The 64,575-nt window shown below is 31.6% G+C and overlaps 3 protein-coding genes and 1 long non-coding RNA gene across 4 annotated transcripts; 3 read left to right on the forward strand and 1 right to left on the reverse strand.

The window, feature by feature from the left end:
* Nucleotides 1-24,773: 24,773 nt before the first annotated feature.
* Nucleotides 24,774-25,819, forward strand: LOC133815932 (uncharacterized). Its single transcript, XR_009884911.1, has 3 exons — nucleotides 24,774-25,122; nucleotides 25,233-25,599; nucleotides 25,701-25,819. It is a non-coding gene; the product is annotated as an uncharacterized LOC133815932 (long non-coding RNA).
* A 13,125-nt stretch (nucleotides 25,820-38,944) lies between these two features.
* On the forward strand, nucleotides 38,945-41,477 carry LOC133814083 (protein FAR1-RELATED SEQUENCE 5-like). Its single transcript, XM_062247087.1, has 3 exons — nucleotides 38,945-39,894; nucleotides 39,975-40,271; nucleotides 40,355-41,477. The coding sequence occupies exons 1-3, from the start codon at nucleotides 38,945-38,947 to the stop codon at nucleotides 41,475-41,477; spliced, it is 2,370 nt and encodes a 789-aa protein (XP_062103071.1).
* A 7,492-nt stretch (nucleotides 41,478-48,969) lies between these two features.
* On the reverse strand, nucleotides 48,970-51,583 carry LOC133814084 (ribosome biogenesis protein BOP1 homolog). The gene is made up of 4 exons (XM_062247088.1): nucleotides 51,490-51,583; nucleotides 51,274-51,338; nucleotides 49,412-49,513; nucleotides 48,970-49,210 (listed from the first exon to the last, which is right to left on the reverse strand). The coding sequence occupies exons 1-4, from the start codon at nucleotides 51,581-51,583 to the stop codon at nucleotides 48,977-48,979; spliced, it is 495 nt and encodes a 164-aa protein (XP_062103072.1). The 3' UTR covers nucleotides 48,970-48,976.
* Nucleotides 51,584-56,443: 4,860 nt separating this feature from the next.
* LOC133817582 (protein DETOXIFICATION 40) lies at nucleotides 56,444-60,464 on the forward strand. The gene is made up of 7 exons (XM_062250133.1): nucleotides 56,444-57,051; nucleotides 57,141-57,772; nucleotides 59,328-59,384; nucleotides 59,523-59,761; nucleotides 59,879-59,997; nucleotides 60,099-60,185; nucleotides 60,326-60,464. Exons 1-7 carry the CDS (start codon nucleotides 56,683-56,685, stop codon nucleotides 60,395-60,397), a joined length of 1,575 nt encoding a protein of 524 aa, XP_062106117.1. The 5' UTR covers nucleotides 56,444-56,682; the 3' UTR covers nucleotides 60,398-60,464.
* The last annotated feature ends 4,111 nt before the right edge of the window (nucleotides 60,465-64,575 follow it).

The following is a 64,575-nucleotide window of genomic DNA, read 5'->3' on the forward strand; positions in this document are numbered from 1 at the left end:
ATGTATTGTTGATTAATATTAATTTATTTAAAATATTCAATAAAATAAAGAAATTATACTATAAAATGATTAAAAAATATTTACATAATTATAAGTAAGATTATTTATAAAACACAAATGTAGTTAAAAATAATGGGATGAAATATGAATATGTGCGGAAAAAATCATTGGGTAATCATATTTATAGTACTTAAGTTCCTATGTAGTATGTTTCTGACACCGTTAATAATTAACGGTCAGCGATCATTTGTGCACCAAAATATTAACAGCAGAGATTTTTTGCCAAAAAAAAAATACCCAATGACTTGAAGTGCTACAAATATGATTACATAAGAATTTTCGCCGCAATTCTCCTTTTTATATATTCTAACTATTAGGGTAAATAATTTATAGTGTCAAAATGAAATAACTTTGGTTCAATGATCTAATTATATGTTTTTGGAATTTAGTGTTTTTAGCTTTGTAAGTAATTAATATTATGTTTGGTAAGAAGGATATCAAAGAGGACGGATAGACAAACTATTAAAGATAAAGAAAGAATGTGAAAAAAGAAAAGATAGAAACGTGTGAATATTTTAGATTATTTGGTACTAAAGATGGAATGTATGAAAGATAAATTATTGTTAAATTCCAAAAAAAAAAAAAAGAAGATATAATTATTATCATTGATGAAAAATGAAAGGAGAGCTCAACTTTTTCCCTTTCCCTTTCCCGTAATGAAATGATTGAAAATATAAGTAAATCTTCTACTCCCTTTTAATCTCTCTTCTCTACCAAACAAGTAATGTTATCTCTTCCTTCCTATAAAAAATAGCTTAGGTGAATTTTCAATGAATAATCAATTATTTACATTGACAAAAATGCTTTTTCTTTAACTTGAGTGAAATTTAGCCAATGTTGTTTATTAAATTTTAGAGCATTGTTTTTGGGTTTATAATGATTAATATATTTTAGTATCAAATAATCTTTTAAATTAAAATATGTGTGATTTAATATTAAATTGTATCAATAAGGAAATTATCATGTCAAATGGTGTTGGACACGACTAATGTCTTAAAGCAATACTTTTATTTTTATTTAGCATATATTATTTGTTACCACATGAATTTAAATTAATTACAGCCAACCCCACACAAGAAATTACTTTGCTTAAGTATAAATAATTTGGGTGACTCTATAGTAGGATGCTATTTTTGTCCTAATTGATAATGACGTTTCTGTTTTCGGTACGTGAAAAAATTATAATTTAAATTTATTTTTATATGATGATGTACATTTTAGTTATAGTACCAATTTTTTAAAAAGATTTAAATAATTTACTATGTCAAAAATATAACTCAAATAGTTTAGGATTTCTAGCGCCTCAATTATAGAATCTTACTAATTAATTATTGTTGTTATATTAATTAAATTATAAGTAATGTGTGTAACTAATAAATAATAATGGCAAATCCTACCAGTTTTAACGATCGGCCAGTTGTAGAGTAACAGAGCAAGAGTGAGAGAGAAATGGAGATGACAAATTATATAGTTTTACTTTTAGTCGTTTAATTGTGGACTCGAGTCTCCGACCGGACGGACATCCTTCGTTATCACTCACGTCCATTCAATTCAACCTAACCACATTTATATTTATTTGTCCTCTCTTATGTTTAAATTTGAGAAAACTTTCTGTATGGTAAAGTTTATACTAATAGCATACTCATATTAGAATCAACTACAATTAGAAAAATATGACTTTATTATTTAAAAAGCAGGGTATAACATTTTAGTGTATTATCTATTGCACCCATCATTATTCTTTTAATAATCACTTGTGAAAAATGACATGACTTTACTTTCAACTAAAATTATGTATTTGAAAAAACTATAACAAGAGACGCAGAACACTTTCTAAGAGGTCAAAATGTAAAAATAACAAATAACAAATAACAAATAAAGATGACAAAATACTTAGTTTATTAAGAAATAAAGAAAAATGTTTTTTGAAAAAAAAAAAAAAATTGGGGTAGGTGCATCCATGTGTGTCTCCCTCTTTCTCTATAATTGATACGAGAAAATATGAGTCCAGCGTCATATGAAGAAAAAAAACGTTGGATGCTATGAGATCCAATGAGATCTTCCTTGTCTTGTGGTTGTTGAGGTTAAAAGGAATAACTACGTCTAGATGACGTCAATAGAAATAAAGATTGATATTCTTTTTACCGCAATGAAATATATTATTATTAAAAACAATTCAAGCTGTCATATATATATATATATATTATATAAAACTAGGAGCCAAATAAATTATTCATCTACACAATTAATCCATAATAATAAATATTAGGGCTGAGGATAAAATCTGAAAAATTGAAAAAATTGTATATACAATTTTTCCGATTACTGAAAAAATCAAAACTGATTAAACCGAACACTAAAAAAACCGCCAACGGTGCAAACCACCACTGTTCGGTCGGTTTGAAAATTTTGTCCGGACCGACCAGCGAAACCGAAACTGGCCGAACAATATAATATATAATAATATAATATTATATAATTATTAAAATTATTAAATAAAAATAAAAAAATATGAAATTATGTTATATATATTTATGTTTTAAAAATGCACAAAAATAGATTCCAACAATAAAAAAAATTTAGTTTTTTAACTAAAATTTTCAAAAAAAAAAAAATTAATTTTAAAAAAATAAGAAATTCGGTTTGGTCGGTTCCGCGGTCCAAAACAGTCGGTTTTTTCTTTTAACTGGTTTGGTCAGTCGATTTTTGGATTGTACCAATCTGGACTGAAAACCAAATTCTGGATTTTATGTTATGAAAAAACCACCTAAACCGACCAATGCTCACCCTTAATAAATATGATTCAATGATACTTTTGAAAAATTAGACAATGAACTTGCAATATTCTCTAACAAAAACTTGAAGTAATTAAAAAAATAAAAATTTCTAAAAAAAAGTAGTCATAACTGCTAAAAAGTCCAATACAACAAAGCACAAAAAAAAACCAAATAGATAACTTTGAACAAGCGTTGCCATTAAAGACATATTTTGACTCTACAAATCTATATTCTTCTTGTATGACATCTAAATATCTAATGACAGTTATGAATCTTTTTCAATAATCTATAAAAATAAATATGAAAGATGGATAAGTGTATATTTTTTAAAAAAGTAATAATAATAAACACTATACAATTAAGTTTATTTAATTGCAATTAAAATAAAATAAGATAAAAATATTTTTATGAGTAAGAAAAATTGAATAAAAAAAACTAAACTTATAAATTAGAAAGAAACAAAAAGAAAAAAAGACTTATTATGCCTTAAAGTGAAAAGAGTCCAAATACCTAAAACAGAAAATTGTTGTCTTCTGTAGAACTATTTGACCAATTTAAGGTTACGTGTATGTTTTTTAAGGACTGATCTAAACTTGCATATAATTTGAGGGATAATGATAAGAATACAAACCACAAAACCAAAAATTGTGCGCACCTCACGTATTAATATTTGTCTAATTGTAATAAGTAATTAATTATAAATGATTAGTCAGGAGAGAGAAAGGTTTGTACAGAGAGAGAGGGATAGACAAGACAAGTGTGAGTTTTCATGGTTTCGATTCCACGTGAGCAATGTCGTATTGTTTGTTGGCTTCTAATGACCAACCACCCCAATTAAGATCAGCCGCCGAGCTGATTACAATTGACGAGACTGCATTGAATTTTTCTATATATATAACTAAATTATAATAGAATATTGTTATTTACTTAATATTATATTACATAATTGAAGCAAAATTAAAATTGAAAAAGAATTCCTATTCCACCCAAAATGAGAAAAGAACATGATGTGGTATTCTAATTTATAAGTGATAGATAGACAGCTAATGAGTGACGAAACAAAAATTTATCACTTTTAAAATTTATTTTATGATGAATACTAATTAACTACACTTGTGGTAAAAAAAATCTATTGCGGTATTTAGTTTTTTCTCTAGTAGTTTAAAAAACAATAGAAGAGAAGATTAAAACAAAATTCCTTTCAAAATAAATAAATTCACGCCAATAATATTTATTCTATATAAAAAAAAATGTATAGATAACGAAATTTTTTTATTTTAACGGTTTTTAATTTTTTTTCCATTAAGTTTAACGAAATATTTTTTATATTTAACAGTAGATTATAAACATAATTTAAACTTAAATAAATGAATAATTAAATAAATTAAAATATGATATTTTTGAGATATTTTACAATAATAATTATTTAAAAAATAATAAAACCATATATTTTATAACTTAAATAAAATTTAATTAAACTTAAACTTAATATTATATTAAATATATAATATATAATTTTTTGTGTCTCTGTCAAATTCAAAAAGTAGAACAAGCATAAACTTAAACAAAAAAAATTATTAAAATATAATATTTTAAAGATATTTTATGATAATTTAAATAAATAAATTAAATTTATTTAATAATAAATGCATACATATCATTTTTTTTATCTTATAAATTTGTGTGATAGTTTATTTTTTATCAAGTGATTGAAGCTCTTTTTCTTCATCAAATGACATTGTGAGATATATTATAAACTAAAAATAGTTTATGCATGTATACTACTATCTGTTAATAATATAAGTTTTATTATTATGTAAGGGTAGTTTAGTCTTTTAGCCTCTCATTATTTTGACTATATATTTTGTTGCTCTTGTACTCTTATTATCATCTCTTTTGACATAATGGAAACCTAGCCTCCATTTTGATTCTCTCTCAAATCTCCTTTGTCTATTTTGCAAAATTATCATGGTATCAGAGCTAGGTTCTTGAGTACCCTCGATTTGGTTGCGCTAGGATTATAATCTCGGTGATCGCACCAATCTTGGGGATTTCGCATTTTGTTCTATTTATTTGGATTTCGATTGTTCGACATGGCTGGCGCAAAAGATGATTCGCTTTAGTCCATCAATGTGCAATTGAATGGGCAGAATTATTCGTATTGGCATTATGTTATGATTTTTTTTTTAAAGGGAAACGTATGTGGGGTTATGTTTCTGGAACTTCCACGAAACCGAAGAACGATAAGGATGAGAGCTTTGCAAAACAATTGGATCTTTGGGATGCCAACAATTCAAAAATCATCACTTGGATCAACAACTCGGTTCAACAATCAATCGGTATCCAATTGGCGAAATATGAGACGGCGAAGGAAGTTTAGGAGCACTTGGAAAGGCTGTATACACAGTCTAATTTCGCAAAGCAGTATCAGTTGGAGATTGACATTCGGGCCCTTCAACAGAATAGCATGAACATTCAAGAATTTTATTCTGTTATGTCTAATCTGCGGGATCAGCTTGCTTTGACTGAATCAGCGGAGTTACGGGCATTTGCCCCTTACATTGCTCGGCGAGACGCACAACGTCTAGTTCAGTTTTTTATGGCTCTTCGAGATGAGTTTGAAGGTCTTCATGGCACAATCCTGCATCGCAGTCCTCTTCCGTCGGTTGATTCGGTGGTTAATGAGTTGTTAGCAGAAAAGATTCGTTTGAAGTCTCGTGTTGATAAAGGGGGGGGGGGGGGGGGGGAGGGGATTCTTCCTTCTGCAAATCCCTCTGTCTTTGCAGTTCCTCATCGGCCAGCCTCCAACAATCAACACAAGACTCAAGCCAAGGTTGGCTACGACGAATGCAGTTTTTGCAAGCAAAAGGGACACTAGAAGGCTCAATGTCCCAAATTGTTGAACAGGGCGCAATCACCGAATCAGTCTCCTCACTGAAAATCTGGCAACCAACCTCATCGACCTCTTCACTCTACGTCTTCGAACATGACAGCTATTGTTCCACCTGCAGATTCTGGAAGCACTCCTAGTACCTCTATTGCTACACTCACAGAGCAGTTTCAAAAGTTCATTGGCTCGCAGCCACACGCCATGTCAACCTCCTCACACATAGGTTTGCCTTCTAGTAGTACACCAGGTATATCTTCCTCTATATGGGTCCTTGATTCTGGAGCTTCACATCATATGTCACCTAATTCCAATTCCTTCTTGTCCATTAAATCATCACCCTCTATATCTGTCATGACCGCTGATGGCACTCCCATGCCATTAGCAGGGATTGGCTCGATTTGCACTCCAAAAATGTCATTCTCTGATGTATATCATATTCCAAATCTTACTTTGAATCTTGTCTCTGTTGGTCAATTATGTGACTCTGGTTTCTCAGTTATTTTCTCTAATTCTTGTTGTTATGTGCAGGATCCTCATTCCAAGAAGCTGATTGGGACAGGCCGTAGGCAGGGGGGGCTTTACATTTTAGATGAGCTGAGAGTTCCTGGTGTTGTAGCTTCTAGTGTTGATTTGTCTTCATTTCGTTTAAGTTCGTCTTCGTCTAGTTTTTATTTATGGCATTCTCATCTTGGACATGTATCTGGTTCACGTTTAAAGTACTTAGCTTCCACAGGAGCATTAGGAAAGTTGCAAACTCATGATATTTTAGATTGTTGTGGTTGCAAATTGGCAAAATTTTATGCTTTACCTTTTTATAAGAGTATTTCTGTTTCTCTTGCACCTTTTGATTTAATTCACTCTGATGTGTGGGGGCCATCACCCGTTCTAACAAAAGGTGGATCATGTTACTATGTCTCTTTTATTGATGATCATACTCGTTTTTGTTGGGTCTGTCTTATGAAACATCGTTCTGATTTCCTCGCGATTTATCATATGTTTCGTGCTTTTGTTAAAACTCAACATAATGTTGTTATCAAATGTTTTCGTTGTGATCTGGGTGGTGAATATACCTCCAATCGTTTCTCTGAATTGCTTGCTTTAGATGGTACCTTACATCAAACCTCTTGTACCGATACACCAGAGCAAAATGGGGTTGCCGAAAGAAAACGCAGACACATTGTTGAAACTGCTTGTTCTCTCTTATTGTCTGCTTATATTCCTAGTGAGTTCTGGGGGGAAGCCATTCTGACTGCAGTTCATTCAATCAATAGAATTTCGTCATCTGTCACTTCAGGTCTGTCTCCCTTTGAAAAACTTTATGGTCACGCTCCTGATTATTCTTCATTGAGAGTCTTTAGTTCCACATGTTTTGTTCTTCGTCCTCATGTTGAACGTAGTAAGCTTACTTCTCGTTCCGCTCTTTGTGTATTTCTTGGTTATGGTGAAGGTCAAAAAGGATATCGATGTTATGATCCGGTTAGTCAAAAACTCTATGTTTCTCGTCATGTTGTGTTTCTTGAGCATATACCTTTCTACTCTATTCCATCAGACACCCCCAATCTACACAAATCTGATCTCACTCGTATTGATCCATTTGATTCTTGTACTGTTGATACTCTTAACTCTGCAGATGTCGGTTCTCAACCTGTCGAAGTCCTTTCTGTCCCTACTACTGCCCAAGATGCTTCTGAGATCGTGGATCCTGCTCCTCCTCCTTGCTACCCTCAAAGAATTCGTAAGTCCACACAGTTACCTGATTTTTTTCTACTCCACTTATTCTGATTCTTTCTCTTCTTTTTTGACTTCTATTCACCAACTCTCTGAGCCCTCTTCCTATAAAGAGGCTATTCTTGACCCTCTTTGGCAGCAGGCAATGGCTGAAGAACTCTCTGCGTTGTACAAGACAGGTACTTGGGATATTGTTCCTCTTCCTATGGGGAAGCGTGCTATTGGTTTCTGTTGGGTTTACAAGATCAAGACTAAGTTTGATGGGTCAATAGAGCGGTACAAAGCTCGTTTGGTTGCTAAAGGCTTTGCTCATGAGTATGGGATGGATTATGTGGAAACTTTCGCTCTAGTTTCCAAACATACCACTATTTGTACTCTTATTGTTGTTGCGTCTGCTCGACAGTGGTCCATTTCTCAAATGGACGTTAAAAATGCCTTCTTGAACGGGACTCTTCAAGAAGAAGTTTACATGGTTCCTCCATCAGGTGTTCCTCATAATTGAGGAGAAGTTTGCAGATTGAAGAAGGCTCTTTATGGGCTTAAACAAGCTCCCCGAGCCTAGTTTGAAAAATTTTCCATCATGATTACTTCTCTCGGCTTCCACCCCAGTGCACATGATTCAGCTCTCTTTGTTAGGTGTACTTCTTCTGGCCGCACTTTACTATCTTTATATGTTGATGATATGATTATCACCGGTGATGATGCGAATGGGATAACGGAGTTGAAAACGCACTTTACTCGTGAATTTGAGATGAAAGATTTGGGTTCCCTACGGTACTTTTTAGGGATAGAAGTAGCTTACTCTCCTCGTGGCTATCTTCTTTCTCAATCTAAGTACATTGCTGATATTCTCGATCAGGCTCGTCTCTCTGATGCTCACACTGTTGATACCCCTCTTGAGCTTAATGCCAGGTATTCTTCATCTGATGGTGTTGCCTTGTTAGATCCCTCTCTATATCGCACTCTGGTTGGTAGCTTAGTGTACCTTACTATCACCAGGTCAGACATCGCTTATGCAGTTCACATTGTCAGTTAGTTTGTTGCATCTCCCACTACCGTTCATTGGGCAGCTGTGCTTCGAATTCTTCGATATCTTCGGGGAACTCAATTTCAGAGTCAGCTTTTTTCCATCTACGTCTACTTTAGAGTTACGTGCCTACTCAGATGCAGATTGGGGTGGTGATTGTACTGATCGCAAATCTACCACTAGTTTTTGTATATTTTTGGGAGATTCTCTTATTTCTTGGAAGAGTAAAAAAACAGACAGTTGTCTCTCGATCGTCTACAGAAGCAGAATATCATGCCATGGCCTCCACTACCACTGAAATTGTTTGGTTGCGTTGGTTACTTACTGATATGGGTGTTATTCTCTCAGATCCCACCCCGATGCATTGTGACAATGTTAGTGCTATTCAGATTACCCGCAACTCCGTTTTTCATGAACACACGAAACATATTGAGATAGATTGTCATCTTACTCGTCACCACTATCAGAATGGGACCATCACTTTACCATTTGTCACTTTTGCTATCCAGATTGCCGACTTGTTTACAAAGGCTCATACTATTTCTCGTTTTCGTTTCTTAGTTAGCAAACTCTTGATGCTTCCCGCAAATGCATCGTGAGTTTGAGGGGGCATGTTAATAATATAAGTTTTATTATTATGTAAGGGTAGTTTAGTCTTTTATCCTCTCATTATTTTGGCTATATATTTTGTTGCTCTTGTACTCTTATTATCATCTCTTTTGACATAATGAAAACCTAGCCTCCATTTTGATTCTCTCTCAAATCTCCTTTGTCTATTTTGCAAAATTATCACTATCTACACTATGACTTTTTTAATTCTTATTTTATTTATATTAATAATTTCTTTTTAAATATTATTGTATTTTATATATATGTCATGTAGTCATGTAAATATATATATATTTATGTCAACGTTATATTTAAATGTCATATATGTAGAGATTATTGATATAAATATTTATATATACTATAGAACTATAATTCATTTTATTAGATATATATTTTTTAAAAAGTAATGAACCAATTTTTATTAAAATTATTGACAATATTTACAATTTTAAAACAAAACAAAATGTGCATTGCACGTTTATTCTACCCAGTAATATAAAATATATAAGATTGTGTTTTTTCCCTCTACTTCTTTTGTTTCTTAAAACTTAGGTTTTCTTTCTACTCGCTTGGAAAAAAAATAAATAACAAAATAAGAAGATACGTTAAAATATATTATCCATATATCAAATATTAAGGTAAAAACAATACAATATATATACATGTTGGAAAAAATTTGAGTGAATGAGAAATTGATGCCTAAAATGGTAATGGTTCAGCAAATCACTTTTAATTAAAGATGATATTATCTGAATATTGTGTGATTTATTCTGATTGATTTTGGCAAATTACTTTGGTGAAAATTAAGACATCATAATATTGTGTAATTAATTCTGATTGATTGTCAGAAAATCACTTTAGGTAACAACTGATATTACCAGAATAAGTGCGATTAATTTTGATTGATTATCAGAAAATCACTTTGGGTAACTGCTGATATTACCAGAATAAGGGTAATTAATTCTGATTGATTTTCAGATATTAAGATACCAGATTTGTTGGATATTTGGGCATTAATGCACTTGATTCACACATTTTTCAACTCTCCATGAAGCCTATAAAAGGAGGCTTCTCCTCTCATTCTAGGACACACAGATACAGAGTATCACACACTTAATCTTTCTTTTCTCTTCAGTCTGTGTAGTATTTTCTGGTGATAGAGGGAATGTTTGTTTCGAGTTCGCCTAAGTAGACGCAGTGGTGCATTCGTCCTACTTGATAGCTGTTGTATCCTGGGAAGTGGTTGCTCACGAATCCTCTAGCACCGTTTAGGTAGAAGGGGAAAATCTGCTTTAAGGAAAGCGTTTCACGTGCCTCAACTTTGGTTTATTCTTTATAGTGTATTTTTGTATTTCTGTTCTTCAGTTAAATATATTAATATATATTTTGTTCTTCTCCGCTATATTATTTCTAACAATCTTAAAGCAGAATTTGGATTCCTTCGGAGAAGACGAAAGGATTGAAGGGTGGAAACCATTTCTGATTTTTTCTTGATATTTAATCAGTGTTGATAATTTTATTTTTATTTTCTATGCTCCCGATTCTTTCTTTAGTTTGAGGTTCTATATTTTAGTTTTGATATTTACTTAACATTTTTAATGACCAGTTTCAATTGCCTCATTTATTAACTTATATTTATATATACACTGCATAAATGAGAATAATATATATGGAAGTATATGTATGTATTTTCTTCAATATATGTGCATCGGTTTTATAGTATTTCTAGTATATGATATTTTTTTTTCCTTTAATACATATAGTAGCATACTCATTTGCATAAAGAAAATATATGTATATATATAGGGGAATTCTCCTATAGGGGCTTCACTTTAAGCCCTACCGGTAGGACTCTCAGTGTTTACAACTCGTGAACAGTTTTCGGCGCGATTTTTTTTATGACCGTGTATATTGTAGCTATTTAGAGCATCCTGCAAATTTTCAGAAAATTCGGAATAGTTTACAGTACCGAAACTATGTTCAAACATGTTGTTGCATGCATGACTAATTTTTTTTATGCGCGTGGAAAACAACATACTTGAACCTAGTTTTCGGTACTGTAAACTATTCGGAATTTTTTGAAAATTTGCAAGATGCTCTAAATAGCTACAATATATACTGTCATAAAAAAAAATCGCGTCGAAAACTGTTCACGGGTCGAGAAACACTAAAAACCCTACCGATAGGGCTTAAAGTGAAACCCCTATAGAAGAATTGTCATATATATATATATAGGTAGTGTATTATTTATAGGTAGTGGGATTTGCACTTAAAAAAAATTATTACGGGTTGCATATTTGTTTATATATTCTATGTATAGTAGTATGTACTTGTTTTTTTTTTTTTTTGTATACATATATATATACTTATATATACATAGAAATAATATATGCATTTATATGTCGTATGTTTTCATATATATATATATACTCAATGCACACTTTATATGCATAAAATCATATATATATATATGTATATACATGAACTTTTTTTTAATGCATGCGTAGGCTGTTTTATTTGTTTATAAGGTATGCAAAATTAATCTATGCATATGATTAATTTTGATTAATCAATACATATATTTATTTATACACATAAGCTACATATATATTTCATATATGTATATAAATAAATAAATATATTATGCATACTATATATACATATTATGATTAATGGATATTTAGTTTCCATATGCAGATTTATATTATTTTACAATATAAATGTATATGTACTTATTTATTTAAGTATTATGTAACTGTTCAGATATGACTGAAAATGTGGATGTTATTCCTACTGAAAGCACTGGTGGATTTCCCTGAACTCCGGCTTCGACCACAAAGAACCAATCCTCAAGGGACCAGCATGTGCAAGTTTCGGTTCCAACGGTTCCTATGAACCACAATGAGAAACTAGAAAAATTCACTGGTGTGAATTTTAAGACCTGGCAGCAGAAAATGCTATTCTACTTAACAACCTTGAATCTTGTGAGATTCTTGAAAGAGGATCCTCCCACTGTTGGAGAGGACGAAGTAGATGTGCAAACTCAACATGCAGTTGAGCATGGAAGCATGTTGAATTCCTTTGTAGGAATTACATTCTGAATGGCTTGTCTGACTCGCCATATAGTGTGAAGAAAACGTCTAAGGAATTGTGGGAGTCTTAAGACCACAAGTACAAAGCCAAAGATGTTGGAGCCAAGAAATTCTTGGTTGGCCAATTCTTGAACTTCAAGATGGTGGAGTCCAAAAATGTGATAAGCCAAGTGCAAGATCTTCAGTTGATTATCCATGGAATACATACTGAAGGGATGGTCTTGAGTGAGTCTTTCCAAGTAGCTGTTATTATAGAGAAGCTACCCCCTGCATGGCTAGACTTTGATTTGTACCACATCTGTATCAAGGCTAGACTTTGATTAAAATGAAAACATATGGAACAATTGATAAATATAAGGCTAGACTTGTAATAAAAGGTTACAAACAAAAAGAAGGCCATGACTACTTTGACACGTACTCTCCTGTGACGAGAATAAATTCCATTAGGATGATTTTGGCAATTGCCGCATTGCGAAATCTTGAAGTCCACCAAATGGACATAAAAACTGCCTTTCTAAATGGGGATTTTGATGAAGAAATCTACATGGAGCAACCCGAGGGTTTTGTAGCTTCAGGAAAAGAAAGGAAAGTGTGCAAATTGATAAAGTCCTTATATGGACTTAAGCAAGCTCCAAAACAATGGCATGAAAAATTTGCCAGTGTCATGAAGACCAGTGGCTTCAAAATCAATGAGTGTGACAAGTGTGTTAATATCAAAAATACAAATGATGGATATATTATTCTTTGTTTGTATGTAGATGATATACTCATTGTCGGAAGCAACCAACGAATGGTAAAATCTACCAAAAATATGTTGAACTCAAGGTTTGATATGAAGGACATGGGACTGGCTGATGTAATTCTAGGAATAAAGATTACAAGGACGCCATTTGGACTTAGTTTGATTCAGTCACACTATGTGGACAATATTCTTGACAAATTTGGTAAAAATGATTCTGGTGTGTCCAGAACACCAATTGACATAATTCATCAACTGTCCAAGAATAAAGGCGACAGTGTCTCTCAAGTAGAGTATGCTAGAGTGATAGGTAGTCTAATGTACTTGATGAGTTGTACAAGACTAGATATTGCTTACATTGTAAGTTCTTTAAGAAGATTCACGAGTAATCCAGGTATTGAACATTGGAAGGCAATTACAAGAGTACTTAGGTACCTGCGGTATACTCATAACTATGGGTTGAACTATACTAGAGAACCAGCTGTTCTTGAAGGATATACTGACGCAAGCTGGATATCTGACATCCAGATTCAAAAGGTACTAGTGGATATGTGTTTACTCTAGGTGGCGCAACTGTTTTATGGAAAGCATCGAAACAAACTGTAATCACTAGATCCCCGATGGAATCCGAGTTTGTAGCTCTGGATAAATGAAGTGAAGAAGCAGAATGGCTGCGTAATTTCTTCGAGGATATTCCAGAATGGCCTAAACCTGTGCTTGCAATATGCATATATTGTGATAACCAAGAAACAATTGGTCGGGCACAAAATGTTTGGTATAACAGTAAGTCTAGACACATACGTCGACGACATAATACCGTTAGACAACTGATCTCAACTGGAGTTATCTCAATTGATTATGTGAAATCAAAAGATAACATTGCGGATCCACTAACCAAAGGGTTAATGTGATGCCCCAAATTTCCTAACAAGGTTTACGACCTTGATTAGAAGGCTGTGAGGCCATAATTGATTTATTATGTTATTAAATGATTATATACATGTTTAGGTGTATTAAATATGCATGTGAACCTAATTCTGACTAATTGGGGGATTTTCATATTTTGGTCATTTCGGGCATATTTGGCATATGTGTGGTATGTGTGTGGTGCTTTATTATTATTTGGTTATGCTAGGGTTACTCAACACGAGATGATCCTAGGAGGTAAGATAGTGGAATAGTCACAACGGGATTTATTCTTGACTCGGAGTGAGTCAAGGGGTATTTAGCACATTACCGGGTTATTGGGTAATGAGAATAAATATTTGATGATAAATTCAGAGTTAGTAAGATCAGGGGGAAATTCTGGAGGTTTTGACTATTTTGTCCCCATGGACGTTTTCGGGACCCCGAGCGTTAGGATTTGTTTAAGGCTACTTAAGCTTGAAGTAACCTATTAAGAAATAAAAAGAACGTTCAGAACGTTCTCTCTCCCTCAAAGTTCCATTTTTTGTCTCCCGGTCACATTTTCGAAGGAAACTTGAGTTCTAGGACTTGGATTCAAGTGAGGATCAAGGCATAGTGATCCAAGGGAAGATTATAAGTTTATTAGCTGGAGGATTTAGTTAGGAACAACTCAATTGAAGGTAATCCAAGTTTTAAGTTCTAAGTTTTTAAAGCTTTTAAGCTTGAATTGGATTTTGTGTATGATGAGTTTTTTTTATTGAATTGAAGTTTGGGTTTTGTTGGTTTTGGATCAAAGGGATGTCTGGGAACTTTGATTTTGGAATTTGGAGATGTTTGGATAGGTTTTTGGAAGGTTTAAAAAGTGGAAAATTGAGGAAAAATGGCTGGTTCGAGGTTGGGCTGCGACCCTTTTCTTAGGCGCCGTGGCCCAGGCTCAATGAAGTAGATGAAGGTTACTGAAGGGGTCTGGGGGCCGCGGTGCTTGGGAATGAAGGCTGCAGCGCTTGGTGCAGGTGCCTGATGTTGGCACCTCTGTTTTGGCTGGGGATCGCGACTCAGTGAGTTGGGGTCGCGGCGCTTGAGGGCATTTATGGGCAAAATGATGTTTTGAGCATGTGAACTCAAACCTTAGGCCTCGGGATCGTTCCTACTACCCAGTTTAGTGGGATTTGATGTCTGGGAGGCTAGGTCTTGGTTCCGGGATTGGGTTTTAGAACTTGAACTCATTGGATCACCGTTTATGGTTGTGACTAGGTTATCACTAGAGGCTTGGAATCAGGATCGTGCTTGTGGCTCGTTTATTGGTAGCATGTGCTTAGACAAAAGATAAGAAAACTACACCCTGTATATGACATGCATGGTTATTATTGAGCCATGTCGAGTGTTTAAATGTGATGCATGTGATGCACGAGAAACATGTGGTTAGGGCATGCCATGATTGTTAAATATGAGATTGATCAGAGCTTGAGTCTCTGTGTTTGTACATGATCCTAATTATGCTAGCAATTGTTAAGAAAGCATGTTGAATGTCCTGTATTCGGATATTTGACATATGGTATATGCCTGGTAGCATTTCTTACTTGTGTGTGGCACTGACTAACTAGTCAGAATCGACAATGGTATCAGATCCGTATGTGAAGCTGTGACTAACTAGTCAAGTTCACAATGGTTTGAACACTGGTCGCATGTTACTGACCTAAGAGTCAGAAATGGCATAAGCGTCATGAACGCAGAGCCGATAAAAGATTAGATCTAATCGATATCAGCATTGAATGACTCATATAGGATATTAATGCTGGACCGACCCTAAGTTCGATGAAAATTATAAGCGCTTGACTAGTCCATGACTAGTTACTCAGAGCCAGGGCCAAAGGCCTAGGTGACTGCTTTGTCACATGGCTAAGGGAGCGGTACCCACGGTTGTGACTCTATGGTCACTTGGTAGGTTTATGTTGGTGACTATTTCCCTTGTTTAAGCTAGTGAAAGAATCACTTATTTGTAAAGCCCAGGTGACCCTATCGTCACATGGCTAATGGGAACGGAACCCACCTTAGTGACTTTTACAACTGTCACTCTTCTATTTAGGGCTATAAGCCCAGCATGGTTACCGAAACCACCAGTGTTAAATCACTTATCTGATTAGGATTGACTTGATAGTCATCCACTTAGGAGGGCAGGATTCCTTATCCTGGATACCCATCATTACGTGAACTTATTTGCATTCGTGATTAAGGTTGTTATTGTTAGGCATGCACTTTATGATTTATTGACATAATATTATTGATCATGAGCATATTGAGTTTTCTTGCTGGGCTTTGGCTCACGGGTGCTATGTGGTGCAGGTAGGGGTGGCAATTCGTGTAAGCGTGTCAGATTCGTGTCGACACGATTATGACACGACACGATTAAGGTAAACACGAACACGACACGATTATTAAACGTGTCAAAAATACGAACACGACACAATTATTAAACGGGTCAACACGACATGAACACGATAACACGATTATGACACGATTAATCATAATTATACGAAAAAAAATCAGAAAACCTATGTAAAGTATTCGTGTTATCGTGTCTGACACGATTATGACACGACACGATTATTATATGGGTCGACACGATTATGACACGATACGATTAAGGTAAACACGAACACGACACGATTATTAAACGTGTCAAAAACTCAAACACGAACACGACACGATTATTAAACGTGTCGTGTTCGTGTTTACCTTAATCGTGTCGTGTTGTGTCGTGTCATCGTGTCGTGACCCAAATTGCCACCATCCTTGAGTTGGAGAGCTTAGGTGACGATGTGTACATATGAGGCTACTCGACCGCCATGGCCGAGGGTTGAAAGAGGAACTATGATCGTGCATCACAATTATATCACCACTCACACGTGGTATCAATCACATTGTATACAAATGTCACATTTATGCCCTCAACGGACTAAAATTACAAATACGCCCCTAGCAACCAAATGGGGCCCACATGCATTTCATATATTCATATAATCATACAAGCATGCTTAACGCAGAATCATGCATTAAACTACTTAATTCACACATAAACCAATCGTGCCCTCCTGACACACTAATCAAGGCCCTTAAGCCTTATTTGTGATTTTTGGGTCGTTACAGTACTAGTGCCCTTCAACTTGCATCAAATACCTCGGTTATCACTACAAGAAAAACCACTTTTAGGGGCGACAATATTAGGGGCGACATATTGTCGCCCCTAATATTATGAAAAGTTATTAGGGGCGACAAAATGCAATATTAGGGGCGACATGTCGCCTCTGATAGTGAGATATTTTACGTGAAATGTAATGCCCCGAATTCTCCGATGAGTTTAGCGGCATGAATAGTAGGCCGGGAGGGCCATACTTGTTTAATTATGTTATTAATTGATTAAATGCATGTATATGCTGATTATATTATGATATGATGTGGAATGCATGCATATGAGTCCATATTTACAATTACAGGGGTATGATGATAATTTGGCCCGTTGAGTGTAATTTGTGTATTTGGGTGCATAACTTGGTTTGTGAATGAGACTCTATTATTATGGAGATATATTCGAGCTAAGCAACATGAGACGGTTATTTTTAGTGGATTAGCGGTTTTACCATAATGGGGTCAATTTTGGGGTAATAAAAATGTTCATTTGATGATAAGTTGGGAATATTTGAGATCAGGGTGAAATTTTGGAGGTTTTGACTATAATGTCCCCGGGGGTGTTTTCGGGACCCCGAGCATTAGGTTTTATTTGAGGTTACTTAAGGTTGAAGTAGCTTATCAGATAGAACATACGATAGAAAACCTTCCGTTCTCCCTTTTCAAAGTTCGTTTTACCGTTTGAGCCTTTTTGACGAAATCTTGAGTTCTAGGAGTCGGAATCGAGCGAGGATCGAGGCATAGTGATCCTAGGGAAGATTAGAAGCTTCTTAATCGAAGGATTCGACGGGAAACAACCCAATTGAAGGTAATCGAAGTTTAAGTTTTGAGTTTTTCCGAGTTTCTAAGCTTTGAATTGATTTTGTGAATTGTCGAGTTTTCGGTTCGTTCGAGCCTTGGGTTTTGAGGGTTTTGATGCATGGGGAAGCTTGGGAACTTTGTCTTGATGATTGGGGAATGTTTAGAGATGATTTTGGAGGCTTTGGAGTGTTAGAAACGCGGTTGGGAATGGCCCAGGGTGGAGTGCCGCGGCCCTGTTCTTGAGGCGCCGCGGCCCTTCTTTGAAGAAGCAGGTGGAGGCCTTGTGCCTGCTGGGCGCCGCGGCCCTTGATGAAGGGCGCCGCGGCCCTAGCCTCTGGGAACCCTGGGGGCCGCGGCCCAAGGTGCTAGGGCCGCAGCCCTTGCCCTGTTTTCGCCCCGTTTGCTCGTTTTGACCCCGGAAACCTAGTTTTAGGCCTCGGGAGTGTCCTTGCTACTTGGGTTAGCTTGGATTGATCTCTTGGAGGTTAAATAATGGTTTGAGACCCTTGATTATCTTGATTATTAATGGTATCCCAAATGTGTTGTGATTAGGTAACCGCTAAAGGACTAAAAGCTAAACTGTTCTCAGAGGTTGCTCTTTTGTTCATTCTAGCTCGACTCAAAGGTAAGAAAACTGCACCCCGAGTGAGACATGCATGGATATTTGTGAGGCATGTTGATTGTGTAATATGGATATGGATTGAACATGGAATGCTTAGCATATGTTGTTCACTTGAGCATAGCACTGACTAATTAGTCAGGTTTGGCAAAGGTGCTAGTATCAGCTATGAAGCTGTGACTGATTAGTCAGGTTCGGCAGTGATACTGGGCACTGGTCACGTTGCACTGACTTGTTAGTCAGAATTGGCAAAGGTGTTAGTGTCAGTTGAGAAGCTGTGACTTATTAGTCAAGTTCGGCGGTGATACTGGACACTGGTCACTTGGCACTGACTTATTAGTCAAGGATGGACTTAGCGTGGTTCACGCAAGCCAACGGAGATTAGATCTAATCGATTATTAGCATTGAATGACTCAAGGAGCATTAATTCCTGTCCGACCCTGAGGTTCGATGAACAAACAGAGCCTGGAGGCTAGTGGCTTACTTAACAGCCACTCTCCCGCTGGAAAAGAGAGCTTGGAGGCTAGTGGCTTACCTAACAGCCACTCTCCCGCTAAAATCATGTGATGTTCATTTGCTTGTTTGAAAGCTTTATGTTCAGTATGATTATAATGATAATCATTTGATAATGTTTATGAGAAATGTTATGTTTTCTTGCTGGGCTTTGGCTCATGGGTGCTATGTGGTGCAGGTAAAGGGAAAGAAAAGCTCACCTAGCCTTGAGTGGAGAGCTGATGTGGTGTTGTGTACATATGCAGCCGCTTGACCACCACGGCCAAGACGTTCTCAGAGGAACTAGGGGGTTTACCCTATTTTTGCCGCTTAGGTCGGCGGGATTGTAAATTTCAAACACTAGTGACCATTTTGTACTGAGAACCTCTTGTAAATGTTTTGTTTAGCTCTGCAGAGCAGTTTGTAATAAAATCTCCATTTCCTTTTTATTGGTTTTGTACCTTAACCTGTTAATCATACTTAGAGCACGTTTTTGACCAAAGGACTCAGGCAATGAGTCAAATTTCCGGTCCACCGTTCACCGTAACTGTTCTGGGGTAGCCAGGGCGTTACATGAAATTTGGGCGCCATTTTAAAATTGGTGAAAAGTATTAGGGGCGACATGTCGCCCCTCATATTGTAATATCAGGGGCGGCACGTTGTAAGTCGCCCCTAATATTATGGAACATTATTAGGGGGGACATGTTGCCCCTAATATTGGAGTCGTCGCCCTTGATAATCAGTTATTTTGCCCAAAATTAAGAGGGAAATTTTGGCGGTGTGTTTTAATTGTGAAAAGTATTAAGGGAGACACATCGCCCCTAATAATTTTATATACTCATCTTTTTCCTTGCCCCTCACCAGATCTGTAACAAAAAAAAAAACGAAAACACACACAGTCTTCCCTCTCTCTTCCCCTGATCTCTCTCCCACTCCTTCTCTCTTCCCCCGATCTCTCCCTCACTCCCTCACTCCCTCACTCTTCCCTCTCTCTCCCTCTCCGTCTCATCGATCTCGGTTCTGTCTCCCTCTCTCTCTCGGCTCTGTTCCCCCTCTCTCTCTCGGCTCCATCTTCTTCTCCATCGGCACCGCCTCAGAGCCGCCTCCACCACCGCCTCACGGAGCTGCTGCAAGACCACCGCCACACGGAGCCGCCTCCACCACCGCCTCACAGTGCCGCCTCCACCACCTCTGTAAGTATATATATATATATATGTATATATATAAATTAGTTTATTTATTTATGTATTATATATATAATGTGCAAGTGTGTGTATAATATATTTATAGTTTTTTTATTTATTTATGTGTTTATTTTATAAATATATATAATGTATGTCTCTGTTTATATATTTATATACATTTATATAATTTATTATTTATTTATTTTATAAATATATATAATGTGTGTCATGGTGTGTGTATGTATATTTATATATATTTATAGTTCATTTATTTATTTATATTATTTTTTATAACTATGTATATTATGTTTGTGTAGAAATTGAAGGAGTATCTTTTGGAAAATTTGTGATTAGGATATCTCTAATTTTGTGGCATCAAGGTATTTATAAATTTTATAATTTTGCTTAATTATTTTAATTAATATGTGAATTTGTGTAAAAAGTATTATGTTTTTAGTGTTGTTAATATGTAAGTAAGAAAATAAATAAATAAATAATTATAATTTAATAATAATATGTGTGTAGAAAATAATGTGTGTTGGCTGTTTTAAATATATTTGTAGAAAAATATATATTGTGATATGTGTAGAAAAATGTATAATATATTGTCAATGTTCTGGGAATTTTCTGAATGTCAATTGCAGGCTTTTAAATTTTTAGGATAGCTTAGAATATAGTCGTTATGCTGCTGAAATTTTGGTAGAGTTGCGAGAATTAAATAATACAATTTTTTTTGAATAATTTGAATTAACAAAAAAACATAATTTAATTTAATATTACCAAGTTTAATATTTTTAAAATAAATTAAAAAACTATGTTGATTTGTATGGTATTTGAGAATGAAAATATAATCATAATTTAAAATAATTAATAATATAACACGGGAAACGTAGAATATTATACGAGATAGACTACATATCATATTCATTTTTATTCAATAATATTACATTATAGGATTGATCTTACTACAATTAACGTTACACATAACGATTATTAGAGTAAAAACTAACATGCATTACAGGTTCAAATACTACTACCAAAAAGTATTGGGCCAAAGGTGTGGACATGAGCGAGGAGTGGGCCGCAAATTGAAGGGGTCGAGGTCCGTGGCCGATTCCACCGTTGTCGCAGCCGCCGTATCCCTACATGTATGGAGCTCGATCATCCACATTACCTCCCCAATATCCTTGGTCAATGTTGCCACCACAGCAACCGCAACAACCACAACCGCAACAAGAAGACAATAGGGAGGACGAGGCAACTTATTTAGGAGATTAGGTTTATTTTATTATTAATTACTGTTAAATTATATGAACAATATAAATATTTGTTATCTTAATGTATTAAGAATATGGATAATTGTTATCTTAATAAACTAATTTGAATATTTAATATAATATTTTTATTTTTAATATTTTATTTTCAATTATTTAAATTTAAATTAATAATTTAGATTAATAATTAATTAAAATTTTATTTAATTATTTAATTTTATTATTTTTTATAAATAAAATATTTTTAGGGGCGACTATCAGGGGCGTCTAGTGACATATCAGGGGCGCCATAGCGACTAATATTTATGCCACATGTAAACATTTGGGGCGACATCTCATGGTATTAGGGGCGACATGTCGCCCCTAATAATCAAGTATTAGGGGCGACTAGTGACATATCAGGGGAGACACATCGACAAAAATTATGCAAAATGTTCAAATTTTTGGGGCGATATTTCAACTTTTAGGGGCGACATAGTCGCCCCTGATATTTGAATATAGGGGGCGACCCATTGAGTCGCCCCTAATGTACCATATTAGGCACATTTTATCAGGGACGACAGATCTGGGGCGACATGTCGCCCCTGATATATATCAGGAACGACTTTTAGGGTTATTAGGGGCGACATGCGTCGCCTCTAAAACCAATTTTTGTTGTAGTGTGTGGCTGCGACATTGACCAAGTACCTTTGAGACAACTTATGTCTCATTGACAGTGGCACTTCCTGCTGAAGATTCAGATTGAGATTAGGATTGGGATTGAGATTGGGATTGGGATTGTGTCTGGACTTCTTGCTGCACGGCATCTTGTAGTTTAGAAACAAGACAATTAATACATAATATAATTTAATAATATACATATATACAAAACTTAGAAAGTTACTTACATATGCATCCTTAGCATATTATAAACGTATTCACAGATCAACATATTATTTATCTAACCTAACATATATATAATTCAAAACAAAAATTTTATTTAACCTAACATATGTACAATTGAAAACAAAAAATTATAATAAACACCCAATCATATTAATCTAACCTACCACACAATTTAAAAATATATTTCACATTCACATTTATATACATATAAACATATTCACATAATCACATTTATATACATATACTTATACATATATCTAACATATCATACATTTTTTATAACATAACATTTAATTAAATTAAATTAACATAAAACAAAATTAAAAATCACAAATATAATTAAATTAACAATACAAATACCTAAATTAAAAAAATTAAACACTATCTAAAATATTCAATTACGCAATTAAAAACTTAATTTAACCATTAATCAATCACAAAATATTTTTTTTTTAAAATTACTCAAGGCTCGGGCTGGGGGATTATCCAAAGGCAAAGGCTCGGGATGATGATCCAATACCCAAATCTGGAAAAGAAAACAAAAAAAAATGTCAAAACTCATTTCCACCAAATACAAAATACACACATATATTAAGAAAAAAAATACATATTAAAGGCTATAATAGCAAGATAGTGGGTTTAGACTTCTAAAACTTGGGAGAAATTGGCCAAAATAGGGTTGGGCGGCATTGGGTGGCGGAGAGAAACAGAGAGTTTCTCTGGGTTTTTTTTTTAAGAAAACCAAACATAATGAGGAAGAAAGGCTTTGCCTGGGGGTTATATCGATGTGACCTATAGCGACGACATTCCGTCGCTATAGATAATGAACAGTCGTCGCTGATATCAAACGCAGCGTTTCACTCAAACGGTGAGACTCTACATCGACGACATGTCGTCGCTGTAGGATAGTGAATAGTACATGAATCCTTTCGTGTGCTACGCGTCTAGTTGTTGTCGCTATAGGTAGTGAAATTTGACTTAAATTTTTTGGCGATCCACTTTCCCACCGTATATTTTGGACCCCATTGCGCCGACCTGTCGTCGCCATAGACTAAAAAGTAACTGCCTAGTATATTAAAATTAGACTCTATAGTGACAACAGGCCGTCGCTATAGAGAGGGAAAATAGGCAACCAACTCTTAGTGGTTAAGTTCTCTCCCTATCCTACAGCGACGACATGTTGTCGCTATAGGGAGTAAAAATAGGCAACCAATTTTTGGTGGTTAAGTTCCCTCCCTATCTTACAGCGACGATAGGTCGTCTCTATAGACAAACATATTTCCCTCTTTTTTTCGACGAGGCCCTATAGCGAAGACATGTCATCGTTGTGGGTTATCAGGAATTTGGAGGGCCTGGTCATGTGTTGTTGACGACCCTACAGCGACGACATATTGTCGCTGTAGCTTTTTTTTTAATAAATAAAAAAAAGAATTTTTCGTGGATTTCGACTACATACAGCGACGACTTTGGAGTCATCATAATAGATGTCGTCGCTGTAGAGTCTTTTTCTTGTAGTGCATGATAAACGTTGAATGAAACTCATCAAGGATCAAGCACTAATGAACTCTCAACGAAAGCATCAAACCGTTGACGCGATTTTTCGCCAACAGTAGATTTAGAAATCAAACAAGAAAGATATTAGTGCTTATTTGTAAATCGTAATGAACTATTTCTCACACACAATTTTACGTGGTTCAGTGGTTAAAATCTACCTAGTCCATGAGACAATATTATTACTCATTCACAATTTCTGCAGAGTTTGTGTATTACAAAAAATAGTCAATTTTCCTGTCCATTATCTCTGATATTTATAATGGAATTCCCTAGACATGTTTGGGTAACCATTGCATAAATATGGTATACAATCATTCAAGATAATTCTCAATTACATAGGGATACGATTGCCTAATTTATCTACCAGTTGTACCCTTAGCTAAGTGGTTGAATCCATGCTAATTTGTATGGTACAACAATAGTCACATAAAAATTCATCTTTATTGTGGACTGCCATACATATTGGGTTAAAAATACATGAGAAAATACTTTATTTTAAAATAATTTTTATAGTATGTTTAGGTGGTTTATATATATATATATATTTAACCTAATATATATTTATGGAAAAGTTCTCAATGGTTATTACCCACACTTGGGTACCTAGATAAATGTGCAAATGTGCTGACATGGCATGTAGGTGACTTGGTACATCAAGTTACCAACAAGTAAAGATTCTTTTTTTTTTGGCATAGATTTTTTTTTTTTGCATTAATTTCGAAATTAGCTTTTTTTTTTTGGTCATTAGGAATGGTGATTCCAACCAATAAGAGGTAAGCTCTCTTTTCAAGTTTTGAATTAATTTAAAATTTTAAAAATTAGGGTTTCATAATAAATGCACACTCATTTCTTAAACTCTCTATTCTTCTTCTTCTTCTTCTTCTTATTCTTCTTCTTCTTCTTCTTCTTCTTCTTCTTCTACATTCAAAGTAAAAAAATAAACATAAAAAAAATCAGAATTTCACCATGATTTTCGTGAGCATGTGAAGGAGAGAAATAAGAAAAAAAAAACGTGTGAGGAAAAAATAGAAAGGGAGAGAGAGAAAACGCATGGGAGTAGAGGGGAAGGGGATGAAGAATAAAAGAAGTAGATCTAAAGATTTAGAAGGAAGGGTTGGAAAGAAGAGACAAATTTTTTATGATAACTCATTGTCTCCTAATCGAATCAGGTCAAAATTGCTTTTAGATCGCGCTCGTCGATATAGATCTCCTATGAAAAGTTTGGAGTCGTCCTCTTCAATGTTCGAAAGTAGAACTCGGCGTTGTCTTCATAGTGAATCTTATTGTTCTTTTTGTAAGGTAATATCTTCATATCTATATATGTGTCTATGATTGAGATCTCATTTTATGTTTATGTTAGAACACTTCGATTATATTTTTCTAAACTATTTTTTCTATTTAAAAATTAGGAATACGAAAACCATGTATGTGTAGATGAGGTAGACCGTGATGTTCCTATCCCACCATGGAGTTTTGTCATACCTGATGAAGATGGTGATGCAATGACCATTAATATACCATTAGATGTAAACAAAGGGAACCTTCAAATTCCAGACCATGTAAAATGTGTATGTATTATTTTTTTTTTATTATTATTATTTTAATTATTTTTGAAATTTTATATTAGTTTATTTTTTACAGGTTGGGGTGGCAAAAGTAAATGCTTTGCTCAAAATGGTTGTTGGTTTGCAAAATATATTTATTACAAAGATCCTTGAATCTAGAGATAGGTTAAATGATTCAAATAATATTATCCATCAACTTCGTCGTCGTCTGGTTGGTATATCTTAATTAATTTCAAAATTTTACAGTATGAAACATTATCTGGTTGGTATATGTTTATCTAATTTTCTTTATTTATTTATTGTTTTGTACAGCAACTATGTGAAGCATCTCAAATATCTGAAGACCATAGTCAAGATATCATTGATAGTAGCAATGTAATCAATAAATAGGGAGATGTGGAGGAGTAATTTGGTTTACTTTTGTATTTTTATATTGTTGATCCAAATAAGTTTGTTTAATTTCCAATGTAGCATTTTAAATATTATTTGGTGCAAGTATATGTAATTTCCAATGAACTAATTGAAATATATTTTTTTAATTTCTTTAATGTATTAAATTTTAATTTCGAAATTAGTATTTCAAATTTGAGATTTTATTATTTAAATCTTATATTGGAAATCACAACAAATTGATGATTTTTTATGTACCCTAAAATAATGGATGACTATTGGTTTTTCTAACAATAATAGAACATCAAAACAAAAATAAGAAATAAATATTTCCATATTACAGTATAAAATACAAATTTAAAAAGAAAAAACAACTTTGATTTATGCCAAACTACTTTGATTATAGGTTAAAATGAATCAATACAACTCTTCATTTTTTTCCCAAAAAATGTTAACTTAGTTAATTTTATTTTTTCCATAAACTACAAAACAATACAACTTTTCAAATTTTCTATTATCAATAAATGAGCATTTATTGATAAGATTACATCATAACCAATAACTATTGATATTCTTTACCTTGAAAATATATTTTTTAATTGAAACTTTTTTTTAAATCATTATTTTCGGCATGCACAAATTAAAAAAAAAATTCGGCTAGCATTAAAAAACTATTTTGATTTTTTTAAAAAAACATCTCTTTGTATTCTCTTGGGAAAATCAAATTATGTTGTTTTGAAATTAGATATTTATTTATTAGTCCTATATTGCCCAATAAGGAATCTTATTCATTTAATATAATTTGTTAGGTAATTTATAATATCTATTAATTTAGAGATTGTTTAATGGTAAATTGTTAATTTTTATTTAAAATTTTACATTAAAAACCGAAAATTAAAATACAATTTCGGCATTGATTTAAAAAAAATTGGATAATTTCACTCCAACAAAATTATTAACAATATTAATAAATAAATAATAATAAGATTTTATCTGAAGACCCAAAAAGAAATAAAAGTTTCTTTTCATAACAAATTCTTTTAAGAAAATGTCCATAAAAAAAATTAAAACATAATAGAATAAAAATATTATAGTAAGACCTAAGGAAACACATAAAAACAATAAATTTAAAAAAAAAAAACACTTGAAGCATTTTAGAAATTGTCATCTTCTTCTCCTTCTCCTTCAAATATTTCTCCCACACCTCGTTCTTTTTCCTCTCTGCATCAAAATAGTTGGCCACTGATTCATGTAGAGTTTGCATCGCAAAAGTGCATCTTGTCATCTCTCGAACAAATTCATCCATGTTGTTCTTCAATTCAAGTAGACGACTGATATTTTCATTAAATTTTTGGAACATAATATCAAAATATATTACATTTGGATTGTACTCTAGTTGAGCATCAAGTGGATTCACATCTTTCTCACCACCGCTAAACTTCTCAGTCTTGATATTCTTCAATTGAGACTTTGCATCATTGTCAAACTTCTCAACCTTGATCTTCTTCAATGGAGAATTTACTTCATCATCTTTAAAATCAAAGGGTGAAGAGTTATCTTCATTCTTTGAATAGGTTGAATCTGATATGTTGATGATAGACATAGTAGTTGAATGTTTGTAAAACTTGATTTAAAAAAAAAAAAAAATAGGATAATCGGTTTTGGTTGTATGTGGGTATATTTATAATGTGTGTTATGAAGAAACAATGCAACCTTTCACATTCTTAATAAAATATTTTAGATTTCTTTAAAATAAAAAATAAAATATTATTGAAAGAATAAATAATTAATATGTTGTAACTTCCCAATGTAAACACTAATCATGCATTCACATTAATTAAATAGTATTTCTATTTTATAAAAGAGACCCATTAATTTCGACCACCTATATTTTAATAAGCAATTTCACAAATTAAATGCATTTAACAAAAAAAAAAACTGAAAAAATAAGAACAATTTTAAAATATGTCATTTAATACAAGAACCACACTTTCTTAAGTTAATGAATAAATAATTTATATATTGTTACTTCCCAAATGTAATTAGTAATCATGTAGCAACATTTAATTTAATATTGTCTTTTTGAATCATTTATCAATAAATTTCGGCTACTACCAATTTTTATAATTTAATATTAAATTTTTAATAAAAATCACCTATTAATTTCAGCCACTATAATTTTAATTACAAATTTGATCAATTAAATGCATTAAAAAAATAAATAGAAAATAGCATTAATAATTTAAGACACTTAATACAACTACCACAATTTTTTGATTTAATGAATTTAAAAAAATAAAATTAAATGAAAATTTGATAAGATGAAACTGTATAATTTTATTATTGGTAGATATTTACAAATTTAATTAATTCTTATCCTAAACTAAAAAAAAATCAGGAATTTAATAAATCATTAAGTTAAAGTATTGATTTGATTTTATTAATAATGAGAATTATTTTAATAATACAAAACGAAATTAGAATTAAAAAACCTTAAATGAAATTTTAAAAATAAAAAATTGTTTGTTGTTTCAAAATAAAAAATATATATTTGTATATTAGGGACATTATATTTGCACTCCAATAATATATATAGACACTCCATTAATTAAATAAAAAATTAATTTTATATTCATTTCTAACACTTTTTCTCAAAAAAAATTATTGACATTATTTAATTTTTTTTTGTTAATTTCAAAAAGCTTATTTTATATTATTTTCATCATTATTTTTAAAAAAATAATGTCTTTTTTTATGAAAAAGCCTCTTATTTTAACAAGTTTTTAATAAATATATTTTTTAATATTTTTTATTTAAATATTTTTAAAAACATTATTTATATGTATTGTTTAAAATATAAAAAATAAACAAAATTAGAAAAATGTAAGCACAAAAGTTGAAAAAAATATAATGCACTGTATATTATTACATATAGTATAGGTTATCTCGGTGACTAGTGCACGTTCGAACGGTTCATTATGTCATAATTAGGCCTGCTTAGTGCAATGTTATCTAGTCATAATTTTTCGAGATTAGATGCCATTCTAAATTCACTACTATATCTTAGTGCAATGTTATCTAGTAATATTTTCCGGGATCGAATCCCCTTCTAAATTCACTACTCTATCTTACTCAGCATGACAACTATATGAGACCCTAGTGGTAGTATTGGTTTACTAGTGTACGTTGGAACGGTTCATTATGTCATAATTAGGTCTGCTTAGTGCAATGTTATCTAGTAATAATTTTTCGGGATCGGATCCCCTTCTAAATTCTCTTCTATATCTTACTCAGCATGACAACTATATGAGACCCTAGCGGTAGTATTGGTTTACTAGTGTACGTTGGAACGATTCATTATGTCATAATTAGGTCTGCTTAGTGCAATGTTATCTAGTAATAATTTTTCGGGATCGGATCCCCTTCTAGATTCACTACTCTACCTTACTCAGAATGACCACTATATGAGACCCTAGCGGTAGTATTGGTTTACTAGTGTACGTTGGAACAGTTCATTATGTCATAATTAGGTTTGCTTAGTGCAATGTTATCTAGTCATAATTTTTCGGGATCGGATGCCATTCTAAATTCACTACTATATCTTAGTGCAATGTTATCTAGTAGTATTTTTTGGGATCGGATCCCCTTCTAAATTCACTACTCTATCTTACTCAGCATGACAACTATATCATACCCTAGCAGTAGTATTGGTTTACTAGTGTACGTTGGAACGGTTCATTATGTCATAATTAGGTCTGCTTAGTGCAATGTTATCTAGTAATAATTTTTCGGGATCGGATCCCCTTCTAAATTCTCTTCTATATCTTACTCAGCATGACAACTATATGAGACCCTAGCGGTAGTATTGGTTTACTAGTGTACGTTGGAACGGTTCATTATGTCATAATTAGGTCTACTTAGTGCAATGTTATCTAGTAATAATTTTTCGGGATCGGATCCCCTTCTAGATTCACTACTCTATCTTACTCAGAATGACCACTATATGAGACCCTAGCGGTAGTATTGGTTTACTAGTGTATGTTGGAACAGTTCATTATGTCATAATTAGGTCTGCTTAGTGCAATGTTATCTAGTCATAATTTTTCGGGATCGGATGCCATTCTAAATTCACTACTATATCTTAGTGCAATGTTATCTAGTAATATTTTTCCTGGATCGGATCCCCTTCTAAATTGACTATTATCTTACTCAGCATGACAACTATATGAGACCCGAGCAGTAGTATTGGTTTACTAGTGTACGTTGGAACGATTCATTATGTCATAATTAGTTCTGCTTAGTGCAATGTTATCTAGTCATAATTTTTCGGGATCGGATCCCCTTCTAAATTCTCTACTATATCTTAGTGCAATGTTATCTAGTAATATTTTTCCGGGATCGGATCCCCTTCTAAATTCACTACTCTATCTTACTCAGCATGACAACTATATGAGACCCTAGCGGTAGTATTGGTTTACTAGTGTACGTTGGAACGATTCATTATGTCATAATTAGGTCTGCTTAGTGCAATGTTATCTAGTCATAATTTTTCGGGATCGGATGCCATTCTAAATTCACTACTATATCTTAGAGCAATGTTATCTAGTAATATTTTTCCTGGATCGGATCCCCTTCTAAATTGACTATTATCTTACTCAGCATGACAACTATATGAGACCCGAGCAGTAGTATTGGTTTACTAGTGTACGTTGGAACGGTTCATTATGTCATAATTAGGTCTGCTTAGTGCAATGTTATCTAGTAATAATTTTTCGGGATCGGATGCCATTCTAAATTCACTACTGTATCTTAATGCAATGTTATCTAGTAGTATTTTTTGGGATCGGATCCCCTTCTAAATTCACTACTCTATCTTACTGAGCATGACAACTATATCAAACCCTAGCAGTGTTGGAAAAATTTATAAGATCTTTATTTATTTTCATGTATATCTAATATTAAACAAATTAATACGAGATAGCCTAAAACATGTTTCTAAAATTGAATTCAAAGAGAAACAAATAATATAATACTTACAGTATACGCAGCGGAATTAAGAGTCCTTCCTTCAGTTTCTCTAACTCTTGTATCCTCTCTGTCACAGAGTATTATCAAGAAACTGAACCGATCTTCTATTTTCTTCACGATCTTCCAATGTATCCTTAGAACCACCTAGACTAGTGTGGGAAATTCTCAACACATGAGATAGATATAGAGAGAAGAAGAGAAAATAAGAAAGAGGTTTAGAAAAGGACTTGTGTTTAGAGAGAATCTAAAACTATCAGAAAATCTGACTTGTGACTTATCTGTCGTCTCTCAAATCTTCTCTCTAAGCACTCCTTTTATAGACTCAATTAAGCCATTTAATTTAATTAAAAAATCAATAAAATAACAGCCATTTTGAAGCCCTAGGTCGAAATTATCATGGGCTATAGACCCGTGAAATTTCCCATTTGATTATAAGCCCATTGGACTTAAAATCAAGGCCTGTATTATTTTCTATTGATTTAATTAATTAAATAATTATTTAAATCCTTTATCAAATTAATTATTTATAATTTGAAACTTGATTTAAATTTATTTATTAATTTAGATACCAATTTATCTTAATTAATAAATCTGCCATAATTTCTCTTTTCTTCTCAAAATTACACAACTCTGTGAAACTATCCAAAATTGACCTGGTCAACTTTGATAATTCTAATTGATGATTAAATCAATTAATTGAGACTATCTAGATGATTTTATCCAAGGTACAATAGGGACCATGGGCCTATGAAATCAAGCTCCAATAAGTTATCATAAATCTAACAAATAAATTTACTAACTTATTAATTCCTCGTGACTCCACTATAGACTTGGAATTGCACTCTTGAATTCATAGAACGCTCTATAACAAATATAGATACGCTATTAATTATCCATTGTTACAACCATAATTGTCACTCAATCCTCTATAGACGGTCTACAATGAGATAGGACCAAAATACCGTTTTACCCCTCATTGTATTTTATCCTTAAAACACTTAGTTCCTTGTAAATGATATTTCAGTAAACTAATTTAATTACTGAAATGAGATCTCTATCATTTATCACCTTGAACCAAACTAAAAGGAAACCATCGTTTCACTTCTTCATCAGAAGCTATAGATGTTCATATCTATGATTAACACTCCCACTCAATTATACTACCGAGTTCCCAAGATGTAAGTATGGGCTAGTCCGTAGGGTAAGCTGGTAACGAACAAGTCAAAGAACTCAAATAATACAATCAGTTAGAATACTAACCACTCAGAATTGAGATTGAATTGACCTATGGTCAACTATATGATATGACTAGAATAGATAATAACGGTATGTTTACTTATCTTATCAACTGTCAATATCGGTCGTGTCCGATGTAACAAATACATCCGATCTTATCTACTTTGCTAATGTTCTGGAAAGAACATAACACTGTAATGTGTAAGTAGATCATATCGTAGATTGGCAAGTCAGTGTAAATTCGGTGCACTGACTAATCTTAGGACTAACTTATTTTTGAACATATAATCATATTTATATTCCACTGTGATTACGTCACTATAAATAAGATTAGCTATATGCTCGGGATTTAATAGAAGTTTATATTAAACAGATAATCATGAAAATAAAACATGTGAGCAAACTGATTGACCAAGTCAAAAAAATGATTTCTATTCTTTTATTGATAATAAAATGAGATTACAAAGAATTTGGGTTTTAATTAGGGCATAAAACCCCAACAAGCAGTAGTATTGGTTTACTAGTGTACGTTGGAACGGTTCATTATGTCATAATTAGGTCTGCTTAGTGCAATGTTATCTAGTAATAATTTTTCGGGATTAGATGCCATTCTAAATTCACTACTATATCTTAGTGCAATGTTATCTAGTAGTATTTTTGGGGATCGGATCCCCATCTAAATTCACTACTCTATCTTAGCATGACAACTATATGAGACCCTAGCGGTAGTATTGGTTTACTAGTGTACGTTGGAACGGTTCATTATGTCATAATTAGGTCTGCTTAGTGCAATGTTATCTAGTAATAATTTTTCGGGATCATATCCCCTTCTAAATTCTCTACTATATCTTAGTGCAATGTTATCTAGTAGTATTTTTCGGGATCGGATCCCCTTCTAAATTCACTACTCTATCTTACTCAGCATGACAACTATATGAGACCCTAGCGGTGGTATTGGTTTACTAGTGTACGTTGGAACGGTTCATTATGTCATAATTAGGTCTGCTTAGTGCAATGTTATCTAGTAATAGTTTTTCGGGATCAGATCCCCTTCTAAATTCTCTACTATATCTTAGTGCAATGTTATCTAGTAGTATTTTTCAGGATCAGATCCCCTTCTAAATTCACTACTCTATCTTACTCAGCATGACAACTATATCAGACCTTAGCGGTAGTATTGGTTTACTAGTGTATATTGGAACGATTTATTATGTCATAATTAGGTCTGCTTAGTGCAATGTTATCTAGTAATAATTTTTCGGGATCGGATGCCATTCTAAATTCACTACTATATCTTAGTGCAATGTTATCTAGTAATATTTTTCCTGGATCGGATCCCTTTCTAAATTCACTATTATCTTACTCAGCATGACAACTATATGAGACCCGAGTAGTAGTATTGGTTTACTAGTGTACGTTGGAACGGTTCATTGTGTCATAATTAGGTCTGCTTAGTGCAATGTTATCTAGTAATAATTTTTCGGGATCATATCCCCTTCTAAATTCTCTACTATATCTTAGTGCAATGTTATCTAGTAGTATTTTTCGGGATCGGATCCCCTTCTAAATTCACTACTCTATCTTACTCAGCATGACAACTATATGAGACCCTAGCGGTGGTATTGGTTTACTAGTGTACGTTGGAACGGTTCATTATGTCATAATTAGGTCTGCTTAGTGCAATGTTATCTAGTAATAGTTTTTCGGGATCAGATCCCCTTCTAAATTCTCTACTATATCTTAGTGCAATGTTATCTAGTAGTATTTTTCGGGATCGGATCCCCTTCTAAATTCACTACTCTATCTTACTCAGCATGACAACTATATCAGACCCTAGCGGTAGTATTGGTTTACTAGTGTACGTTGGAACGATTTATTATGTCATAATTAGGTCTGCTTAGTGCAATGTTATCTAGTAATAATTTTTCGGGATCGGATGTCATTCTAAATTCACTACTATATCTTAGTGCAATGTTATCTAGTAGTATTTTTTGGGATCGGATACCCTTCTAAATTCACTACTCTATCTTACTCAGCATGACAACTATATCAGACCCTAGCAGTAGTATTTGTTTACTAGTGTACGTTGGAACGGTTCATTATGTCATAATTAGTTCTGCTTAGTGCAATGTTATCTAGTAATAATTTTTCAGGATCAGATGCCATTCTAAATTCACTACTATATCTTAGTGCAATGTTATCTAGTAGTATTTTTGGGGATCGGATCCCCATCTAAATTCACTACTCTATCTTACTCAGCATGACAACTATATGAGACCCTAGCGGTAGTATTGGTTTACTAGTGTACGTTGGAAAGGTTCATTATGTCATAATTAGGTCTGCTTAGTGCAATGCTATCTAGTAATAATTTTTCGGGATCATATCCCCTTCTAAATTCTCTACTATATCCTAGTGCAATGTTATCTAGTAGTATTTTTCGGGATCGGATCCCCTTCTAAATTCACTACTCTATCTTACTCAGCATGACAACTATATGAGACCCTAGCGGTGGTATTGGTTTACTAGTGTACGTTGGAAGGATTCATTATGTCATAATTAGGTCTACTTAGTGCAATGTTATCTAGTAATAATTTTTCGGGATCGGATCCCCTTCTAGATTCATTACTCTATCTTACTCAGAATGACAACTATATGAGACCGTAGCGGTAGTATTGGTTTACTAGTGTACGTTGGAATGGTTCATTATGTCATAATTGGGTCTGCTTAGTGCAATGTTATATAGTAGTATTTTTCGGGATCGGATCCCCTTCTAAATTCACTACTCTATCTTACTCATCATGACAACTATATCAGACCCTAGCGGTAGTATTGGTTTACTAGTGTACGTTGGAACGATTTATTATGTCATAATTAGGTCTGCTTAGTGCAATGTTATCTAGTAATAATTTTTCGTGATCGGATGCCATTCTAAATTCACTACTATATCTTAGTGCAATGTTATCTAGTAATATTTTTCCGGGATCGGATCCCCTTCTAAATTCACTACTCTATCTGACTCAGCATGACAACTATATGAGACCCTAGCGGTAGTATTGGTTTATTAGTGTACGTTGGAACGGTTCATTATGTCATAATTAGGTCTGTTTAGTGCAATGTTATCTAGTAATAATTTTTCGGGATCGAATCCCCTTCTAGATTCACTACTCTATCTTACTCAGAATGACAACTATATGAGACCGTAGCGGTAGTATTGGTTTACTAGTGTACGTTGGAATGGTTCATTATGTCATAATTGAGTCTGCTTAGTGCAATGTTATCTAGTAGTATTTTTCGGGATCGGATCCCCTACTAAATTCCCTACTCTATCTTACTCAGAATGACCACTATATGAGACCCTAGCGGTAGTATTGGTTTACTAGTGTACGTTGGAACAGTTCATTATGTCATAATTAGGTGTGCTTAGTGCAATGTTATCTAGTAATAATTTTTCAAGATCGGATCCCCTTCTAAATTCTCAATCGTATCAACTGAAAATATATTGTACAACTATCCGAGACTCTATGATATTATATGAATATCAAAATTTCAATCCAAGATTCCCTAAAAAATGAAACTAACCATAGATTAATTACCCTCAATGAAAACTAAATTTTTTGTGCATGCAATTTAACACAATTACCATAATTTTTTAATTAAATGAATTTAAAAAAATTAAAATTAAGTACAAATTTGATAAGATAAATCTTTCTAATTTTATGATTGGAAGATATTAAAAAATTTAATTAATTTTTCTTAAAAACTAAATAAATTTTGAGAATTTAATGAAACAACCAAAATATAATATTAATTTAAATTTATTAATAAAATAAATAAATTTAAAAAAATTCGGTTACCTTTCTTAAATAATAATAAAAAAAAAACCATGTTAATGGAAATTAAGATTGGTAGCTTATCCATCTCACCAAGTGACCACTATTTATCTTCCCTATGTTTTTATCATGTAACATATTTCAACAAATGTTATTAATTGTACCTATAATATTTTTTTAAAACACAACAACTTCATTGATGTCTTTTATTCTCTCTATTTTATGTGAACACACAAGTTGATTCTATATATTTTATAGATTTCCTCCTCTTATCTCATCTTTTGCTTAGAGTTATAACGGAAAAGTAACCATTCTAGTCCCGGATTATGGCTCCTCCCGAAATTATAGGTGATCCATACTACCAAATAGTAACAGGTGATATTGATAACACCATCAGACTAGGTGAAGGTTCTGATTCTTTCTTTGTTATTCACCTCTTCGCAAAATTTTCACGACATCCACTAACTAGTAGCGAACCAAATTTTACAAATTGGATGGTCGATAACGGCATGGAAGACTCTGTTTGTTGCGATACTATTGTATTTCTTTCAAGACAAACGTTGATGGCCAATGAAAATAACCATGCCAAAGTTATCATTGACGAGATGTTAGGTGAGGCTTATCTCCATCCTTCTATATTTTTTCTTTTGGATAAAATTATTGATTACGCTCGAAAGATGTGGAACGAAGAGGATTTTAATTTCTATGTAAAAGTGGATGTTCATGTTTTTGTTTATGATCTTCCTCCACAACACGATTCTGGCATTGATGGTGACGTTGATAGTGAGGGGTATATGGATAATATGACTATTAATTTCGTGGCGGCAAGCGAGCAATCCATTGAAAGATTGGAGAGAGTTTTGATTAAAGATGATCAAATTGTATGTTCTATTTGCTTTGAGAATGTTCATGTTGGTTTGGAAGCTACAAAGTTACCTTGCACACACACATATCATGAAAAATGTATAGTTCAGTGGCTACAAACTAGTAAAAATTGTCCAATGTGTCGATTTGAGATAGTTTAAAAAATCATTTTTATATTTGTTACACAAATTTCAGCATGTATTAAATCCTATTATATACTAATAATCCGAATTTTATTTACAATTTTTATATATAATTTCGAAAATGTGGGAACATTTGAATTTCAATATTTATATAACAAAACATTGCATGTTTAATTAGAAAGACTTATTCATTTGAAAGATACATATTCATCTTCCCAATAAAATAATAAAAATAAATATAATAGATATATATTTATAAATGAATTAATCCACATTTATTCTATCAACACAACTTTATCTACAATTATTAAATGACATGTTCACATTAAAAGGCAAAGGTTTATAGAACCTATACATATTTTCGAAATACCCTATTGTAATGCCAAAAAAAAAAAAATTCCAATAATATTTTGGAATTTATAATTTTGTACATCAAAGATAATTATTATGGATATAAATTGTTCAACTTCCCATATTAATTTAATATATTCTCTATTTTTTTATAAATTTTTAATTGTTATTATCTAAATCCTATTAATATTTATCATGTTTAAATATAATATAATACTTTCAAATTTTCAACTACCCCATTAATTATATTAAATGCACATCTCATATTTAAATACTCTAACCAACCATCCATAGCCTAGCATTAAAATAAAATAAAAAATATTGCACTATTGTGGTTCTCTAAACCCTAATTTCGAAATTTGTAATGAAAATTTTGAAAATTATAACAATTATATTATTACACATTAATTAAGGTTTACACTAATTACTAATTTGAACAATTAATTATTGAATATATGTTAAATATTAAATGCACATCTTCATATTCAAAGACTCTAACCAACTATCTATATCCTAACATTAAATAAAAAAACATTAATATTGCACAATTGTGGTTCTCTAAACCCTAATTTCGAAATTTGTAATGAAAATTTTGAAAATTATAACAATTATATTATTATACATTAATTATGGTTTACACTAATTACTATTTTGAACAATTAATTATTGAATATATGTTAAATATTTAATGCACATCTTCATATTCAAAGACTCTAATCAACGATCTATATCCTAGCATTAAATAAATAAAATTAATATTGCACAATTGTGGTTATCTGAACCCTAATTTCGAAAATTATAATGAGAATTTAGAAATATTATTGGATTTATACATATTTTCTAAAATTTCAAAATTATATTAAATGCTATTATAATTTTGAAATTTGTAAGTATCAACTTTTCAACCACCTCACTAATTATATTAATTAATGCTATTATAATTTCGAAATTTATAAGCATCAACTTTTCAACCACCCCACTAATTATATTAAATGTTATTATAATTTCTAAAAATTTAGATGTAGTTCTATTGGTTAAACATTCTGGTGATTCTTAATTACAAAGCAAAAGGTTCATAGAACCTACACATATTTTCGAAATTACATATTATTATGCCAAAAATTATATATAATTATTAAAATTACAACTTTTCAACTTCCCATCAAAACACAATGGTTTCAAAAATGATTTAGTATTCTTAAAAAAATTATAACAATTATATTATTATACATTAATTAGGGCTTACACTAATTACTATTTTGGAGAATTAATTATTGAAAATATGTTAAATATTAAATGCACATCTTCATATTCAAAGACTCTAACTAACTATCTATATCCTAACATTAAAAAAAATTAATATTGCACAACTGTGGTTATCTAAACCCTAATTTCGAAAATTCTAATGCAAAGTTCGAAAATTATAATGCAAATTTTGAAATATTATTGGATTTATACATATTTTCAAAATTGCAAAATTATATTAAATGCTATTATAATTTCAAAATTTGTAAGTATCAACTTTTCAACCACCCCACTAATTATATTAATTAATGCTATTATAATTTCGAAATTTATAAGCATCAACTTTTCAATCACCCCACTAATTATATTAATTGATGCAATTTTAATAATATAATCAGTTTAAATATAAAAAATATTGAATAGTGCTACACACCATTCGAAAAAAAATCAGAAGGAATAGGCTGGAGAAATGACTAGTTACGAAAATGGTTTGGAAGTTGAACAAGAAGATACAAAATCCTTATCTTCTGAACATGAAGTAGACCCTGCTGGAGGAACACGTTTGGAAGGGACAAATGATGAAGACGTACCAGAAGACAATGTTGAATGTGGCATTATTGAAGAATGGACCGAACCTGATATTGCACAATGGAGGAGCTTGCTTCAATTTTTGGATATTGACAAAGAACCAGAACATATTCAGTTTTCGGACTTCGAAGGGAAGGAGTTTGTAAGTATTGAACAAGCAGAATCTTTTTATTTTTTGTATGCGAAAATGATGGGGTTTAGTGTTAGAAAAAAACTGAAGAGGGAGGACAAAAAAGGTATTTTACACATTAGAAGCTGGGTGTGTTCAAACGAAGGTTTTAGAGAACAAAAATATTGTAATCTTGATAATAGGTGTAAAGAAGCTCGTGCTCTAACAAGAACAGGTTGTAATGCAGAGTTTAGAGTTAATTTAAATAGGGAAACTAACCACTGGATTACAAAGTGTTTTAATAACCACCACAACCATAAGTTTGCCTTCTTTCGTGAAAAACCATTTCTTAGATCTCATAGAATATTTAGGGATGAGATGAGGGAACAAGTTATGTCAATGAAGAGAGCCGGAATTAAGACATCCCAAATTTGGAATTACATGGTAGAAGTTCATGATGGTTGGGAAAATGTGGGATGTATCAAAGATGACTTGTACAAGGGAATCTGTAAAAAATATTCAACGTGGGATGATTGTGACACGTCCACAGCAATGGGTTATCTCGAAGCAAAAAAAGGGCCGGACAACATGTTTTTCTACAAGTATGATGTAGATAAAGAAAATAGATTGAAAAATTTATTCTGGTCTGACGGGACTTCCCAGGTTGATTACCAATTATTTGGTGATTGTTTGGCTTTTGATTCTACTTACAAAACCAATAGGTATTTTTAATTTTTTTTTTTTACCTTATATCGATTTCTTAGTAAAATATCAAATATTATATTAATTTTTTGTTCAACAGGTACGGAAAGCCATTAGTAATACTACTTGGGTCTAATAATCATGACAAAACGTGTGTGTTTGGAGCTGCACTTCTTGATAATGAGACTTCGACCACATATGATTGGGTATTGGAAACATTTTTAGAGTGCATGGGTGGTAAGATGCCGTCAGCAGTTTTGACGGAAGGTTACAAAGCACTGGATAATATTATGCCTGGTGTTCCACATCGTATTTGCTCATGGCACATACTAAAAAATGCAATGCACCATGTACACAATATAGCATTCCATCAAGAATTGAAGAAATTTATTTTCAGGTAATACATTAAATGGTGTTTTATCTTATTCTCTCAATTATAATATGAAAACATTTATATTTTTCTTTTTTACAAAAATATAGGTATTACAAGGAGGAAGAATGGGAGGATAATTGGAAAGTGACTGTGAAGAAATATAGATTGACAGGAAATGCATGGGTGGAAGCACAATATGGCACAAGAAAGCAGTGGGCAGATACTTTTCTTCGTGGTATTTATTTTGGTGGAGCTACTGCTATCGGTAGATGCGAATCTATGAATGCATTCTTGAAAAGAGATTTGCAAAATAAAATACCATTGTGGATGTTTATACGACACTTTGACCATGCTTTATCTATGTTACGTTACAACGAGATGAAAGAACACTACAAAACTAATTTGACTGAACCGGTTTTGAACCAGACAACTATGCCGTGTGTGGAGGATGAAATTTCTTCAATTTTCACAAGAGAAATTTTTACAAGGATAAGAAAGGAGATACGGCGTGGCGATAATTATATTGTCCTAAAGGATGATAAGATACCAGGTTACACTCTTTGTTTGGTGAAAAAATATATTGGTTCTGGATTAAAGCGCAAAGTGTTAATGTCCAACGATGGGGATGATGTGCGATGTGACTGCTATTCTCTTGAGACAAAAGGAATTCCATGTAGACATATTTTTATTTCATTGAAGAATTTGGAGAGAAGAAGTTTTCCAATTTGTTTGGTAAATAGACGTTGGCTAAAAGATGCTAAAGAAGTTCAACTGTTAACTCAAGGTAATGAAAGAAAGTGTCCTCATCCTGAAGTTATTGAAAATTCTAGGTACGGTGGTGTAACCACACAAACTACTATCACGTCGTACCTTGCTACAAGATCACGAGAAGCATTTCAAAAGGCTATGAAAGTTATATCAGAGTTGAATGCAGAATTGGAAAAAATGCCACCAGATGAAGAGTTAAAACATCCTCAAAATGATGAAGGAGTATTTCCTAATAATATTTTGGACTCTCAGATTAAAAAAACAAAAGGCAGACCAACTACAGCCAGTTTGTCGAAATCATTCTCTGGAGGTGCAAAGAAGAGAAAACCAAAAAAATCGCTATTACATTGCAAGTATTGTGGTGAGGTTGGACATGATTCAAGGAATTGTCCTATGCAGCCAAAGTCCACTACAAAGAAAAATGGTCATTCGAAGAATAAGAAGAAAAAAATCAATCCATGATTAGTGATGTCTTTTGTATAATTGTTTACAAACACTTTCTCTATTGCAATCATTAATTTCGGCTACAACAATATAGGGCTAATTATTGTGTTTTTTTTCCAGATATTATAAATATGGTATTGAGAATTGAAAATTTTAATTCATTTGCATAATTAGGGCCCACACTAATAATTAGTTTGAACAATTAAATATTGAATACATGTTAAATATCAAATGCACCCCTTCATATTCAAAGACAATAACCAACTATCTAAACCCTAATTTCAAAAATTATAATTAGATGTGTAAAATTTATTAATATTACAAACCCTAATTTCGGCTATGACAATTGTGGTTTACAATTAAGATTGAAATTTTTTAGCACTAAAAATACAAAATAATTGCACATCTTAAATATGGTATTGAGAAGTGGGAATTGTTAATGCACCTCTTCAAATTGAAAGACTCAAAGACTATATATATCCTAGCATTTAGCAAATAATTAATTATTATATAAAAATATTTTTTTTATTATTAATTTCGGCTACAACAATATAGGGTTAATTATTGTGTTTTTTTTCAAATATTATAAATATGGTATTGAGAATTGGAAAATTTAATTCATTTGCATAATTAGGGCCTACACTAATAGTTAGTTTGAACAATTAAATATTGAATATATGTTAAATATCAAATGCACATCTTCATATTCAAAGACAATAACCAACTATCTAAACCCTAATTTCAAAAATTATAATTAGATGTGTAAAATTTATTAATATTACAAACCCTAATTTCGGCTATGCCAATTGTGGTTTACAATTAATATTGAAATTTTTTAGCACTAAAAATACAAAATAATTGCACATCTTAAATATGGTATTGAGAAGTGGGAATTGTTAATGCACCTCTTCAAATTGAAAGACTCAAAGACTATATATATCCTAGCATTTAGCAAATAATTAATTATTATATAAAAATATTTTTTTATTATTAATTTCGGCTACAACAATATAGGGTTAATTATTGTGTTTTTTTTCAAATATTATAAATATGGTATTGAGAATTGGAAAATTTAATTCATTTGCATAATTAGGGCCTACACTAATAGTTAGTTTGAACAATTAAATATTAAATATATGTTAAATATCAAATGCACCTCTTCATATTCAAAGACAATAACCAACTATCTAAACCCTAATTTCAAAAATTATAATTAGATGTGTAAAATTTATTAATATTACAAACCCTAATTTCGGCTATGCCAATTGTGGTTTACAATTAATATTGAAATTTTTTAGCATTAAAAATACAAAATAATTGCACATCTTAAATATGGTATTGAGAAGTGGGAATTGTTAATGCACCTCTTCAAATGGAAAGACTCAAAGACTATATATATCCTAGCATTTAGCAAATAATTAATTATTATATAAAAATATTTTTTTTATTATTAATTTCGGCTACAACAATATAGGGTTAATTATTGTGTTTTTTTTTCAAATATTATAAATATGGTATTGAGAATTGGAAAATTTAATTCATTTGCATAATTAGGGCCAACACTAATAGTTAGTTTGAACAATTAAATATTGAATATATGTTAACTATCAAATGCACCTCTTCATATTCAAAGACAATAGCCAACTATCTAAACCCTAATTTCAAAAATTATAATTAGATGTGTAAAATTTATTAATATTACAAACTCTAATTTCGGCTATGCCAATTGTGGTTTACAATTAATATTGAAATTTTTTAGCATTAATTTCGGCTAAAAAAATATGTAGTTTTAATTGTTAATGCACATCTTCAAATTGAAAGATTAAAATGATTAGTTATATAAAAATATATTTTTTATCATTAATTTTGGATAAATTTGGATCTATTGTTTTAATTGTTTTTTTTTCAAATATTATAAACATGGCATTGAGAATTGGAAAATTTAATTCATTTGCATAATTAGGGTTTAAAGTCATTTTTTTAAAATTAATTTCGGCTACTAAAAAAATAGGGCTAATTTTTTTTTTTTTTTATAATTTCGAAATAGGAGAAGTAATTTAATCATGGTATTGAGAATACATCAAGAAACAACTATAACATTTAAAAAAACAAAAATCTAACCCAAAATCAGCAAGGTCAACATTTATTATATTAATCATAAACTAAACAAAAAACATTTAAAAAAAATACATCAAGAAAAAACTATAACAATCATAAATAAAACTCTTAGAAATCTATTGCCCTTGCTTTGTAGTTTTAATTGTTTCATCATCTATTAGCATCTTCATATACTTTTCAAAGCGTTTTTTGTCACCGCCTGTTAAAACTTTAAAGATTCGTTGTTCACCAATCTGAACTTTCACCGTTTCTTTATTCCAAATTTGGATCTCCAACATCAAGTTTCTAACCATAAGCTTGGTTAACTCCGCTCTTTTCTCTTGTTGGGCGATGGAGAAGTTGATGAGATCACAAACGTTGCTCCGTGGGACATGATAGTCTCTTTCCTTGGCCAATGTTTCTACTATTGACAATTGCTCCCTTAATAAATCAATCATAACCAAAATTGGTAATTGAAAGGCAATGAAATCTTCCATGTTCAACATCTATTCTAACTCTAACCAGAATTGTGTTTTCAAAAAATGAATTTATTCTCACAAATTTCTACACATTTGTTACATCACATGTTTAATTTATCAAGACACCTATTCATCTTCACAACACCAATTAAAAAAGTTAATAATTATATATTTTCAAAATATAATTAAACAGCATTTATTATGTTCAAAGAACCTAGACATAGAATCAAAATTAATTCAATATTTGTATGCATTTATTACACTCTATGAGTTATTCAAAAGACAAGTTTTCAATTAAAAAATATTAATTTCGAATTTCATAATAAATTTTAAACAAATTTACATTAATTTTTGCCATATTAATTTAATATTATTTTATATTTCGATTTTTATTTCATTCATTTTTAAAAAAATGTTACACATAATTATTAAAAAGACACTTGTTCAACTTCCCATTGAACAAACACATTTGTTCAAATTTAATTTTCTTTTATTTTGAAATTAATTTAAAAATTTGTACATAATTATTGAAAAGACTCCTGTTCAATTTCCCATTAAAGAAACAATTCAATTTACCACTGTATTTTTTTCGAAATTATTTAATAAAAGCTATACATAATTAATAAGAAGATACATATTCAACTTCCAATTTACCAATGTATTTTTTCAAAATTATTTAATAAAAAGTATACATAGTTTTTTAAAAGACACTTGTTCAACTTCCCATTAAACAAAAGCAACTGTTCAATTTACCATTGTATTTTTTAAAATGAATTAATGAAAATTATACATAATTATTAAAAATATACATATTCACTTCCCATTCTTCCCATTTCGAAAAATACAATGGTTGGAAGATGAACAAGTGTCTTTTTAATAATTATGTATAACATTTTAAAAGGGAGTTATTCATATTCCTAACCACCTATCATAAATGCTTTTTATTCTTCTCATCAAATTTTAAATATAACACAAAAATTAGTATAATTTCCAAGATGGAGATTACTATGGAGCCTAGAAGGGTTGATAAAGATAGTGACAATCATGAAACAAAAAGTGAATCCAACTATGAAGTCAAAGATGCAGAGAATGAGGTTGAATATGAAGACATTATCTCGCGTGAACCAGACAAAGATATTGTTGTTGAAAGCGAAAGTAGCAATACAATCGATCAAGTTAAGGAAGAACAACATTTTCATGTACTCGGAAAATGGCCTCAAGCATTACTCGATATGGAGTTTTCGGAAGGTTTTTTTGATGTTGAATCAAGCGACATTGACGGGGAAATAGATGTTGTCCAGTTAATAAAAAATATCAACGGTTCACCAACAATATGTACAGATTCGAATGAATATTATAAGGAGCTTGAACGAAACGATGATGGCCAGGTAGATAACATCCCTTCTTCTACCAAAACCTTTCCAAACTCGAAAGGTTTCTATAACATTCTCATGAAAGCAAAAGACTTGCGTAGAAGAACTAAAGATATGCATGATTGTCTCGATGAAGGATTAAAATTTGAAACTCGCATCAAGCTTTTGGATTTGGAAGATGCTATTAATAATCTTATTGGTGCAATTTGTGATGCATGATTGTCTCTATATATATGCATCAAGCTTTTTTTGTACTAAGAATTATATGAAAGCTATTTATATTTTATGTTTACAAGGATCTTATGAGTGTTGTAAATTAAACCATTATATAATAAAAAGTAAAATTTCATTAGTTCAATCAAACATAAAAATATAAATCTACAAAGTACAATAGTAGATAGACAAACAAACAATTTCCTTACGCTCTCTTCAACTTTTCCATCATTCTCAAGAGCACATCCATATTTTTCAAGTGCTCATCAACTTTTGTTTGTTCCTCTTCGAATAGTTTCTTCATTTTCTCAAATAATGCTTCGCGATTGTCGGATCCAAAACTCACTCCAACATGATCAATCAAATGTGTAGCAAGCAACACAATCTCTTTAACTTCTTCCTCTCCTAAGTCACACTACAAGAAAAAACAGTATTCATAACACTTAAAAAGTGCTATCTGGGACTATTGATAGCACTTCTGAAAATGCTAACGTAGCCCATGTTATTAAAAGTCCAGTCTTTTCTATAACATTTTTTGAATGTTATGTTCGGTGTTATCTTAAACTATTCAATAACACATTTTTAGGTGCTATAATATTCAAATAATAACATTTAGATAGAGTTTTTGATTATAAATTTGAAGTTTAATCTTGTATTTTTTTCATAACACTTTTCAACTGTTACATTTGATTATTTTGATAACATTTTTAGTTTGTTATATTATATAAACCATAACGATTTTTTACGCTTATAATATGCTTTTAAATCATAACATATAGTAATAAAATTTTAAATTTTATTTTGATAAGTATACTTATATGGTTTTTTTTAATTAAAAGATTTTCATTATTGTATTTTGATAAAAAAAATCAAAATTAATCATAAAATGTAATTCTCAATAGATTGATAAACCATAAGTATTACATTAAACAATAACTAACTCAAACCATAAATGTGTCTACTTCATGAAATCTTAGTTCTAACTTAAGTTTGAAAGCATAACATAATAAAGTTTCTTGAACATTTTTTACTTCAAAAATGAAAAACAAAAACATTACAAAATACACAAAAGTAAATCATGCATGAAACTTGCTTCATCCTTCAATTCATCATCCTTTGTGCACTTGTCTAGAAGACAAAATTCTCACATTCTATGATATCCCTTTGGGTCTGGTTGACATGACAAGTCCTGGAAGTGATCTGAACCTAAAACAGCACATATGGACATTAGACACATTATTTCCCTTAAAACCAAATAGATTATTACATAAATATGCATGAACATCAGATGAGATGAACCTCATACCACTAGCTATTTTGCACAGTTTAATGATTATATGTCAGGCATAAAGAGTATAAGCAAGGGAAAATAATTTCACAGCACAATAAGATTAAAACAAGAGGAATTATGTATATGTATAGGACAGTGGTGATGAATGAGAGAGAAAGTACGAGTGATGGGGCATTGTAACTAACTAATGGGGAAGTTTTGGTTTTATTTTGAAGCAGTGGATTACCAATCACTGTAAAAATAATCATCTAGTTGTTTTTTATGCCCTGTTTTCTTAATTTGTTTTCTATTTCTATTGTTGCTCTTTGCAACTACTTAGAAAATAATTCTCTTATATTGCTCTCTAAACAAGTTCAGAATAAAGGAAAAGCTAGAAGGAATCAAATAACTCAAGAAAATAAAAGGCCAAACAAGAAACTAGAATACACTCAAGCCATATATTATAACAACTCAATGACTAAGAAACAAAATAAAATAACTCAAAAAATATACCAATACAGAGAAATAAACAAGAGATAACCACTATAAATTCCAGCTACCTGAGTTAGCAAATAGACATATATACACATTCATCAAATTAAACTACAACAATCATAAAAAGCACAACCTTTTATTTACTCTCTTGCCAACAACAAGGTTTGTACATGAAACAAAGAAAGTTCAAAGAAAAGTCCAGAAAAAAGAGTTAACAGTATGAATGCAGTCCCAATGGAGTGACTAATAAACCTTTTAATATGTGGACGGAAAGAGAGGCATACTTGGTTTCAAATATGTATCCAAGGAAAAAGAGTCCATTCCAGAGTTGTCATTATTTTGTAGGCAACCATGTATTAACACAAGTAATTAAGTCAAAAATTTCAACACTCAATAGCTTTGCAAGTTGCAATGGCCACAATTAGCAAAAAAATCACTAGTTTCCATATATCTCAAGTTCACATGTTGTGCTTACTTCAAAACTAAGAGAACAAAACTAACAATTGTATTAATGTTAATCAATGCAACTATTTTAATAGCAAAAAATCACTAGTTTCCATCCCGCTTGTTATGCTAAAATTGGTAGGAGAAGGGAGAAAAAGTATATTCTGTTAAAAAAAACAGTTTCATAGTGGAATGGTTATATTTACAGCCTCTAGAGAATCCCTTTATAACCCATTTGAGTATACTAATTTATGATACATAAGGAAAACAAACACCAACGCAAATCCCTAGCAAAGAATGCAAAAATTACATTATTAATTGAGGCCATCAGAACTCCAGTTGTAACATGGTAATAGTTGACATCCATTGAAATTCAGAAAAGTTTGACAGTTAGTGACATTCAAAAGGCAAAGATAAGTGATGAGCATGGACCGTATCAAATTAAAGGTTCAAGTTTATTTGTCTATTTTGTATTATGATAATATGGAACGTAGCTTCTACAATTCAAACTATGGTGCCAAATTATTTAAAGAACCACATGTATCGGCCACTTAAAAAAAAAATCTGCATTAACAAAATTGGTCTTTTCCTAATTCAAATCCCAAGTTATTGTACCACCTGTTTATTATTATTATTATTGTTGTTGAATGAACATACCTCATCACTCTTTGTAGAACGAGATGGAGGGACTGGAACAGGAATCTTGGGTGGTGGATGACTACCTGCAAGGACAGCTACAGAGCTCAAAAAAAAACTTGGACTTTTTTTTTCGATTCACAGGATACAAATTATTTTTGGGGGCAAGATAAATATATAAAATTGTGTGTGTGTGTATGGGATTTAAATTGGGATTTAAATGTAAGTTATTTTAACTAAACAAAAAGACAAAACAAATAAACTTACTGCTAGATCATTTGCAAAAATCAAATAATGTTTGCATTAGATATCAAAAGGATTTTAGATCAAGGTTATATGTTTGCCAATGTTAAGTCAAATCGTCAGCTACTTTACTATCTAATAAATCAGGCAAAAGGTCAATACATATACGAAATGATAAGCATTAATCTCTTCTTGTGTAGGGATATATTCTTTAGAGGGATTGTATGACTCTTCGTGACCTAAAAGAGGGGAAATTTTAACAAAAATTTAATAAAGAAAATTATGAAAAAAAGGGCTAAATCCTATGTTGATTTTCATTCCAGAAAACAGGTGATCAGTTGTACCTGGCAATTTCGGCTTCGGCGCAGGAATATAAGCTAAATGCCCAGACTTTTCGTTAGAGTTGGATTCATCTCCCCTCAAGAGGTAGACAGATGGTTCTTCTTTAGGCTCATCAAATTTAATCAACCCCTTACGAATAGCCCGACAATAGCGAACAACCTGTAGATACAGCAAAAGTGCAAGGCCTGAATAATTAAACTCATTGTTTGAAATTCCTTCTATTGTTCTATCTCAGCAACCAGTAGGTGAAATGAAAGCTCAGAATGAAAACATAACATAAATTTCATTCATTACATTAGAGATAAAAGAAAATACTAAAAAAACTTCTATATAGAAACAGTGAAGTTGACAATAGCATACCATTTTATCTTCGCTCTTTGAACGAGTGAAGCATCTCTTGGGTTCAGGTGCATTTGAAAGGGGATGTTTAGCACCATCCCATTTGAACCAGTCAACATAAGGCTGCATTTGAAACACACATAATTGTATGTGAAAAGAATCTTACAAACAATTGACCAATAAAATGGACAGCTAAATATATACATACCGCATACATACATCAAATTGCAGTATAAGTTCTCATGTGTGCATGACTTAAGAAATCAGATATTAAATTTTGCAATTTCGCAATTACATAATTTAGGCTTTTGTCTTTCAAGTGTATACACAAACTTTTCAAGAAATTCATACAAAAGTTAATCATATACAAAAACTTGTCAAACCTTGTTGGCTGCCATAATAAACATATTAATGAATTGAAAATTTATAACTGTCCTAAATAACTTCTATCTCACACTACAACTTGATTCATTCCAATAATCTCCTTGTAGTCCATAAAAGTGATTTAAATATTAAGATTTCAACTTGCCATTAGTTCTGTACAAAAGTGTTACAATTTTAAGCAGAAAGCACATTACTTTATTTGAGTTCTTGAAAGATAGAAGTCATACCACTCCAGAAAAGATTAAGAAGGCATATATATAACCAACCCAAGCTGGATCGCCTCATTGCATGGACTGCAGATCAGAACAAGATAAATAGAAAGTCCATGATTCAAATTCAAAAACTACACTCTACAATGCATAAAAGAAATTTAATGGTAAAAGTGGATTGAAACAGGTTTCATTTCACATTGAGCTAATTTATTGTTGCTATGTCGAATATATAGCTTCTATAATGAACATACTAAATCTTTCTCGTTATTGCAGTAAAAATGTCAAAAATCATTAGCTTCAAATTCCAACCATAACCTTTTCTCACTGCAAACTTGGGCTAATAACAATGGTATCAGTGCTCAAATCATCTTTAAACCATATGAAGTATTAAGACTTTGGGAAGATTAATAAACATGGCCAAGTTAGTATATTCTCATCTTTCAAAATTAGAAGCTTCTGATTTTAACATTATTAACACAAAATAAAGATGCCATTTTTTTCTCCTTTTATTATTAACACAAAGTAATTTTGAACTTCGTGCCTATACAAACCAAAATACAGAGAAAATGGGTCAAAGAGGGTTGGTCAACATAGAAGAAATTAGAATATGGAATGTCACGGATCAAATGGGAAATATAACCCTGACAAATTTTCTTTGACAAAGTCCAACGCAACCAAAACTCTCCTGAAAGATAACCCAAAACAATATATTGAAAACAACCAGACTATTATTTCTTTATAACAGAAACAAGTACAAATTGTAACACAAAAAAAAACCATATAATAGTTAATCATCAAGACCAAAAACAGAGATAACCACAGCTAAGAAAAGAGATTATGCACATCATAGCAGGCAGCAATGGACGAAACTGGTATGGGTGCTCATCACTACTTGAATTAACTTCTTATGAGTGATCAAAGTTCAGTAACTTGTAATTTGAGTTGACAACTCAAGTAGTGTTCAGCATCATATGTTAGTTTATAATTGCTTATTATTATTATGGGCACATGATATACATTGACCTAAACTGGTATGGGTAAACTTTGAATTATTGCTGCATGTGAAAAATATTAACAAAAATCATAAACTCTTTGTCAATGTCGAAGGAGAAACAAAGATTACCCTTTTTATTTTGCTATTCTTCAACGAGGGAAAAGAGTGAGAGAAAGATCAAAAAGAAAAAAAGCATATGCAAAATAATCTAATGAGCCGCAAGTCATCTCTTTTGCCAAACAAATTGAAACAAAGAATGAAAAAATCGCTTTCTAAATCAAAGAAAGACTCACCTCAACTACTGCGTGGAAGACATCAGCCCTGAAAAAAATCCCACCGACCCTCCAAGAATGGCGACCTGATTAGCTTGAACAAGTAAAAATCCCATAAAAATTGAAGCTTGGAAAAACCCCCAGAATCCTTAAACTGAATAAATAAATAATCTCAAATTCAAAGCTCAAATGCTAGGTCTTATTAACGACAATACACAAATTCTTAAAACTTGAGACTCATAGCAAGAAGAAGGGATTCTTTAGCGGTTAGCCTCTCCATTTCTTGGGCGTAAGCAGCTGGAGCTCCTCCCTGTACAGCTTGCTGGACCATTGCTCTGCAAGTCAATCTCCGTCGGAGTCAGCGAAACATGGGGAGGGAAGTTGTGGTAGATGAGACGGAGGAAGACAGCCACGCCGTAGACCCAAGAGTCAAGCCTCCCTGTCACACGACCCAAGCCGCAGGCCCCATCACCTTGTTACACACCTGCAACAAACAGAGAGAAAGAAAGAAAGATTGAACGAGTGAGAGAGAGAGAGAGAGTTACTGAGTGTGAGAGAGAAATAGAGGAGGCGTGTAGAGTAATTAGGGATTCAACCTTAGAGATTGCTTTTGTGTTTCATTTGGCGCCTAGTATTTCATTTACCGCCCATTTTCCACCTTTTTCTATTAACATGCGACAATAACACTTATTAAAATATGCTATATTTTAATGTAATATATGGGCATAATTGTTGTAGTGTCATCATAATATTGAGTAAATGGACACATTCTTAAAAATATAAAATGATTTCAAACTCTACCTAAAAACAAAGTTTATGTTTGCCTACAAATGATATCAGTGTATATAAGATAAAATGATTTATAAATAGTGTTAAAAACCATACAATTTCGAAATTATGACATTTAAAATACCCATTTAAAAAAAAACTAAATTCCATTTTGAACCAATACCTGAATTGTTTTGGTTAAATTAATAAATAAGATGGGTAATAATTATGAAAAATATAGCAATTGGTGGGCTATTCCATATCCCAAAAATCATGCTCAAAATTATGATTAGTTACACTTCTCAAAACATAAAATGAACATATTTCAATTCCCAAAAATAACACAATAATTTTGTTATTGGTTAGGTTGATTATGCATAATTATACCATTAAATTCTAAATAGTTAGGTTGGTATTAACTAGTTTAGTTACTATGCATTGATTTTTAATTTAAATTTAAAACACAATTTCGAAATAAATTTAATTTTTTATAGATAAAAAGGTTTGGTTGAGTTAGTTTGTGTAAAAATATATATATTTTATTAAAATTTCACTTAAAAAAACGTGAGCAATTAATTTAGAAAATGCCATCTAATTGCATTAAATGCATGTATTCATAAATTCATTCTAATACCCTAATATCATGCTCTATTTATGTTTGGTTGAGTTATTAATCATTTCTCATAAAAAACGTGTACAATTAAGATCATGTCAACTAATTTCATTAAATGCATATCTCCATAAATCCATTCCAATTCCCTAACATTATGCTCAAAATTCTGATTGGTTGATATATTAATTAATAAATTCGAAATTAACACTTACAAAATAGTTTTTATTTAATAAATATGATATTAATGTCTACAACTAACCCTTTGAAACTTCCAATAAACATTAAAGTTGATTGTGAAAATGATAAAATTTAAAGTGTGTTTTAATCTTGTTAATAAATAATTAATTCAGAAATAAACTATTCAAATTCTCTTAAATATTGATCATCTTCTAATTTCTCAAAATTGATAAATAATAATACAAATTTCTTTCTTTTACACAACATGATTGAGAATAACAAAATTAGAGCAAAGATCATTGTCCCTAGTACTATATTCCTCTGCTTGAAATGAACTCTCGAACATCTTTCAATAATTTTGCTCTATTCTTGTTGAAATTTGAGCATGCAATCCACGAAGCTATGTGACACCTTTCTTCATTAGAGTCGAACTACAATAGTGAAAAAAACTCAAGTATAGTATGATAAGAACAAAATTAAAAAAAAAAAAAAAACTTAGTATGAAATCTACATATCACAAAAGACCGCGAGTCGAGCTTACAACTATTCATCATAAATAATATGACAAAGACTCCACAATCGTACAAATTTTGTTGTCTAGGGACATTTCTACCACGAACTATACCAAAACTAGCAAAGTTAAAACTACCAGGTTTCCTTTTGATCTGATTCTCCAACAACAAATCTAGATTGCGTAGCTGCATTTGCACTCTAACATCAGAATTTATAAATTTAAAATTTATAAAAAAGTAATATATTCAACCAATAAAAACTTACAATATCAACAATCTTAGATGACTGTAATATAGGATTCTTTTTATCGGCAAGTGAGTCCCAAACTTCTACTTTTTTTTCTTTAAGTATCACCCGTGCAAGAATGAAGTGTCTTACAAGCAACATAAGAATATAAATCTACAAGTATAATTGTTGTTAGAAATTACATAATAAATAGATGCTTAAAAATATATTCAACATAAACCATTAGAATTATACTTCATTGCAATGTTCGAGGGAGCCCATAAATCTTTCGTAGTAATGCATTTTCCTCCAAATTTGATGTAATGGTAAATTGGAGTAGGAGTCGGGTAGTAAGTATTTCTATTGTCATAATTTTAAAAAAAAAAATTAACTTCACAAACATGAAATATGTTTTGACAAAAAAGAAAAACAACAAAAAACTCACCATATTTCGAGCAGGAAGATACCAATTCTTACACTCTTTACCCTTCTTCAACCTCTCATCCTCGGTCAAGAATGAAGAAACCATAGTAACAATCTGCATTTACCAAAAAAAAAAAATATTATAACGGTCATACTAAAATTATTAATATATACAAATGAATTACCTCAGTCTCCAACTCCGTTTTAGGTCCAAGATACCGGAAGTCGGACCGTCGTAGAAAACTAGACTCACTTTCAACTATAATTTCCCTAGGATATATACAATAATATACATTAAAATATATTGAAAAAATGACAAAAAATATATAAATTAAGATAGAAAAACTTACATTTGATCAGAGTTTGAGAAAATGTATTCTAACACTTCCCTATCTTTCGGTCTTAAAGTATTACCGAGTTTAAAATGTTCAAAGAACACAACATCATCTTGACTAAAAACATGTTTTTTTAAAAATAGTGATTGTGAGGCCTTTTCGTTAATGGATTCATATGTCAATTTTTTCTTCTTCTCATATCTACATGAAATTTTATCTTTGGCTTGTAAATCCAGTTTAATAGAGTGTAGTTCATGTCTCAACTCTTTCAACTCATGCTCAATTACTATCTTCCATTCCATTTCTGATTCCATCACGAAGTTCTATACAAAAAAATTGACGAAGTTCTATACAAAAAAATTGACGAAGATTATCACTATGTAAGAAATATTTTTGAAAAATAATAATATGTTTGAAAAATTTACATGATGAAATTTTCAAAACTTTAAAATTCCTCACATTTTTAGTTTATTGAAGAAAAATGAACTACAAAATAATTTGTAATAATAATGTTTTAAAATTTCTTTTATAAAATATGAAATTTTTAAAACCCTATAACCTTCAATGTAAATTTATAAACCTAATAGTTGATTTCTCTAAGAACTTTGAATAATTTCGAATTTTACAATGTGAGAAAAAAAATGATAATTTATATGTAAAAATAAAGAAATCACATAAATGATTGAAAATCTTGCAAGAAACACTATGAAAAATCTAGAGCTTTTTCATAAAACATTTTTAAAAAAAATTATTCTTGTGAGATTTTACTCGACAAGTTTTTCAAGAGAAATAAGATTTAATCATTTTTTTGAATTTCAAATCCTACATGACAAATAAAACTAAGTTGGAATTAAAAAAAAAAAGATCTAGTAGTGAATTTCGAAATATGAAATTGGTGAAATAGATGATAAATTGTTTGTAAAAATAAAGAAAGCACAAAAATGATTGAAAATCTTGCAAGAAACACTACGAAAAATCTAGAGCTTTTTCATCAAACATTTTTTAAAAAAATTGTTCTTGTGAGATTTTAATAAACAAGTTTTCAAGAGAAATAAGATTTAGTCTTTTTTTTTTTAATTTCAAATTCTACATGAAAAATAAAACTAAGTTGATTTTTTTTAAAAAAAAAAACCTCTAGTAGTGAATTTCGAAATATGAAATTGGAGAAATAGATGATAATTTGTTTGTAAAAATAAAGAAAGCACAAAAACGATTGAAAATCTTACAAAGAACACTATGAAAAATCTAGAGTATTTTCATCAAACACTTTCAAAAAAATAATTTTTGTGGGTTTTTACTAAACAAGTTTTTCAAGAGAAATAAGATTTACTCATCTATGTAAATTTCAAATACTACATAACAAAAAAAAAAGATGGATTTTTTTTTTAAAAAATAGAAAATCTACTAGTGATTTTCGAAAATGACATAGAAAACTTACTTGAAAACACTTTCAAAAATTGGAGCTTCTTCAATAAACAAGTTTTTTAAGATGAGTAAATTTTGTATAAAAATATATATAATATATAGAAAATTCGAAATATGCTTTATTAATTAGCCAACTAATTGTAGTTGGGAAGATAAGAGTCATTAATGCATAAAGAATGAATCTGGAAAGAACAATGAATGAACAAGGAATGAAAGGAATGGAGAAGGAATGAAGAAGGAATGGGGATATGGAATCTTGGAATGAATCTTAAATAATGATTTTTTTAATTATTTAATTAAATTAAAAAGTGACCGCCGTGTAAGCAGGTAGCCAATTACCAAGTTTGAAAAATTCAAAGATAGCATTAATTAACATCTTTAAATGTGGACCATTGGATCTTAATCTAATGGCTATTAATTGATAACCCATCCATGAGGAAAAAACTCAATCACCATTAAGGGTGAACTCATATATTTATATATGTTTATACATTATGTATTCAAAATTGTTCACCTATCCTATTGATCTATATCCAATTAAATGAGACATTACACTACTCTAATCCCACTGGCATATAAATAGTTTTTAATTAATTAAATCGCCATCCCTGTACATTATACATTAAGAGCACATAATAATAATAATAATAATAATAATAATAATAATTCACTTCTCCACATTGCAAGAACAAGTAGTAATCTCTTTTAACACTCTCTCTTCAACTCTCTTGGCTGTCATTTCTCCATGTAGCAATTTCTCAACAATGACACATATACATATATAAACATATATCTTATAGGATACTTTTATATGACCCTTAATTAGTATTGGAACGAAATAGTCTCAGCCTCAACCGAAGCAGTACTAATCGGAGCTCGATAAAGTCAGTATAGCTTTTGCTCAAGTAGTACTCATTAAATATCAGTAACATATACGAGACCAACCCCATAATGGATTCTTCGGCAAACGACATCGATAATCGACGACCGCTGCTTGAACCGGCCGTCGTTCATGAATACGACTCGCCAGTGCCAGTTATTTTGTCGTCCTCGTTCGGAAAAGGGCACCACGAATCGAGCGGCGAACTCGAAGCAATACTCTCCAACACCAACGTCTCATTCGTTGAGCGTTTTTGGCCTGCTTTAAAGATCGAGCTCCGGCTACTCTTCTTCCTCGCCGCTCCGGCCGTCATCGTCTACATGATTAACTATCTCATGTCTATGTCGACACAAATCTTCTCCGGCCACCTCGGAAACTTAGAACTCGCCGCCGCCTCTCTCGGCAACAACGGCGTCCAAATCTTCGCCTATGGCCTTATGGTGAGGCCGTCGTACGTTTTATCTCAGTCACACGCACATATTTCAAATAAATTTATTAATATTTAATGCTTTTGCTATGATTGGAATAGTTGGGCATGGGAAGCGCAGTTGAGACACTATGCGGACAAGCCTTTGGAGCACAGAAGTACGGAATGTTAGGAGTGTATCTACAGAGATCAACCATACTCCTCACCCTCACCGGAATACTCCTCACTTTCGTCTACATCTTCTCGAAGCCTTTCCTCGTCTTCCTCGGCGAGTCGGAGAGAATCGCATCGGCGGCGGCTCTGTTCATCTACGGTCTGATTCCTCAGATATTTGCGTACGCCGTAAACTTCCCAATCCAGAAGTTTCTGCAGGCGCAGAGCATCGTGGCACCGAGTGCGTACATCTCAGCCGCCACGCTGGTGGTCCACGTTATACTCACCTGGGTGGCGGTGTACAAGATAGGACTGGGTTTGTTGGGCGCTTCTCTGGTGCTGAGTCTGTCGTGGTGGATCATTGTGGTGGCCCAGTTCATTTATATCGTCAAGAGCGAGCGGTGTAAGGAGACTTGGGCCGGGTTTAGTGTCGAAGCGTTTTCCGGGTTGCCCAAGTTTTTCAAGCTATCGGCGGCTTCGGCCGTGATGCTTTGCCTGGAAGCTTGGTATTTTCAGATTCTGGTTCTTCTTGCTGGCCTGCTCGAGAACCCAGAATTGGCTCTCGATTCACTCTCCATTTGGTAATTTACTCCACTTTAATCTCATTATTAGCTAGGACCCCAAACTTGTTATCAATTTCATTGATTTTGACTCCTGTGAATCTCCATATCCATTATTTTATTAACTACTGTTTATTAGGATTTATGAAATGATTTTGAATACCCTTGTTAACAACTAAAAAAATTAATGACAAAAATTTAAACTTATATTATAGTTCTTCATGATGGAATATTTAAATCTTCAAAGCAAATATATAACTTCAGATGCCAAATTCTGAATATTTCAAATTTAGGGTCAAAATGGTAAAATTAAATTAGGCTAAAATTAGGATGAATAAAAACTCTACGGAAAGGTTCTACAATACTTAATAGAACAGTTCCCACTTTTTGCTCTAAATAATTGAAAAGCATTCCAACAATATAATTGTCATAAACCACCGTATCAGAGAAGTAAAGGACAAAATAAACCTTTAATTTTAAACTTAAAATTTAAATTCCTTGAAAAAAATATATTTAATTCATGTTTAATAAAAGATGATTCTTTTTTCCTTTAAAAAAATATCCAAATTTTTTTATTTTTCAGTTTATGAAATTTATATCTGCCAAAGATAAAAATTAGATAGGAGACTTATTGTTAAATTTAAGTAAAGTGATGAAGGGAGGTTTGAACAAGAATTAAACGAATATAATCTATTGTATGTAATATCGTAATATTTTATATATATATATATATATAGCCACGTGACTGGCCTAAAACAATGCTGTCTTCTTGTCCAGATCCATCTATCTTTTGGTATATATGTCAGAATATATATTCTCATGCCATGTCATAGATAGCACTGCAATGTTTTTAATCAAAAAATAAACTGCGCATAGTATTGCGTGCAGATACCATGATAAGTTGAATTTCTATTTATATGTGACAAGGTTTTTTCTTTTAATTTAGAAGGAGCAATTTTATAATATATTTAAAATTTAAAATAATATAATAATATCAGCATGTTATACATTGCAAAAAAAAAAAAAAAACGAGTAATAAAATAATTTAGTTACCACTCCACTATTTAAAAGAAATATTTGTTTTTGTTTTTCTAACTTTTATTATGTAGCACATTTCTATTTCAATTATGAATCATATTTAATTAGTTATTTTTTAAAATTGTAATGATAGTTTTTGTTTTACAAAAATTAATATTACTTATTTGTATAGTTTTTGTCATTTTTGTTTGTAAACGAAACTATTTTATACTTATTTTATCATCACTAATATAATTTTAATTCATTTATAACACTACTTGAATTTTTTAAAACTATAATAATAACAATAAAATATTTTAAAGGTACATAATTAATTTAGAAAGTGAAACAAAATTAAAAAGTGTTAAGACGCAATCTAATTTGTTGTTTTTTTTAAATAAAAATATGAGGTGACTAAATAAATTTTAAAAGTGCATATATATAACTTGAATATATAGTTCATACTTTAATTTATCCCACTACATTATTATGTACATATATATATAAATATTAATTTTTGTTATATATTAATTAATATATTATATGGTAAATATTGCAGCACAACTATCTCCGGATGGGTATTCATGATCTCAGTCGGGTTCAATGCAGCAGCAAGGTATATCTTGCTATATATATATATACTACTTTTATATTGGATAATATTATATGTAGTTAATAATAATGTTTATAATTTTGATGTAATTAATAATAATAATGGCAAAATATATATATATATATATATATGCGGATGCAGCGTGAGAGTGAGTAACGAGCTGGGAGCAGGGAATCCAAAGGCAGCAGCGTTTTCAGTGATAGTGGTGACAGTGATCTCATTCATCATCTCAGTGATTGCGGCCATAGCAGTGCTTGCCTTACGCGACGTCATTAGCTACGCCTTTACTGACGGTGAAACGGTGGCCGCTGCTGTTTCTGATCTCTGCCCACTTCTCTCCCTCACTCTTCTCCTCAACGGAGTTCAACCCGTTTTGTCAGGTACACTACTATACATACATACATACATACACACCACTAATTTAATTAACTTATTTCCAATTAATTAATTAATTAATAATAAGTCTGCAAATTGTTCATTATAATATGGAATAATAGGGGTTGCTGTTGGCTGCGGATGGCAAACTTTAGTTGCATATATAAATGTAGGCAGTTACTACGTGGTTGGAGTACCTTTAGGCTCGCTTTTAGGATTTTACTTCAAGCTGGGTGCTAAGGTACGTATATATATATCCCCAATTATAGTTCTATTTCTATCTCTTATACATATATATTTATGTATGTATATGTTCATGGTCATGGTGGGCTGTATTTACAGGGAATATGGCTCGGAATGATTGGAGGAACTGTCATTCAAACATTAATACTGTTGTGGATAACTTTTCGGACCGACTGGAACAGAGAGGTAACAGTTGATGGTGGCTTCAAATTATTCTAATTATTCATATAAGTATATATATATATATATATATATTGATTTGATTATCAAGTAAAAGAAAATGAGATAATTCATTAATTTGAAATATCATCGATTTTAATCATCAGGTGGAAGAATCGCTCAAGAGGTTGAACAAATGGGATGATCAGACCAATAAGAAACAGATTTTGAACACATGAATGAATGATGATTATCATTACAAGTTGTCGCAATATTTAACTATATTGAACATATTAATTTTTTTCATGCTTATAATCTTTACAATTTTATGCATATAACATAAAATAATTATAAAAATAACCGACAAAATTTTACTTACAAAAATATTTCGCCATATCATTAAAAATTACCAAATTTTAAAAATAATATACATGAATTAGAAACATTTCTGAAATCTCAAAATTCTTGATTTTCTAGGTTTTCAAAAGAAACCTTTGGTTAGTTAAAATTGTGATGAATTACTTGTTGGTTACTTTTTCGTAAAAAAATTATTTTTAGAGCCTATTATTTCATATATATTTTGGCTACCTCAAAAACTTATTTGTTGAAATTTTTTTATCTTAAAATACCGATTAGTCATTTTTATGTTATATTATGATGTCTTATTATTTAAAACACTTTCACGTTACTAATTACTCATTTTTTAGAAACTAATAAATTATAATAAAGTATAACAAATTACTATATAGCTTATCATTAAAAGTTACTTTTAGTATATTGTATAGTAATTTTTTTAATAAAAAATTTTAATTCACTTTTTAGTCACTAATATAATTTACATAGGAATAATAGTGATTTTTTTTATTAATCAAACAAAAAAAAAACTTAAAAATTAGTTTCAAATTATAATAATAAATATACATTTTATTCTTCTATTATCAATTCTTGTTTAATCAAATTAAAAAGCAACTATATAGTTACTTTTAAATACAACACATAAATAGTTTATTATAATTATTAAATATACATTTTTGTTTTTTTATAAATAAAGCTAAAAAGAAACTTAATGGGGGCGAAAAAAAAAAAAAAGAATATGCGTACAACGGGTCAAACTTTTTGAGATCCGTGTATGAAAAGAGTTCGAGCATTGTTTTGATTTATAGGATTGGGAAGAAAAAAAATCTAAAGGGTTACAGGACACTTGTAGTATTGAGTACCACACACAAATATAAGTGTGCTTAAAATTAAATTCTCACATGATTCCCATATTTATATATTAGTCTAATGCTTAGTGTGACGCATTGCCTAATTTGCTCTCCAAGTAGACAAATAAGCTAGTATATATACAACATAAACAAATAGGCCCAATAAAGGCACCAAAATAAACAACACATAAATAAGCAATAATGAAAACACACAAAGAACATCAATAAACATTGTTTTATTATTCATATAAGACCTTGATAAAGTAAGAGAATACACAGCTAAACCCCCTATATGTTATCATAACACCTATTAAATCATCAGGTCACCCTAATTCTAATCTTTTAAGGCTTTGACAAGAAGATATATGAATTGTTTTATTGTAGACATAGATACAAAATCAAAATTACAATCGTGCCACTAAAATAATTACAAAAATATCATTCTCATACCACGAGTTGCTTATTATTAGATTTGACTAATGATCTAGTAATCACCATTCACCAAGGCATGCTTAACCTACAATATAAATGTTTGTGATATTTGAAATTTAATTTAAATAGTTTTTGATACGTACATGTACATCACTCTCTCATAGTCTACTTGGGACATAACTATGCTTGTCACGTTGTTATATCATTTCATATAAGATAATGTTAGATTAAATAATGTGAAAAAATATAATTTGTTACACAAATGTGATTTGTCATACCTTGTAACACATTATTGAAAGTCACAAAATTGGACACATGTGTGTCCTAAAATGTGACATATTTTGGAGTTACAAAATCAGTTACAAATTTGTAACTCTCAAATATTACCCAGTAATGTGTAGATTGTATGTTACACATTTGAGATTGGATTTCACAAAGTTATGAAATATACTTATTGGAAATATGTTTTGAACTCCCATTAGGTGTTTGGGGGTTAAAAAATCATGTGGGAAAGGATTTGGAACGTTTTGGAAAAATGACATTTTTGAGCTGAAATTGGCTTGTGGCCGCGGCCTGGGGGACAGCGAGCCACGGCCGCGGCCAAGCATGCTAGTGGCCGCGCCCAGAGATGTGTTCAGCCAATTTTTGACTTTTTTTCCATATAAATGGTTCTAACACCCCAAGTAACTCCCCAAACTCCTTTTTAATTCCATAAACATCCAATTAATCATTGGTCAGCCATGGAGGTTGGTGGAATTTGAAATTCAAAGGGTATCTCAAAACTCTATTAATAGAAGCCTAATGCTCACTTGTAAGACAACTCTATTTTTATCCAATAGAGCACTTGGCTAGAAATACACCAAAAGGCTTGATTATTCAAGAGAGCTATTTCCCATATTGAGAGAATCCCTTAGTGCTTGAGATAGGGAGAAATAAGCTTTTGGGCAAAGGTTGTAAACCTTGTTTAAGTTGGTGATCTCCAATGCTCTTCACTTTGGCTGTGTGAGTGAGAGTATATTACTTTCTTGTTCTTGTTATTTCTTCTACCATTGCTTTTATCTTCTATTTTATCTTTACATATTTATTTGTATCTTTTGTTTTAAAGTTGAAGTCCTTATCATTCTCTTCATCTATTTGTATTTTGAATATTGAGTTGTAATCTTATTTAATCAATCATTGTGTCTTTGTATTATTTTGCATAGAGTTGTAATAGTATTTCTTATTTTCCATTGAGACAATACAAATATCTCTAACAATCAAAAGCTTAATCCTTTTTGTTTCAATGGAAGGTGAGACCATCAAGATCATGAACCAAGACCTAGTGAGGTTGGATAGGTTTGATGGATCCAATTTTACTAGGTGGCAAGACAAGGTGAAATTCCTTTTGACAACATTCAAGATAGCCTACATCCTTGAGTCATCCTTGGCATCTCTAGCCGAGCCATTCGACAAAGAAACTCCCAAGGTGGTGGAGAAAAGAAGGAAGAGAGAAGAGGACAACCTTCTTTGTAGGGGTCATATCCATAATTCCCTATCTGATAGGCTATATGACCTCTATACCAATACAAAATCCGCGAAGGAGATTTGGGATGCCTTGGAGAGTAAGTACAAGGCCGAGGAAGAAGGTACAAGAAAGTTCTTAATTTCTCAATATTTTGAATTTTCTTTCATTGATGGGAAAACTCTTTTACCTCAAATTCATGAGTTACAAGTGATTGTGAACAAGTTGAAAGTTCTCAAGATTAAGTTTCTCGAGGCCTTTCAAGTTGGTGCAATAGTGGCAAAATTACTACCAACTTGGAGGAGCTATAGGAAAAGAATCATCCATAAGAATGAGGATTACACTTTGGAAGAGATCCAGAAACATATTAGAATTGAAGAGGAATCGAGAATAAGAGACAACGGTGTGAATGAGTCTAAAGATGAGACTTCCAAGGCCAATGCGGTTTCACACAAGCATCCCAAGGGCAACAACAACAAAAATGGTACTGGGAACCCTTTAGGTCCAAAGAAAGATCATGGACAATTCAAAGACGTGAGAGATCATTGTTTTGTTTGTGGAAAATACGAGCACTATGCTAGAGTATGTAGGTATCGAAAGGACCCATATGAGAATGAGGTAAATGCTATAGAAAAGGAAAAAGATATCCTAGCATGATTACCATGTTTATGTGCCTTGTTGGGAAATTGTTATTTTCATGTAATAAAGCTTGTTCTCTTGAAATCTATCAACAAAATTAAAGTATTATTCTATGATAATTCTTTATTTTTCTATGAGATTTGTGATATGAGACATTTGTGTGAGATATTAACAAAGCTTCAAAATGAACTTGTTAAAATAATAGGAAAGAGTGTATACCTATTATTCCATAATGTGATTATTTGTTTGAGAAATTCTCGCATTACATTTGTGTTCACATTTTTATTTTGTGAAATATATAAAAAAAAAATAAGTGAAAGTTACTTTCAAAGAAGTGTGCAAGTAAATAAATCAAGATAAACATTGAGATTTTTTTTTCTTGATCTATTAAGAGTTTATCATGTGGCTTAAGGGACTCGTGATGAACTTTGTGAATCATAAGTCTAGACTTACCTTGGAAGATAAAAGACTTAATAGAAATAAAAAAATTTCTATTTAAAGTGATATTTTCACTTTATATGAGAAATGTGGGGGCGATTCTCCAAAGTTAATCAATTTATTTTCATAATGGTTGATTAATTTGGTCATCCTATGAAATTGGTGATTTTGAATTCCACATTCTAAATCACTTTGGCTATAT

Source organism: Humulus lupulus, chromosome 2 (genome assembly GCF_963169125.1).
Source record: "Humulus lupulus chromosome 2, drHumLupu1.1, whole genome shotgun sequence".
Classification (NCBI taxonomy): Eukaryota; Viridiplantae; Streptophyta; class Magnoliopsida; order Rosales; family Cannabaceae; genus Humulus; species Humulus lupulus.

What these genes read in the sequence shown, in the direction of transcription:
- LOC133814084 (XM_062247088.1), bottom strand. Translation starts at nt 51,583, where the DNA reads ATGGTCCAGCAAGCTGTACAGGGAGGAGCTCCAGCTGCTTACGCCCAA. An exon ending in ATCCCTTCTTCTTGCTATGA is followed by an intron (nt 51,339 to 51,489) that starts GTCTCAAGTTTT and finishes CAAGCTAATCAG; the next exon opens with GTCGCCATTCTTGGAGGGTC. An exon ending in CAAAGAGCGAAGATAAAATG is followed by an intron (nt 49,211 to 49,411) that starts GTATGCTATTGT and finishes CTGTATCTACAG; the next exon opens with GTTGTTCGCTATTGTCGGGC.
- LOC133817582 (XM_062250133.1), top strand. Translation starts at nt 56,683, where the DNA reads ATGGATTCTTCGGCAAACGACATCGATAATCGACGACCGCTGCTTGAA. An exon ending in AGTTCAACCCGTTTTGTCAG is followed by an intron (nt 59,762 to 59,878) that starts GTACACTACTAT and finishes ATGGAATAATAG; the next exon opens with GGGTTGCTGTTGGCTGCGGA. An exon ending in GGACCGACTGGAACAGAGAG is followed by an intron (nt 60,186 to 60,325) that starts GTAACAGTTGAT and finishes TTTAATCATCAG; the next exon opens with GTGGAAGAATCGCTCAAGAG.
- LOC133814083 (XM_062247087.1), top strand. Translation starts at nt 38,945, where the DNA reads ATGACTAGTTACGAAAATGGTTTGGAAGTTGAACAAGAAGATACAAAA. An exon ending in TCTACTTACAAAACCAATAG is followed by an intron (nt 39,895 to 39,974) that starts GTATTTTTAATT and finishes TTTGTTCAACAG; the next exon opens with GTACGGAAAGCCATTAGTAA. An exon ending in TTGAAGAAATTTATTTTCAG is followed by an intron (nt 40,272 to 40,354) that starts GTAATACATTAA and finishes ACAAAAATATAG; the next exon opens with GTATTACAAGGAGGAAGAAT.